Source organism: Leuciscus leuciscus, assembly GCF_965113295.1.
Source record: "Leuciscus leuciscus genome assembly, chromosome: 1".
Classification (NCBI taxonomy): domain Eukaryota; kingdom Metazoa; phylum Chordata; class Actinopteri; order Cypriniformes; family Leuciscidae; genus Leuciscus; species Leuciscus leuciscus.
The window spans coordinates 69,971,756-70,043,844 of NC_138725.1; the positions used below are offsets into that span (position 1 = coordinate 69,971,756).

A 72,089-nucleotide genomic window follows, 5' to 3' on the forward strand; every position below is an offset into this window, starting at 1 on the left:
ACCCATCAGTAATACCCCCTTATGATTTTTTAAAAACTGTTATGTGTCTTGAAAAGGTGATTGTAACAAGCGTCTAAATGGGACTACAGAAGTTGTCGGGACATAAAATTTCTTCAGGACAAACAGGTAAACTCGTCTACTCGCTAGCACACTTTTACAGCGTTACATTTATAATCGCGCTTTTGCAAACAATTCTAACTCAAACTTTCAAGGAAAATATTGTTGAAATAAAGACTAAAAGAGTTGTCCGAAGCTTTAAGGGTTAGTTCACCCAAAAATGAAAATTCAGTCATTAATTACTCACCCTCATGTCGTTCCAAACCCGGAAGACTTCCGTTCGTCTTTGGAATGCAAATGAAGAACTTTTTGTCAATGGAGGGACAGAAAGCTCTCATATTTCATGTGATGTTGGTGATGTTGAAGTCATACGACTGTGGTGAATTTTGTTTGTAGTGTACTTTGCTTTTTAAAGTAATCATTACATGATGAACAAAACGTGTTTGAATCATGAACTTGTGTTGATCACAGAGCATATTTTCTGGGTCTTTTGGGTTTTTTATTGAGGGAACCAAGGTTATGTTGTCTTCTGTGTTTGCCTACATAAACATCATCACTGAAGTGCTCTTTATTCCTGTCAACTAATCAGATTTGAGGGATTTGGGCTATGGTTAGGGCTTCACTAACATTTTTACCAATCAATCATTCCCCCCCGATTTATTGGTGTTATGGCCGGGGTTAAGGATATAGTTGGAACAATGTTTCTTCAACAAGAATATCATGCAGATACACATCCTATTTGGCAGCCTGAGAAAACAGCTGCAAGCCAAACCAAAGCACTAACTGGTTTGTATATGAAACGAAACACTCTTCACAAGCAATGCAGACGCTCTCAAGGGGCTTTCAGGCGCAAGTTCTTCTGACAGATCCCCTGTCATTGAGACAAGCATCAGAACATTTGAAGTAAAACTTAGACGCAAGACAATTTAAAGTGAAATAATGCATGAGAATCTAGTTTATAAGGATAGATTGTCACCCAATTTGATCTCTGCTCAGTATGGCGTGCTCCTCAGAAGAAATATCAGATTAACATGGATTTTGCATGTGTTTTACTCGTCCTCCATCGGCAGCGCGTCAATCCAATCTCCTTTGGACATCACTTCAATCTCCCTCACAATGGACAGCCCACCATTTCTCCAACACTCCCCCTCACTCAGAAACAAGACCAAAATAGACCTGAAAAGAGTGAGAAAATAGATATGGCCACATAAAAAAAAGAGAGAGAAAATAAAACAAAATAGAACTGCGTACGAATACGTCTGCTCTGTGCATTTGTGTGTGTACTGAATGGTCGGGGAGTGCAAGGCCTCACGATGCAGTCTTTTGTTGTGTCCTTTTGAGAGTGTGCGGAAAGACCGTCATCTGTGTATAGAGCGGGAGCCGGCGAGAGAGGGAGAGGACAAAAGGAATGAGATATTATGGCAGCTGGGCCTCAAGGCCTTTGAAGGCTGCTGGATCCACAGACCTGCCATCTAAAAAGACACTCCAGTTCTGCCAGTCCTGCTCCATTGTCATTCACTGAGTATGGCAAAAGGCTGGCACACAGAAAAAACATCCTAAACCCAATCCATGCATTATAAATATCCCACATATTCAGACAGAGCACACTGCAGCCTTGAAACTTTACATTATAATACAGGGTCCTCCAATTGCACATTCAAAGATACGATGCATTTTGAGGCTGGTTTGACATCAGTGGTCATTAGTTCTCTTATGACGTAATGCATTTGAATGTTTTAAATTGAATGTCACCAGGAGATATAGTTAGATAATCTGATAGACGAAAGCTGTTGCTCAGTCTTCATGATCAAGATTTTGGTCACTAGCTCAGTTCTTTAACAATCAAGACCTTTTGTCACCACACCTTTGATGACAGTCATGGTTTGAACTAGCAACCTTCTGGTTATTATTTTTTGAGCATTAGCCACTGTGTCACAACCACTTTAGTATCAATCTGTGCTTAGTGGCTCCTACTAGGAATTAAACAGGTCATGAACTGGATTCTTTTTTTTTTATTTTTGCCCAATCAAAAATTGTCTTAATTTGGAAATAAAAGGCATTTTTCCTAGCCTGGTTTTAGCCTTTAACGATCTGTTTAAAGGGGCATGTCTGCTGAGAGACTTCAGTGTAAATGCCCACTGCTGTGATTGGCTGACATGTTTGCATATGAAATAGCTAGTATTTCATGTGGCACTTTCTCAAAATATTTTACTACGTTTTTACTATTAGAGCTATCGAGATTAACAAACCGTAAAAAAGTTAGATGTATTCCCATCACATGAAAGGTTGCAGAAATGAGCATTGGGCAGATGACAGACAGTCTGTTGATCGCGTGAATGAAGGGATCTCATCATTGCAATGCAATTTCTACACTCTCACGAATATTTTCACCAAATAACAATGCAAACACGATGTAAATATAGTAAGAGCTTCGTTGTGCAGTGTAACAGCGTCATTGATTTCAAAATGAGTTTTGGCAAGTGTCCAGATAAATTTGTTAGTGATTGACAGCTTGGACAATTGGAAAGGAAGCGTTCTTTGATGCTTTCTGTATGTAATTTAATCACAGTTTAAATAAGATAATTTTCATCCTACTAAGAGAAACGATGTGAAGTTGATTGTTTAGTCACTGGCTTGATTTACTGATACATAAACAGTATTGAACGATTTTGAGAGAAATATAATAATAACCTGTCTGAACTTGAGTAATTACATCAGAAATCACTGATCACAGACCAGGCATTAAAATAAACATGGTTACTTACATGTTTGTTGCGTTGCTGGCAGATCCATATTGTAAAAGTTTATTTGCAAAATCGAAATTGCGACTGGTTAACCAAATAATCCACAGTGAAATGTACTGAATATAAACAAATAATGCACTGCTGAGACATTCACATTGTTAACAAAAAAAAAAACACACACTTTCCTAGCATTAGATCCTTTGGAAGGTAATGGTGTTGATCCTCTGTCTATCTTTTCTCGTTCTCATGTCACTATTCACGCGCCAGTGGGCGGCGCCAAAGACGTGGTGATGTAGACGTAGTCATTGATATTCTTCTGCAAAGGCGGTCTTTCATTGCCCTGTGACGTCGTAAGTCTCCACTTTTCAGATCCTGCCGGTTTCTAGCCTTGGTTTCAATAAAAGCTGTTTTTGGAATAAAGAGGAAGTTTTGAGTTTTGAAAGGTACAGGATATTTTTTATAGTATAACAACCTCTTAACTGTCAAAATATCAAGGAAAATTTGAATTCTCAGTTCCAAGACCCCTTTAATAAAGTGCTTGGAAAAGGTCATATATTTTCCTTTGTTTCATGTTTTAGCATTGTTTGTACAAGGCAAATCCTGTTGGGATAGTTTGACCTAAAAGTAAAATTAAGTCATTATTTACTCACCCTGGTGTTGTTTTAATGCAGTATTCTGTTCTTTCTTTTTCGGACCACAAAAGGAGAATGGTTTCATGTAACACGTGTCGTGTTTTTCAAGTGTTCTGGGGGTATAGGGTGTGGTCAAAAATAAACCGAAATTTATTGTATTATTTAATAAAAATCCCAACATTGGTCATTGATCTTCTGTGCATGGCGCACATTCATAGCACTAATAGCTTTGCAGTTCGCTATGACTTGCCCAGCAAGAGCACAGAAGTTGTGAGAAATCAAGATTAATTAAATTGCAATGTTTAGGAAAGTGATGCGTTGAGTGGTTTAGATAAAAATCTAATCAAATGCGACTATTACTCCAGTGTGTCTTTAGCCGCTATAGCTCAAATTTGGCATTGCAGATTCACAGTGAATCCTATTCAGGCTCAGTGAGAATATGTTGAATATGTTGGAGCCAGTAGAGAAGATTCATGCTCTCATTGATCCTGCAGTCAGACTCCCTCAACACTGAGGTACTGGATTTGTATTCCGGCTGCCTGTGAGTGACACATCCTGCGGAAAAAAAGAGAGAGTCTGAACCCTGTCTGCAAGGCAAAGCGCTGGAGGCATTCTGCGGCTCTGGGCCTGAATGATGAAAGGCGATGAGTAGATTTAGAGAGTGTTGACAACACCACAGCAGGACTGGAAAACAGTAACCAATTGGCTCAGCACAACTCTGAAGATTCTTGGCAAACAGTTTGGACCGATGGGGCAATCTTCACAGACGCAATGACCCACAATGGAGGCTGAGGTTGCCTTTGGACATTTTTGGTGCCTTTTAGTCTGAACCAAAGTGAACAGAGTTTGACAGTTCTTTTGGTCTCATATGTGATGAAACTTAGGAGCAAATTCACTGAACAGTTGTTGCACTTTAGTGTGCGGTATTTCAGCACAAAACCCTTATTCACATACCAGCCATATTCCAACTAGGAATAGTTTGTCCAAAAATTGTAATTCTGCTATTATTTACACACCTTTTTCAGTGGAACAGGAAAGGAACACAAAAGGAAAATATCTTGCAGATTTTTTCATACATCGGCAGTGACCACCACCAGTGGTGGTGGTATTCAAATAATATACAGTGACCAGCCTCTTTCACCTAGATATCATCACATAGAGACTGTCTGTTCCCCGAACTAGGAAATACAAAACATTCCCAAACCCATTTAAAAATGTTATTGGTGTTCAACAAATAAAAAACACATATAATGCAGATGAACAAATGATAAAGCTCGGGTTGCTGAATATTTGATTCCTTTCTTCAAAAGCACTTATTGTTAATGATATGATTACAGACCATAACCTAGATGTGCTGTGTTTGACAGAAACCTGGGTACAACCAGACAATTACATTACTTTAAATGAGTCCACCCCGCAATATTACTGTTATAAACATGAACCTCATCTGAAAGGCAAAGGGGGAGGTGTTGCTGTAATTTATAGCAATATCTTCAGTATTACTAGTTTAGTTTCAAATATAATTATTTTGAAGTGATGGTGCTTTCTGTAACGTTATCTAGTGTGAGTGATAAATTCCGTTTGACATTTATGCTGGCTACTGTCTACAGGCCACCAGGGCACCATGCATATGTTATCAAAGAAATTGCTGATTTTCTCTCAAAGTTAGTACTGGCTGCAGATGAAGTCCTAATTGTTGGTGATTTTAATATCCATGTAGATAATGAAAAAGATGCATTGGGATTAGCATTTACAGACATTCTAAACTCTATTTGAGTTAGACCACACGTGTCAGGACCTACTCATTGTCGTAATCATACCCTAGATCTAATATTATCACACGGAATCAATGTTGATGCCGTTGAAATTCTGCAGCAGAGCGATGACATCTCAGATCATTATTTAATCTCATATATACTTAATTTAGCCAAGGCTGCAAAGCCGACTCTGTGTTATAAATATGGTAGAACTATCACTTCTGCCACTAAAGATTACTTTATTAATAATCTTCCTGATCAGTTTCATCTCGTCAGCATTCCAGATAGCTTAGAAGAACTCGATATTGTGACAGACACTTTTAACTCTCTCTTTTCCAGCACTTTAGACACAGTTGCTCCATTGCGCTTAAAGAAGATTAAATAAAATAGTCCAGCACCGTGGTACAACGAGCACACTCGGCCCTTAATAGAGCAGCCAGAAAAATGGAGCATAGCTGGAAGAAAACAAAACTAGAAGTTTTTCGCATTTCGTGATGAGAGAGAGCACGATTGCATACAGAAAGGCCTAAAAGCTGCTAGATCTGCTTATTTTTCAACACTTTTAAAAGAAAACAAACACAACCCTTGGTATTTATTCGAAACAGTGGCTAAATTAACGAAAAATAAAGCTCCAACACCGGACATTTCCAAACAGCACAGAAGTAATGCCTTTATGAACTTCTTTACTTACAAGATTGATAATATTAGAGAGAAAATTATAACTATGCAACCGTCTACTACTACAGTATCGCATCAGGCAGTGCATTGTAGTCTCCCTAAGGAAAAATTTCATTCATTCATTCATTGCTGTTGGAGAGGAAGAATTTACTAAACTCGTTAAATCATTTAAATCAACAACATGTATGTTAGACCCTATACCGACTAAGCTACTGAAAGAAATGCTTCCAGAGGTCATAGATCTTCTTATTAATATCATTAATTCATCTTTGTCACTAGGATATGTACCGAAAACTTCATTTGTATGATCTGCATTTTGTTGGATTTCTATTAGACATATACAAAATTGCTCTGAATTATAGTCTCACTCATTCATTTCCAATGGGTGCCCACCTTTTCCTACAAAGAACCAATTAAGGATTTTTTTTTTAAAAACCACTTTTAAACATTGTTAAATCAAGTCCAACTTTTTTTTTTGTGTGTTCAGGTGGAAAACTTAGTAAAAGTAGCCCAGTATTGTACCGCTCTGATTAAGGAAACTATAAAAAAAAAAAAAAATATATATATATATATATATATATATATATATATATATATATATATATATACTGTATATTTTGCCCACATTTGTCCCCAAGGAACATTTAGTGTTGCCTTTGGCCCCATTGTACCCTACTCTTTATTATGTACATAAATGGACCAAAGTGAATATATTCTTTTCATGTTCATGTTCTGTTCTATTCATATTCTGTTTTTAAACAGTTTAATATAACGTAAAAAAAAGTTATTGGCGTTCGCCAACGGCAGCTGTCACAGTTGCTATAGAACAATCCATTTAACCACGCTCATTCTGACCTTCACAGACTTCGAAGTCTGTGTCCTTCAAAGGATAGTCTCTGAATTGGGACACAGCTATTGATTAACTGGTTCAGGTGTGTTTAATGGTGCTAAACTCTACAGGAAGATTGCTCTCCAAGAGAGGGACATGTGTTCTATCACCTCATACTCCAAATTATGGCAGATTTATATACTGTATGTACAGGGACGTGGGAACTATATTGTGAGAGGGGGGGCGGGATTCTTGAGGGGGGGGGGGGGGGGGGGGGGTGTTAGTGAAGGCCTAGTAGCCCGTGTTATGTATCCTGATTGACTTTATGATTAGTTAAACCTGTTTTGCACATGCATCCCCACAGAGTTAACCATTTCAGACAGTAGGCTACCGGACAGCCTCTGTCTCGTTCACTTCAAGTCTGTGGGCGTTACGCACAGCTCAGTGTGGCCGCTCCAATTTACCTTCAATGAAATCTATGTCAAAACGCGTCAAAAGAGGCAATGCATTTACGCAGAGCAGGGTCATAAACGCGCAGAAAACGTGGCCATGTGTGTCTGGAGTTCAGCGAGCTCCACGGACCACTCCTTCAGTCTATCCACGGAGCGCTCTAAAGTCAACAGCGCTGAATGAATGATGATCTGCTTTTATGTCATTTTTCCTTTTTTATTCAGAATATTCACAAATGTGTTAGCTATGGCATGAAATATCTGATATTCCGATTGTCAAATATATGCAAGTGGAAGTGTATTGTTGTTTAAACACCTTTATAACGATCGCGTTAGTTGAGCTGTATGCGCGATGGGCGCCGCCGTGTTAATTTGTGCCGCAGACGCAGTTCAGAGAATCGGATCTGTTGGATTTACAACACGTGTAAATTTCACATTCATCCACTTCTCCCGAAATACATAAAAGTAAGTGGCTGGTGAACTGGGAGAAGAATAGAGTAAACATTAAAGTTACTTACACAATGTGTATCTGATATGAATAAAACGTGTCGAATTATAATGGAAAGGATTATTATTACCTCCGAAAACAATACATTTAGAATTTGTAAAATACACACTGATGTCTATAGACATCAGTGTGTATTTTACAAATTCTAAATGTATTGTTTTTTTAGTAGCCTACTTAGGCTATGTGAATTTATATGTCTGAAACCTAAAATAAACAGTATGTGGTTGAAAACACTGAAAAGTTGTGATATATGACAGCTCTGAGCGCGCCTGTCTCTGGCTAAATTCAACATTTGAATTTAGCAGTTGATCATGTGATGCACTGACCGTTCTGATCACACCGGTGTGAAACGCTCCAGGGACCAGCCTAGACTGATCACAACGGTGTGACCGTACGTGCGAAAGGCTTAAAAACAAGAAATTTTATGACACAAAATGTTGAAATGTAGGCTTAAATCAAACACATTTAATTCAGATTCTGTATATATAAAATGGAAACCAAAAACAACGAAAAAAACAGCTGGCTGACCCCTAGAGGGGTGGGGAAAAGGGGTTGTGGTGGGGGGGGCGGCCGACCCCCCCGCCCCCCCTGTTCCAACGTCTATGTGTATGTATATCTTTCATTTGTAAGCAAACGGGTTGTAGCAATAATCACACGACTCAGTAAACACAACAAGTCATTACAGTAATCAATAAATCCAACTGGAACAGGAAATCTTAGGAGAATACACAACCACGTTAAGCACAAATGATAAAGAAAAATGAACAGACAGAACTAAGGGTAGCACTTTATTTTATAGTGCTGTTCCCCATGTACATACTTTGTACTTATTATAGTAATTACAATAACTGGGTAATAATAACTAGGAACTAAAAATGAACCTACTCCTAAACCTAACCTTAAACCATGCAGTTAACTTATATTATATTAACCAGTACTTTCTTATATAAGTACACTGTAAGTACATGCAAGTGTATTGTTCAGTCTCACTTTTGTCATGAATAATAATTTCAATGATTTGGATTTCAACATTTTGCCTAAATCTACTTCTACAGTAAAACAAAGCGATATTGAAATATTATTACAATTGAAAATAATTATTTTCAATTTAAATACATTTTAATATATTTATTCCTTTGATCAAAGCTGAATTTTCAGCATCATACTCCAGTCTGAAGTGTCACATGATCCTTCAGAAATCATTCAAATATGCTGATCTGATGCTCAAGATCCATTTCTTATCATTATCAATACCTTGTTTAAACAATGCACACAGTGCAAATAAACAATTCTCTCATTCTTACGCAACTCTAACGCAATTCATTCTTCATGTCAGAGTGCACCTTACATCCCAAAGAAGATTAACTGATGGTGAGTTTGCGGTCAAATGCCGTTGAAATACAAGACGTTAGAGCAGATCTAGTAATGCTCTGATGGATTTGCCAGTGGCAGATGTGGACTGGCACAGGTGCCCATGCCATGTGTGACTCTGCATGGCGGAAGCGGAACGTGCCTCGCTTTTACCGTTGAGGGTTTTTCTTTCATGTGACCCACAGCATTAGCTCTGGTGTTTTTGTTTGCAAATGACCAGATTACATAATCAGCCCGCCTTCTTTCGCAGAGTCTGGCAGGTGCTGTTTACATGTAACTGTGAGCATCACATTAAACCGAAAAGTGCTTTATAGTCATCATTGCAGCAGCAACGTCGGGGGCGAGCAATCTGTCATACTCAATCTGCAGAGCAGCAGAGCGGGACAAGAGCGCTGAAGCTCCACGGTTGTTATCCCTCCGTGCTGGTGTCTTCCCAGGTGTCTGCCTCAATTCCCTTTAGAAGTTTTACACTCACAGGATACTAGTACTTAAAGCTTTTTTTTTAATGCACTGACTCTTTGATACTCAGGCTGCCACCCTTGTGAAAAAGAAGCACACTTTTGCAGTCTTGTAAGAATAGTTCGGAAATAACATTGTTTAAAAGAATTAAGAATTAAATGAAAATGTATTATAGTTTAAATTTATATTAAATGCAATTAGTTTTTGCTCTTTTGGGTCACTTAAGTAGGACTTAAATACATATTTATATGCAATTTCACAATTGCTTTTATTGTCTAATATGGTTTGTACTGCATGTTCTGGCAAGCATTTCTGGGAAACTAAAATATACATGAATGTAATTTCTTTTGAAATTTGTATGTCATGTTTTTAAATATATGTGTAATTACGCATTTGATGAAGTTGCAGTTTAGAGCATTTAAAATATATTAACTTTAAATGTAATACTTAAATACACACTACAGTTAAAATTATGATCAAGTACTTTGCATGTGCTTTATGTTAGGCAACACATCAAAGTAAGTGCACTTCTTTAAAGCACGGCAAACGATTATTAAATCATAATGATTTAAAATGCACTTTAAAGTAAAACGTTTGGTAACACTTTATTTAAAGCCTTTATGTATAATGCATTGTAAAGGTATTCATAAAATTTACATTATAAAGGATAATAATATTTTCATAAGTAATTGTAACCAATGCAAAGTTGGTGCATAAATGCATTATAATATTAGCAGACTCTGAAATTGGTTGTTTGTCATGTGTTTTAATACTTTCTAAAGGTGTAAGAATAAATAGATAAGTATTATAATGTATTATAACTGTGGTTAACATTTTTCATGAGACCATACAATGCATTATGAAGTTCATTGAAAGGCAGAATTTCTGCATAAAAAAAAAAAAAAAAAAAACTTTTATAATGCATTATACATAAATGCTATAATAATAAACTTTTATTTGGACATCATTACAAAGTGCACTTTTTAAAAGTCTACTTAAGTGTGTAAGATGGATAGTCATGAAAATGTGCTCTCTAAGTACACTTAAGTGAGCTTTTATTTAATTTATATTATATAATCTGCAAGTAAATTTTTTGAAAATTATACTTGTAAAATTTGAAGTAAGCACAAGTGTAATGAAGTGTGAATTCAATTAATTTAAGTGCAAAGGCAGGATATTTAACAGGATCCAGTTGAGTGACTTCAAATTAGCCGACACAACATGTTTTTGGTTGCTTTGTGACTCATCACTGTGCTTAAAGTAGTTACGCAACAAATGCATCCAACTGAGTTCTCTCTAAAAAAAGGCCAAAAATCTTCCAAAGTTTGTGAGTTATATGAGAACATTTGGCAACTCTGTTTAGGAGGCAACAATCTTATTCTCTTATTCTCTCTCTCTCTCTCTCTCTCTCTCTCTCTCTCTCTCTCTCTCTCTCTCTCTCTCTCTCTCTCTCTCTCTCTCTCTCTCTCTCTCTCCATTGATTTCCACCATCAGTTAGGCAATAGATCAGACACAATATCACATGCTGTGCCTTTCAACATAATGACAGTTTGTACCAGACTCTTTAAATGACTATAAGTCGCCACTTATCTAAATAAAAAAAATAGAAGTTACAGTTTTTTTCAATCGCTAACAAGTGCTTACCCATTCTTCAGATATTTTTTCTAAACTCTTAACACAGACTCACACCTACAAAACACAATTGGCCAAATGGATAATTTTCTTCTCAAAAACACATTTTGTTAAATATATACTAACTCTTCATTTCAAAATAGAACACATCGTTCTCTGCACACACTAACTTTACCAAAACACTGGAAATCTGACTCAAAATGAAATTATTCTGTCAAAGAATAACACTTGTTTTCACTTCACAAGGTACATGCAGTCAATCAAAGTTCACCAGGTTTCAAAATACTGCCTATTGTTGACATTACAAAAACTGCATAGACTTTTATGTTTCAGTTTTACTGGTATTTGCATGCAAAACATGCAATCCACCGTTTTTACACTAAATGTATTGGTTGGGAACTGTATATCCACATGTACAGTAATGTTCACATTCAAAAGCATTCCAGTAAAAAGCCCAAAAAAAAATTCCGGTTTACTACAGGAGGTACAGTAAAAACACATTATGATAGAATATAAAAAGTTTTACAGTATTGCTTACAGTGAACAAAATATCCATGAAACACACAAGAGCATTCTGAACAAAAAAAAGAGCACAAAATTACTGTATCTAATCTCCGCGATCTTCAGGGTTAGGCCACACGTTTTCATCAACATCACATCTGATATTATCCAAGGCGATGCACCTGGGATAAAACCGCTTGGTATGTCGGATCCACCCTTGGCAATCATGAACTGTGATGTCCCTGCAGCCAGCATCCATGGCTTCAAGGAGGGACATCTGGTCATGTGGCTGATGGTCATAAACCTTCCATCTCCATGCAGAAAAGAACTCCTCTATGGGGTTGAGGAAAGGTGAATAGGGTGGAAGGAAGAGACTTACCAGTCTTGGGTGGACTTCAAACCATGTTGTTATTGCTTGTTGCGAATGATGAATAGCTTGTCTGTTAAGAAAATGTAAGCATTGTGGAAATGTGTTCACCGACTGCATATTGTGTGAAAACAACATGAAATGTGTGAATGGTATGGCCACAAAAGACAGATCCTGTGTTAATTGTGTTTAGAGTTTTGAAAATGTGACAACTGGTTGGACAAACGCTTGTTAGCAACTGAAAAAAACTGTAATATCAAAAAACGTCAGTACATATCAAAATTACGTAAAATTGAAAATAATTTCTCAGTTAAATGCATTTAATCATTCTGAAAGTCTAAAACTGTGTTGCAGTTCACAGGGTCCCTAGTGTTCATTGCTCCCTAAATACTGAGCAGGGGTTATTTATAGAAGCTCACTTCAGTGGACAAAATTCATTCATGTGGACTATCCTGCCACGTCATCAGCCACAAACAAGTCTAAATCACACAGATTAAGAGCTTTGAGTCGGATGACATAATGTACTCATGTACAGTATATAAATATAAACAACAGTATTTTCATATGTATAAATATATGTTTAATACATCCAGATGTGTAAATATAAAAATACATTTAATTTAATTCAAATTGTACAATTTAAGATACTCAAATGCCCTAGGTTTGGATTAATAAATTACCTTTTAAATGTTTAATATGAAAATAAATGTGATTTCTTAACCTATGATAATGGAATTGTAATGGCCACATAACTCCATCTGCTCATCCCACATCTGCCTAATCATTCCCTAAGATGATTTAAATGGAATATAAATCCAACATCTAATCCACTTTTCTTTCTTTTTTTTTTACATTTATTTTCACCTCATTTGCGTAGTTTGTAGACACACTGATAAGTAAATGTAGGACAGAACAAATGCAGGGTTAATCTTACCTGGCAGGCCGGTTTGCTGATTTAATCAAACAGGCTAGTTCACACATTTAATCCAGATAGCTGCTCATCTGTGTCAGGGGTTGGCTTGCAGCATGTACAACAAGACGTAGGGGTAGCAAAATAAAGAATCTTTATTTAGAATATGTAACACTCAGGAGATCCCAGGAGAAACATAGGAGAAATAGCAAACTAACATGATACATAAATGAGAATCAACAAAGAACTGAAACGGGAGTGTACTGTATATATATACATGGTAAACATAACGATACACAGGTGATACAAGCGCACAAGACTAATATCCAGGATGGCGGATCCACCGCTGATGACAGCGCGAGCAGCCAGCATCCCAAGGCCTGCGATCTCAAGCCCACTGGCCTCAGCACTCTCATGGCCGAGGACGGATTTTATGTCACGGTGCAATTAAAATTATGTTTATGTAAGGGTTAATGCACGATGAGATGTCCATTGTCAGGTATTAATTATGGACGACGGTGCGCGTCGGACGGTTGCCTCCGCCGAAGTCCATTAACACCTGACAATGGACACCTCGAAGGGCATTAACCCGCTTATACCATGGTCACTTGCCAAATAACACATTTTTAAAACATTAGTTTATATTTTAATTAGTTTTACAATCGAAATCTAAAGTTTTTACAAACAATAACTTGGTTTCCCTGGTTACGCCTGACGGTTTATTTAGCAACCGGAGATATTTATAGTCCGCTCAGCTCGTAGAACCCTTCAGTTTACTGCCTGTTGCTATGGTTACTCACAGCTGATGTAGCCAGCGCATTTATTTATTAATTTCGAACGGTAAACAGTCAGTTTCACCAGAACTCCTTTACTAGGTGTCCTCTATCACTTTTTAATGGACACCCTGCAGCCAATCAGAATCGAGTATTCACCCAGACCATGGTATAAATCCAGTTAAACAACTATGCTAGCGAGAATTATAAACCTAAACGGAAAATGGGAAGTTGGGTTGGCTGAATTTGAACATCCGTTGTCGTGGTACACATTTAATGAGGAAGATGCCATGTTCACGCTCAACAATGGTGAAACAACGGCGAGAACTGGCGAGAAGCTGAATACCATGCTGAAGGCAAAGAGATTGAGATCGTCATCAACAGCAAAACATATCAAATGTGCTTTACAAACTAAAGCCCCGATATTATGATGATATAGTTGTTTTGGTCAGAGAGATAAATGCAAAGGGTTAGGGCCCAAGCCCATGATTTACTCACCCTGAAGTCATCCTAGGTGTATATGACATTCTACTTTCAGACGAATACAATCGGAGTTATATATATAAAAAAACAATCCTGGCTCTTCCAAGCTTGATAATGGCAGTGAATGACTGACTTTGGAAGTCCATCAAAGTGAATCTATTCATGATTAAAGTGCTAGAAACGGCTCTCCGGGGGTTAATAAATGCCTTCTGAAGTGAAGCGATGCGTTTGTGTAAGAAAAATATCCATATTTAAAACTTTATCGACTAAAATAACTAGCTTCCGGCAGACGGCCGTACGCATCGATTTACGCCAAAAGAGTAACCCTTGAACTTGGAGCACAACGTAATGACGGCAGTTGACGCCTCTCGCGGTTCAAACACACAGGACTGGGCAACCACGTCCGTCATTACGTTGTGTGTCAAGTTCGAGTATCACATACTCCCAGGATGACTTGAGGGTGAATAAACCATGCGCTAATTTTCATTTTTGGGTGAACTGTCCCTTTAAACTGCTATGATGCTATTTTCTTCTAGATCTGCTGTCCAGCAGGAACAAACTTTGTTGCATTATTTTCCTGTTATCATTGTAAAGCTGCTTTGAAACAATCTGTATTTTAAAAAGAGCTATATAAATAAAGGTGACTTGACTTGAGTGATTTTAATTTTTAACAACCAACATGAGATAAATATATATTAACCAACAATGCGCTGAACCAATTACCAATTGGGCCTTTACTTTCAATTGCCTCCCAGCCTTCTTGCCTGGACGGGTGTTTCTGGTTCCTGATGCTTCTCATACACTCTAGTAAAATCATACATTAAGTTTATTCCCTCTTTTTACTATGTGATAAAATCATTATAAACAAACAATAAAAACAGGGACCTAAACAGACCGAGCGGAGATCCGTTATCAGTATGAATTTGACTCACATAAGACACCGAAACCTAAGGCCTCCGGACCGCCTGAGGGAAAAAATATTTAAAAACCAGAATCATAACACATTCCATTATACACTTTGATATGTATAAAGTTGAAAAAGGATATTATAGTTAAATCATACCCACAAGGTTCAGTGCTATAAATTCATTCACAACCTCGGCATAATCAGAGTTCTGCACACAGAACGTCATATCACCTATTAAGCAAACATATTGATACCATGATCTGCATAAAATGTTTAAAGATTTTAAAATCACATGTGTATTTTATCTTACTTAGAAAGTCTAAAGTGTAGTGTTTTTTGTTCACTATCTAAGGATCAGTTTAACAAATGTTTAACAAATTTGTGTATATAGCATGAATGATTCTTTTTTTATTTATATGGTTCAATTGAACATAGATGTAAAGAATTTAAAGAATAATTATAATAAGGAATAATAAAGACATATTTATATGATTTATTTTTCAAACAGTTTTAAATAAGCATGTAACATTTTTAAATGGTTAAATCATAAGCAAGTATAGTATTTTAAGGACCCCATGAATAAATTCTTTCTTTATATTCTTAATATGGGCAAGGAATCATTTTATAAGTGTCTCAATAGACCTAACATCTGCAACATGACTGTTAACTAACATTTTAAAACACATTCTATCAGACACGTCGACAACATCACAGTAGGAAATTGATAGAAGAGAAACAACGGGCTCTGGTGTCTTGTCACTGATCTTGCTCAAATGCAAACATGGTCTTTCTTCTCCTGGAAGGTAAACACATAGCCACCTTCCTCGCTCAGCATGATATAAGATGGGAGAGAGTCCTGGGGTACAGGTCTCTACCAACAATATTTTAGATTGAACAGCAATGATTTTGACAATGAGGTGTCAAACCTGCTTGAGCATCCAGCAATCAAAGGAAAATATGGCCAGATACCCTGGATTCAAATGTCATAAAAATGCCAATCTGGGGTGAGATATAACCCCCATAAATATACCCATATATCTAACTATACATCCATCTGACCCTATATCTCATTGACACTCATGACCTGCCAATCTGAGACACTGAGTTATACATCTAACCATAAAAACAACCATTGACTGCCACTGGCCTGCCAATCATGGTGACAGCCCTCATGGATTCCCCCATAAAACATATTTGACAACCACTGACGTCAGTTTGAGTGACAGATGGACATAAATTAGGTCACAAAACAACATTCTGACACAAGGTATAGGATATTCTACTAATGTTTTATCTTTCTCTGTGTTACCTGGTCAGATAAATTCACATTCGCTGGATGACGCAAAACTTCTGTCAGCTCCAGGGAATGTAATGAACACTACAGAGCATATTTGTATCCACACGCCCATGAACAGTCGGATTTACAAAGGATTATTAACATAACTGTTATTGTAAGGGTTGGTTTATCACTGAAAATTGTATTGTACTATGTCTATTCTTTAAATAGCATTATGGTAAAGATTTTACTTTATGGCAAGAGTTTTCTTACCTGAACGTTCTGTGTTTCGGTCACAGAACTGACAGAGTGGCAGTTTCTTTCAGTTTTTCCCGTTTTGTCCTAAAACACTGTAGTCATCCAGTTTGAATTGTTGACTAAAAACACTGAGATTTTTCAGATGTTCCGTTGCGGAATTCTCTCTGTATTTACGATTCTTTGCAGCCTTTAGTCACTGCCTACAAAGCGCTGGATCCTGCACTGGAAACCGAAACTCACTCCCGCTAAACATTTACTCTTTGTATTCTTGCACAAGGGAACAATACAAGTCGACACCATTATGACAAAAAGTTTGCTAAGAAGTATTTACTACTAAAGCATGGCGATATTTGTCTCAGGTCAAGCGTATCCATAACAGTTTACACAGAGACAATAATGGTATTGTTTTCAAAAACTTGCACTTTGAACTTTGCGTTTTCAGGCCCCTAAAATGGCGTTGTCGTGTAGCCTAAATGAACGAGCAAAAAAATAAATAAAAATGGCGTCATGGTAAACGGCCCCCTAGTTTTTTTCCTTTGTTACTAATCATCAGCACCTGTGTCTTTAGTTTCTCATTTACTTTTGTATTTAATGATCTCGGTCGTTCATTGGCAAGTATTGTCTTTACGTTTTGATGTAAAGCTATTGCATTTGTTTTTCACAAAATATTTCGTTTTTTAATAAAGAAAAGTTGCAGTTAGATCCTCTGCTCCTCTTCCTTTGCCTGCCCTGATTTGGCACATTATCATAGTAACTTATCTTATAATATCTTAATTTTTCTTTTAAAATTAACCTTGTTTTGAAGGATTTTTAGACATTTACACTGGAAAACAGGGCAAATTTGTAGAGCAATTTGTAAATCTGAAGAGGCACAGAGTAGACACAGATCTGATGGCAGCTCTGGTATACTTCACTCAGTCTCTCATAAGCACATAAATCACTGCACAGTTTCACAACAATCAAGTGAAACAGTGACCCAGACTATTTGGCTCAATCGTTGTCCTCAGTGGTTAATGTGAAGAGGCACTTTACCTTGATAAAAACAAGATTTGTAGGCACCAGTCTCCACTCTGAATAATGGTGGGTATTATTCAGGCTTTCATGAAATCTCTGCTGTCACCACACTGAAATGGGTATCAGCTTACACAAAGACTTATGGCCTTGCTTATGCATTTTTAATCATGTATAATGCTTTCATTTAACCACAACACATATTGCTCCATAATGGTATTTCATTCGGTGCTTACTCTCTGTAAACCGCATGTAAATATGGATAACATAAATAAAACATGACAGTATTTAGTTTGTATTCACATTGTTTTCTAGATGTGAAGCTCATTTCATAAATATGTGTGTCGCCAATATTATTTGATTTGCATATAAATACTAAGGGACTGAAAATATGAGCATCTGCAACATTAAAGGCACCATAAATTCGAAATCACTTTGCTGTTCATTTTGTCCAAGAGTTGGCTGCTTCAACATGAAGAGCATCCAACCGCAGTTCATTTTTGTTTGGCAGTGCCCTTGTGCAACAGTACAGTTTGTGAAAGTTTAGTGAACTAGAGGTCAATGCATGCCATTTAGACGGTCACGTGCAAGATAAATAATCCAATTTGTTCTAAATCACTTCTAGCGCACTGACAGAGTAATTATATGCACTATGCCATGCCAATATCTTAGGTACACATTTATTTGTATCGTCAATGACATGACAGTTATTCCAAAAGATATTCATGCAAAGCATGTTTGGTTTGTCTTCATTTACTGCTTATTTGAAAGGGACCCTAGTGTAAAAAAGTATACTTTATTATATTTGAAATATATTACCTTTTTCAATAGTACATTGCAAATACACTAACACATTTTTTTTTTACTATGTTTAAATATATTAAAAGTATATTAGCATCATGCTTTTACCTGTTTTCACAATACAAATTTTAACACACTTTAAAATCTTTGTACTTTAGAATATTTTCTAAAAATATATTTTAGCCAAATATATTGAATTGAAAATTCTGTTTATTTATTTTTTTTAAAGTGTATTTAATTGCACTTTATTAAAAATATATTTTAGGTATATTTTTAACTGTGTGCTGAAAATGATCATTGTAACAATGCATTGAAAGTATACTTTCAAAATACATTATAGGATACAATAGTATATTGTACAAAGTATAGCTAAGTAATATTTGTTTATTAATGTGCATTTGTTATTGAAGACAAAGTGTGCAATTTGTAGTATTTGAAATAATCCAAAGGTATTACTGAGCATATACTTTTTACTCAAATAATACACTTATGGTGTATTGCTTACATGTTTTGAAGACACTTGTAATGAATTTGTAATGACCTTGTAATACAAATAAAGTACACTTTAATATCACTAATCAAGCATGTAATTAGTCCCTACACAGGCTTATACTTAAATTATACTAAGTATATTTGAAGTTGGTCCAATTTAGCACGCAATAGTACACTAAATACACTTAAAGTTATGCTTTACTACAATTCAATTAAAACTTAAATGTAGTACAAAATTAGTTGCTCCAAAATAGCACACTTCAAGTTAACTAATCATTAACACACTTGAAGCATACTTATAATTAGTCTGGCTGTGAGTATACTTAGCATTTAATTTATTAATTTTTTACCTGGGGAGATTATAAGTGAGCATTAATAATGAGACTCTAATGCAAGAGCTCATTAAAAGTACATACTGAATTCACGAGTAGGTCAGTGGACTGCGGGTGGCATTATAATCTCACATTCAAATGTTTATTACATATAATACACAGAATTGAGAAGACTTGCCACACAGTGAGTCAGCAGTGTTAAATAGTCATAGCACGGCACATGAATTTGATCACACGATAATGACCACACGCTCACGCCTCCAGACTGCACCACCGCCAACACCTAACGCCCAGACATGTGTTGTGTGGGACGTCAGCGCCCGTGTTACTCAATATCTCCACCAACATTGTATAACAACAAGCTGTTAGGGCCATTGTAAGAGTGTGGAGAAGCCATAATATGGGCATTTGATGAAGCAGCACAACTGAGCAACACTTTTTGAAAACATGCATTGAGCAGTTGCCATGAAGGAATGCTGAAAACACGTGTTTCACAGTGAGCCGCCAGAGACCTGAGCGATTACCGGCAGAGGTCATGTTGGACTGATCAATTATGAAAGCGGGAGTGGGAACAAAATGGACCTACAAGCACAGACTGATTGAAAAGAAAAACTGAAAACTGATAGGACAAGAAGGAATAAACTATAAACTAGATGTTGGAATTTTTGACGAAAATATCAGCAACGCTTGTTGGTGCAAAACCTGCTGCCAGGATATTGGAGTTCTTTTTTCATTTTGAGCCTATCCATATCTCTGTGACATTCTGGTACTGACGTAGGTGAGGTTGTTATTGCTAGGATAATTTCCAGGACACGCATATTTCATCACTGGACCAGTGAGACTTCCATGACACAAATCGGCATACTGCCAAATGATTTTGTCTCATTATTACAGCAGAAACAACTTCAAATACTCCTACTTCAAATATTATATTTATGGTCATACAGATAAGAGTAAGACATCATTCAAAACTGTAAAGTGTCTTTTTTATTAGTGTAAACTCACAATAAAAACAAAACATTGTGCTTTTGGATCCTGGATGCCGCTTACTGCCGTCTCAGTTTCTTTTCCGTGAAGTTGAGGAGCGCGTCACAAAAATGAATCGAAACTCAGCATATAGGCTTCTACTCGTCGCACAGTTTTTTCTTTTGTTTGTTAATCTGTATTTAAGTGAAAGAAATTTCTCATATATTTATTCCTTTAAAATATATATGTGTGTGTGTGTGTGTGTGTGTGTGTGTGTGTGTGTGTGTGTGTGTATATATATACATGTGCAAATAGCAGCATAAACAACAGAACATGAGGATACATCGACACATCACGGTGGCGCTTCTGTGAATGGAGAATATATATATATATATATATATATAGATGTAGTAAATTGGTTTTCTTCTACAGTTGTAATGATGAGTTCACGCTGTCCTGACTTAGCTCTTTTTACAAGTTCTGTGATATTTGGCCGTGGTTGTGAAATGGATTCTGGTCTAATATATATATATTCTTTTTTCTTTTCTTTTTTTTCTTTTTTTACTTGGACTACTTTAGATTATGCAGAGGAGAACTCATGCTCTGTTGTTTAGTTGACTGTAGGTCATGACTTGTGGTGTGCAGACAGACATCAATATTTGATGTAAACCACAGAGTCAGTGACATAAATGTCAGCATCCACATGCGCCTCTGAGGACGATATTTCACATTTTCAGGGCCTCTGCAAGTATATGAAAGACTGTGTTTTTTGCCTTGTACTCAGAGAAATTGGTAATACTGAAGCTTCTTTATTGACGGAACACTTCACATCAAAGAGTACTGGATTCCTCATGCTTTTGAAACGTCATTTTGATTTCATCTAAGTACACTGCTACCTCTCATGTTATTTTATCTTAGGAACGAGAATCAAGATTCACAGGTGGACCATGGTTATGAAGTTTATGACAGAAACAAGATGCACACTTTTGTCACGTCCGAATCTGCTGTGTTCATCTGAAGAATTTCTCATTTAAATAGGTTTAAGCTGTGTGTTTTCTTGAGATGAAATACTGCAGGTAATCTCTTGAAGTCCTATATTTCTGCAATGCATTTCATCTGCCCTCCCACTTATTTTCCTTCAGTGATTTACTGTGCACAATACTCTGATTTCGCAGAAAAGAAAAATCTCAGCATGACTCCAGTGGCACCGGTGCCTTATAAAATATTTATATGAAATTTCTGGGTTGCTTTGTTGGCCAATATTCTGACAGCATAGGCCACTCTGAAGGGTTAGTTCAACCAAAATGTAATTCCTGTCATTATTTATCCACCATCCTGTCGTTCGGAACCGTATGACTTTCTTTCTTCCGAGGAACACACCTTATTCACAACATCAAATATTGAAACTGTGGTTTGTCTGGTTATGAGACAAACGACAACCAATAGGGTGCAACAGTAGGGTTCCAAAGATAAGATCCTATTAATTTTCTCCACAGGGAATTGTGTATTGATCTTTCAATACAGGCTTAAGAGATTGTTAAAATATACTTTGGTAAAAGAAATTACAAAATACTGCATGGTATTTTATATTTTAGTTGTATATTGTATTGCATTGGTTGATGGGTTAAGACTTTGAGTCAACTATCTTTTTTCAGAATAGTAAGTACTTTCTCGCTTCAAATCAAATGTTGTGTTTCATCTTGGAGCTGGTTGGTGTGATTCATGACTTAAAGGGGTCATGATGTGTGTGTGTGTGTGTGTGTGTGTGTGTGTGTGTGTGTGTGTGTGTGTGTGTGTGTGTGTGTGTGTGTGTGTGTGTGTGTGTGTGTGTGTGTGTGTGTGTGTGTGTGTGTGTGTGTGTGTGTGTGTGTGTGTGTGTGTGTATTAGTGGTCTATACTCACCTGTTTTGGACACGCTCAATAAAGCTTTGTATTGTTATCCATTCATCTCTCTCTCTCGAGTCTGATATCTCCTAACACAGTATCAACGCCCACTCGTTATTGCACTTGAGTAAGTGTTTTGAAAACATTATCCATATAAAACCGTCATTTACAGACAAAGCATTATGAAATCCTTTTTACTTACGGTTCGTGATGCCGCTGCTGTCAGATCCAATATAGTTGGCTGCTTCATCTTCCAACAAAAGTTTCTTTGCAAACTCTCTATTGCACTGTGCCTAGTTTACAAAACGAAACGCTCCGAACACACACATAATCTTCCGACGTGATCCGGGACGGCATTAAAATAAAGCATCTACTCGTTCCTGATGCTGGTATCGTTCTGAAGTCTGTATAGAGATGCAAAGAGCTGTTCAAACTGGACGTTTTCTTTCACTCTTCCATTTGTCCTGTTGTGAGCAAAGTCAAGTGCGTGGACTCTGTCAGAAACTAAATGCACATATGTTGACTGTATCCAGTGTAGACAGTGGCAGTGATTATAATGGGTTGGATTTGCTTTTGACATGACGAGACGCTCACATCCAATGTAGGAAAATTTCAGCCATTAATCGACTGAACACTATGAATATTATGGAACTTGCAGGATGTTTTAATGGTACAGTGACTTCTTACAGGATATGTCAAAAGATCAGGGCAAATTAGATTTCCCATGTCCTGACCCTTTTAAAAACACTTTATTAGAGTTTTTTTTTTTTTTTAAAGACAATACATTTGTGGAGAAAAAAGTAATGAGAAAAATACTTTAATAAACCAATCTAGTAAAAAAGTACAGTAGTTGGTCACTGCAAGTATGAATGAGCGCATTTACAAAGGAGATTTCAGAGATATAACAGCAGAGATGATTTTCAGTGAGAATCAACTTTACTTTTGATCTGTTCCTTACACAAAGTTGTCATATAACTTTACGATTAGAAGACTTACGATATAAACATGAATATAGTGCATGGATTATTTTGCCTTTACAAGCCATGGTCACTACTGTATATTATATGCTTTCACTGCATGGAAAAGAGATGCTTGGACATTCTGCTAAACCTCTCTCTCTTGTTGTCTTCCAGAGGACAAAATGAAAAAAAGAAATTCAAACAACATGAGAATGCCGTCATCATTTACTCACCCCTCTTTGAGCAAAGATCCCAGACTTATACAGAGATAAAACACTCAGCAAACTGCGTTTTTGATCGATCTGTCCAAATGCTGAGCAAACCAACATGAGCTTGAGCTCAATTCTGTGTCTTTAAAGGCAGAGGGTGATTAGAGTCACAGAGACCAGAATCCATTTCACAACCAAGGCCAAATATCACAGAACTTGTAGAAAGAGCTAAGTCAGGACAGCGTGAACCCATCATTACAACTGTAGAAGAAAACCAATTTACTCCATCTATATTTATATATCTTTTCTACTGACAAAAAGTAGCCAACTACATTGAAGCTATGTGGGGTTCAGGGGTGTGTGTGTGCGTGCGTGCATGCGTGCGTGCGTGTGTGTGTGTGTGTGTGTGTGTGTGTGTGTGTGTGTGTGTGTGTGTGTGTGTGTGAGAGAGAAAACTTGCGCGTCTCTCCTCTGCTGATCACTCTGTTTCTCACTCATTTCTTAAGAATACTTCACTCAGTAGCCCCGTTTACATGCACACTTTTTTGCTATTCTGATTAAGATCGTTCTGATTGACGGATTCCGGTTGACTGTTTACATGGGATGTTATCTAAACCGATCTGGTGTTTACATGTGCTGACGCTTTCAATCGAAATCATTTTGTGACATGCGCACACTTGTCTGCCGGATCTGCATCACTTAATCGTCGCGTTAGTTGTAGGCATTATCCGCGTTTCCACTGTCGGGCCAGTGCGAGCCAGGGCTTTAAACGGGCCATGCCAGGCTAATAGCTAAAAAAAAATCAGAATTCTGACTTTATAACACGCAATTGCGACTTTATTTCACGCAATTCTGACTTTATATCTCTGAGAAATAAAGTCAGAATTGCGAGATGTCGCAATTGTGAGATAAAAAGTCGCAATTATCTTTTAAAATGTTTTATTTTGTGGCGGAAACAAGCTTCCATAGGGACCTGCATAGCCTATCAATTGGGGAACTCAGCACTAGCACATACTGTATGGACAAAACAAACATGCTAAATAAACACATATTTATTTTTAACCCAAGAAAAAACAGTACAACAATACAATCATATTTGTAAACAGGTAGAACTTCGCCACTTGACTTCGCATCGCATCTTCGTTCGGACACAATTGGGATCAATGAAATGTGGACCACTTTTGCACTGTTAAAATATTATCTTCAACCAAAACGAAAAGATTTTTAAGGTTTTTCTTTCCTTTTTTCAAAACACATTGTGGCAATGAGAGTGATTAAAAAACAAGTTATATTTCGCATTTTGTTGTACTTCATGAAACATTTAAAACATTTTGAGAGGGAAAAATGAACACAATACTCTCCACTTTTGAAACATATTGAACAGCATATTGAAAACAGTGTGTTGAGTTTCTCCAGCTTAAGCAGTTATTTGGCAGAGAAATAAAACTTACAGACCTAGACATTGTCCAGACTAGTGCAACAGTAATTTTCGTTTTTTGCGTCCTGCATATGCGTCGATAATGGTCTCAGGTGAGAGCATAGGGGTGAGAGCTTGGCCGTAATGTCGCTTTCGATGTGAAGTCACATGACCCAGAGCCCCGAATCTTTTTTTTTTTTTACTAAAGCAGTAGGCCTATATGAAATCAGATGTATTACCTACCACCATTTAGTTGTTTTGTGTTATTTAAAATATTTATAATATATCTTTTTTTTTAAACAATGCAATTTTTTTTTTTTTTTTTTTTTTTTTTTTTTTTAAATGCAATTACCCGTTTCACCAGGGGGGGCAATGCTCCCCCTGCCCCCCCGCAAACTCCGCGCCTGCTTCACAGTATTAAATTAAAATAATAAAACAAAGTTTGTTTCAAGAGGAATTTATTGATTGATAAAATTTAATTAAATATCCCCAAAATATTTAATTTAATTTAATTTTGTTGTTTAATTGAATATTTAAAACCCAAGCATCGATGTTTTACCACAGGTTTACAATAAAAAGCGACACATTGATCATAATGAATTAATTTGTGTCAAAATTGCACATTAGTCACACAGAAATAAAGTGGTTTACCGTTTATGACGTTTGTGAACGTCTATTTCACAAAAGAAAGAGGACACGCAACTTATTCAGTCTCGTGTTTCTGTTTATTTGGTAGCTTACAGCACATATTTACATCACATTTAGAAAGAACGATAATTTCTGCAAATATGCCACCAAAAATATTACCTGAGGAGCTTTAGCACTCTCTCTCTCCCAGAAGGATACAGTTATATTTTCAGTCAGAGATAAAGAGGATAGTCCGGTATAAAGAGACGAGACGTAGGCTACTGACAGATCAAATAAATCAGGATTATGATAACCTATATGATTTGTCTAATTTCTTGATTTGTCTGATTTCGCTGATTTCTAAGCGTTCATATTTACCATGTTTACTGTGGTAATGGTTAGCGTGCATAGTTTTTTGCATCTGGTCACAAACAGAAGGCATTATGTTAGCTGACAGAATGATCTGGCGCAAATGGCATGCGCAGAAAGACGTACACTCAAAGTAATCGGATCAGATCGTTTACATGGTGTAATCTTTCATTTGATCGGTTCACGAAAAGGTTTATTCCACCCCCTTCAATCCGACTGAAATTTCAATCGGTTTGAGCATTTTTATTCCGATTGAGGTGTTGACATGGAGCATTTTCATTCTGATTGGACTTTTAAACTGGTTATAATCGGAATACAATGCTACATGTAAACGGGGTGAGGACATTGTTATTTTTACAGTAAAAGCCAGACTACAAGCTCTTCCAACCAGACTCAACCTTTCTATCTGGTTTCAGTTCAGGTTCCTCATTGTTTGCATCACACTACAGAACAGATCACTGAAACACTGACACATATCTTGAATGGCTGTCATGCCTATAAAGGAATGTACATCGCACACCATGACAGAATAGTGGACCTTATAGTGAATGACATATCTCATCTTCAGTAAAAATGTACAAACATTCTTGTGTAAAACCATCCATGTTTCAGTATTGTAATAACTCTGAAACCTTTTCACATTTGTTTGCTATACACCAGATGTTGTTGTGGTTAATGAGGAGATCAGTGAGGTGTGTGTTTTGGAGGTTGCATGTACCTTTGACTCTAGTGTGGAAGAAACCTTTATGACTAAGATTATTAAATATCAACCACTCCTAAACATCATCTCAGAATTAGGTTATCAGAGCCGACTACGTGTGTTCATATTTGGCAGCTTGACACACACACAGGCTGGTTGTAAGAAGGCTTCAACAACTTGAGATGCCCAAAAAGAGGGCTAAACGGCTAGAAAAGTTCTGTGCTCTGTCTGCTATTAGGCAGCCATCATATCTGGTGGAGACGGTGTTACTTGTATCCATAACAACTGAGTGACGCTAAATATTATGAAGATCTGCTGTATGCCACTGGTCCATGATTTTGTACATGTATTTGACTGCATCTATATTTATGTCCCTGTAAATCATTTATTTTGTGTGTGTGTGTGTGTGTGTGTGTGTGTGTATTACACTTCAAAATAGTGTTGGATTTACATGATTTAAAGTGTTACCAACATTTCTGAACTCTTTGATGAATAGAAAGTTCAAACGAAAAGCATTTATTGGACATTTTGTAAACATTTACAACATGTTCCTGGATCACTATCTTTGTTGATCCTGCACTGTAAAAACTAAAGGAGCCTCAAATATCCTGTCGGATACTCAAGGAACTTCAAAATGTAATTTAAGTGCCTCAAAGCTCTTTCTCCTATAGTAGGGTTACTGGAGGAGCATTGACATTCTTTGAGGTTCTTGCTGGAACTTATGGGATCCTTTAAGCACTTTGTATTTAGTTCAGAGGTTCTGGAGTCACCTTTTCATTACCATGAGACCTTGAAGTGCTTTGGGGGAAAATAGAGGAACTTGAATGCGATAAAAGGGTTATTGGAAGATCTTTTAACATTTAAGTGGTTCCTGGAAGATCTCTTATGTTAAAGCCAGCATCTGGAGGAACCCAATGGTTCTGTGAGGCCAAAATGAGAATATTATTATCCTATTATTATTATTATAGGCTACTTAAGTTTGATTCAGTTTAGCCTACATACCCAGGTGAAAAAAGACGTACTATTAAAAATGTACTTGAGTGTGTTTTTAGTAGGCCTACAATACAAATATACTTTAATGCATTTTTAATACATTTAACAGTAGCCTACGTCTTTTTCACCTGGGTAGCTTACATTTATTTAGTATCTATAGGCCTATTTTGTTGATTAATTTAAACCTTAAACAACAACACTAAATTATAATAATATTAATAAGAAGAATTCATTAATTATTATTGAATAAATAATAGTAATAAAATAATAATTTTTACCTACTTCTTCATAAATTATTATTTGAAGAAGAAGAACTAGGAGGAGAAAAGTTTTATTCTGTCACGAAACTGCTGCTATTCCTCTGCTGTCGTCGCTTCAGTTCCTCGCGCAACTCGCGCGCAACAAAGCTCAGCTGATCGACGTCATCGGGTAACGGCTCCGTCCTCTCATCAAAGCTTCCGCCGTTTGATCGGCTCTCCGTTACAAGGTTTGTAAACTCGCCAAATAAATATAAATACAGAGTCTACTCACTATATATTCAAACACACATATATATAAACTAAATTGATTATACATTACTACTTTTTTTACAGTGTTTACCACTCGTTTATTGCACAGTATCTGGTAGGAAGGTTTTAGCCGCGATGCTAACTACGTTGATCTAACGTAAGTTAATGAACAAATGGAAATTATTGACTTATTGTCTTAGATTGATTTAGTCATTCAATTCAACATATTCTGTAAAACTGTGTCTTCAAATTGCTGATATAGCCTAACTAATTTAGCTGATTCTTGCTGTCCTCATTGGCGTTTGTTATGAATAACAAAAGCAGGTTAATATAGTTTGGTCTGTTTTTGTTTAGCCTAACTTTACTTACTACAGGTGCCCTCATTCTCTCAAATACCATTTTAAAGCCATTTACTGGTCAATAAATATTATGTTGTGAATAATCAGCTTTGTTCTTTTGTTTCCCCAGAACAACCAGTACATTTCTAAAATAATCTGAACATTTCAGAGGCAACATTGAATTACAGTAAGTTACCTATACACCACATGCAAGTACCTTATTACTATGAACTTTCTCTGTGTGAAATTGTATTGTTTGACTGTGTACTTTTTTAATAAGTTATTCTCTGAAAATCTTCCCTCATGCTCTCAAATCTCATTCATGTTACTCAGAAAAATAATATCACAGGTTTGGAGCTAATAATGCTATGCATTTTTTATAGGCTATACCTTAATCATATGCATTTGAATATAAGACATTTGAACTCTGAATTATAACTTAAAGTTTTGTCTTTTTCGACAAAAAAAAAGGAAAAAGCTATTATATGACTTAAGAAGACTTACAACACAACCCATAACACATGAGTTGTGAACTCATTGACTATTTTTAGGATCTTTTCTGGGACATTTTTGGAGCTTAACTATTTTTTACATAAATTGTTGCATTGAATTGAACTAGACAAGTGTACATAAGAATAGTTTGAATGAATTACAAAAAAAATGTATGCTTGTGTTTCATGCAGTGATATTGAATGGTGACGGGTTGCATTATGCCTGAGATCTGCTTTCGGGTTCCACAGACAGAAAGTCAAACAGGTTTGGAACGTCACAAGGCTGAGGAAATTATTTAATAACTTTAATAACCTTACTAACAGTAAATTTTGTACTTTGCAGGGATCTCGGTAAGCTGAAATACAAGTTTGATCAAGAATAAAAATCCTCCTGTAGACCTGAAAATCACTGAAGTGCCTGGACCATCCACCAGAAAAGAGGAAAAGCAAACAGAAAACGAATCTGCTGCACCTTTTCACTTTTCTAACTCGTTAAGTACCTCACGTGTCCCTTGTGAAGATTTTATAATTGATTGCATTTTATGTTGCAGCGAGTAAAGGTGCATCACATTTGTGAATTTCTTGAAATTACACAGGCAAAAAGACAAAATTGCTGATCGTGTGGATTCTTATTGAAATGACTGAATTCACCAGTGAACATTCACAGAACAACAGATCATTTTACTGCACCTTAACTCTGTTAAACTGGAAAATGTTTTCTGCTTGTTGTGACATAAGGAATACTGTTTCCAGGTCGAAGCCTCTTCTTCTACTTCCTCTATCTTGTTTCTAGATATTGAGAATACTCAACAACCATTTATGGGAACTGTTGATTCAAGTCACACATTTAAGCTTTTCAAAAGGCATAGTGTACATTTCAGTCTCCAGTCTCACGGCATCCCAGACTTCAACATTTTATGATTCAAAATAGCTGAATAACTAACCATCTGAGATTTCGGAATAGAGATAAAGGTTAGGATCCTAATTTTCAGGAATATTACAGCACCATGAGTGTATATTAGCACTGTTGGTTTTTGGCATCTGATAGAGCTTTTGGACTTGGAAACAGTGACGTCAGACTTAACAAGCGGACTGAAACACATGTTTTAAAATTAAGTGAAGATGGACATTTTTAATTAGTCAAAATTGTAATTTTTTACATTGATTTATTACATGGAACATGTGTTTTCCATGCATTTTGTTGAGATGTCTTTTCTTGTGTAGCCTATTGTATACACATGGTTGATTATTCATGTTACTTTACTATTTTGTGTGTGTGTGTGTGTATTCATTGATATTAATCTATTACTAGCTTTTTTTTTCAAGTGCATGGAAGTGTATGTATTAAAATGGATCTAAAATATGTAATAAACAATTCTTATTTTGTATTTGGTTGTTTGTTTATTATAATAGAAGTTAATGGTGGTAACCATAGTAACAACATTAAATTAATTTAATACAAATAAAATTAAATATAAATTTGGTTCCTGGAGGCACCCACAGTGGTTCCACACAGTGCCTTATATAAGAGTTCCTCAGGAAACCTGTGTGGTTCCTCAGAGAACCGCCCCTTTTTAAAGGGTGCCTAGAGGATCTACAGACGGTTCCGCCGGTGTGGCAAAGTGAAGAACCCCAAAAGGTTCCTCCAGGCACCTTTTATTTTTACAGTGTGGAACAAAATTCCAATTAACCAATCAGATTAGAGGGTCAAGTTTACAGTTTATGTCAAGTTTAGGCTTACAATCAGTGTTGTTCACCATCATTTCCCTCTGATTTTAGGGAAAAGATATGGTTAGGTTTAGGTTTAGGGGTAGGGACACGGTTAGGACTACATTTTCAGACAGGAATTTTGTTCCAGAATCAATAAATATGTTGACCCAGGAACATGTCTTACTTGGCAATATCACAGTGACCATGTTAGCATGCTGTTGCGAGAGTCATTTTCTCTCACACACGCACATGCGCTCAAACACACGCACTTTCCTCAACCAAGCTTGACACACTGTGCCCAAAAGCATTGCATCATGCCTTTATTGAGATCTCTTGGTCTCTAATCCAAATCTCACTCGAAACATACAGCCGTTTGCAGAACAGCAGCACCCTCAGGAACCAAAGGGTTATTTGATCTTGTTCTTTCTCAAATAACCTCGAGCAAATCCATATCTATATTGTAGGAGTTCATCTTAAGAGCCTCAGTGAAAAAAGCCAAGAAGGAATCTTTGAATACAAATCAGCATCTTTTAAAAGACGAGACTGTCGCTTGAGTATTTATACCTAATAAAATTGGCAGTACAGCTGCCAAGGGGAAGATGAATGGCAAAAAATGTAATAATCCGACAGGAGTTCATGCCTGTCTACCTGTCAGAGTTTGGATGATTTTTGCTCAAGGGGACATCATTCTGTAAATGACAAAGCATCAGCAGGCTGTGCATCTGTGTGTACTGTGAGTCCTGAGTCACACACTTGTGACGCAGAGCGGTGATCATCATAGGTCGTGACAATACGCACGCGACACAACAGGGCTGTTTTATGACACAGCTGAATACCAACAGAGTAATGCCTCAGATGTGATGTCAGATGGAAGTCCTTAGGGACGCTTTTCCAGAGCCGCATCGCTAACTTTAGATGCTATGCGCTTAAAATCTTTTTTAAATTATTGTAGGCTAATATCAAGCAAACATTCGATTTATTAAAGTAACAGCTTATTTAAAATTGCAACTTATATCACCAGAATCGATGAAGGACCATCATTGAATGAATGTGAATGTGAATGAAATATAAGAGCTGTGGAGGAGCACATTTTCAGTGAATAATGACTTAAATGTATGTCTTTTAAACACACAAATCTACTGTATGTCTTCAGAAGAATTGGAATATCAAGAGTTTCAGCAGTTTTGGGACAGTTTTTCTGCAAAATATATTGGTTTGTGCACAGAAGAATGAAAGCAATACAGGTTTTGACAACATTAGGGTGGCTGAGGCTGTCAGTCAAAAAAAAAAAAAAAAAAACTGGTTTAGAATAACATGAGGGTGAATACACTTTTAAAAATCAAGGTTTCAAAAGAGGGTTTTTGTAGTGACGCCATAGAAGAGCAATTTTTTGGTTCCCCAAAGAACCATTTAATGAACAGTTCTTAAAAAAAAAAAAAAAAAGGATTAGTGTAAAGAGCATTTTCAAAATCTAAAGACTATGAAGAACCATTTGTGGAATCAAAAGGTTCCGTGGATGTTAAAGGTTCTTCATGGAACCATCGGTGCCAATAAAGAACTTTTATTTTTAAAGTTTAAATGATCCATAATTTCATCATAAAGAAATATCCCTTTAAAAATAATACAGAAATTGAAACTGAGCAAATTTCTAAACAGAACTGAGTTGGGGGTAAATAATATATTTATGCTAAGCTGTGCCATTGGGGCTAATTCTTACACATGAATTACAATTAATTGTTGCTGCATTGCATTTAACATGCAGTTTTTGGCACAGACTAAAAGACTTTGTGTCCTTTTTTTGGGGGCTATGGAGAATAAGCTGTGCTGAATACAAAGCTTACTGCAGCCACCTGGATCAGAAAGCGAGAGAGAAACTCAAATGTGTTTTCCAATTTGGGTGGAGTCACATGAGAGGTGACAGCCTCCCGCTGCGTGTGTCTAAACTAACATAGAAACTGTCACCAAACCTGTGACCCTAGCCGCCCCTCACAGTATTACTGCCAGCAACAGACCATTAACTCTCTGCCACCGATGCCGCAGGAGGAAGACAGTGGCCACATATAAACTAGGTGTGAAGAAAACAAACCGTACGTAAGGAGCGTCAAAAGTTTCCAAAGAATCTCAATGCACCGCCCGCAAAAATGTGTACACGTAAAAAAAAAGTTCATCCTAAACCTCATGACGTCCCAAAGCTATGATTTGCTTTCTTCACAAAACACAAAAGTTATTTTTATTCTAAGCACGAGCTGCAATTTTGTTGCCTGCCTCTTTAAACGCGCCACCTCCTTAAAAGCAGGATGGATTCTGATTGGCTGTCAATGTTTCTATCGTTTGTCAGCTGGAGAATATCACTTTTGAAAGTTGATTTCCAATTAAATCGTTCTTCTGTGCCGTTACTCTTTTCTAAAGCTATTCCTTTAAATTTCAAAACTAAATGTGTATCATTATGATTATAGGCCTAGTTATTTTCTTTGGTCTGAACATGCCTTTGTTCTAATTTGTTACATACAGATGTATTCATTATTCCTGCATACATTACCATTGCACTGTAGAAAAAGAAATTCATGATTTGTCATGATCAAACTAGTCCATCTGAATGTTTGTATTAGGTTAGGGTTTGGTTAGTAGATTCAAATGACATAGGGTTAGGGTTAGGGTTAGGTTACTTATAGACCCTGTCCCAAATAGCACACTAAGCACTCGTCTTTCTACGAGTCCACAATAAGTACAATCAACTTGGATATTTAAGTCATTTCAACTTAAATTAGATTAAACTGACTTAAAAAAATTGTTGAATCTTGTATAACTTAAAAAAAGATAAGTTAAAGCAATGTGAAAACATGTTTTCATAACTTATTGATGTCATTTTTTAAATTGACTTTCAACAAAGAAGTATCAAACGTGCCTCTGGACCCAAACATCAGATAAAGAACGTTATCTCAACAGTCATGAGGGTTAAAAAGCCTGAGAAGCAGTTATTGGGTGAAATTGCAGTTTATTAAGGAGAAGAATAGTCAGGAACTCACTGTGCCTTCAAACTAGTCCAAATGAGGAGCGTAGACAAAAAATGACAAATAGCGAAACACTTCAAGAGAGTCTGCACACTCTACCAAAGAATAAGTCATCAAGTGCGAGATAAAATCAATACTTTACTGAAAAAAGGGCAAACGTTTCGGTCACATGTGACCTTTGTCAATCTCAAGCTTACAATGCTAAGTGCAGGAGCCATCTTAATTTAAGGAGTCACATGATTACATAGATCACATGATCAACCAAGCCAGACAATAACAAATCCAAACTAAAGGCTTGTTCGACTTCATGCAGCTCTGCGCAGACCGATCGGCGGCTGACTTGAAGCAGTGCATGCCGGTTAGAAATTTTGTCCGACTTGATACAGCGCCGACGCCACGTGACTGTGACATATGCCATCAAAGTACCGCGAGAGCGATTCGAGAGTAGCCGGAGAACTCAGCCAGCGCAGCTTCTCAAGAGCGGCTGCACTGGGCTGCAGGAGGGCTGATGACGACACAGCTGTCCCACGATTGGCCAGATTCACCGCATGACAACGATCACGTGTGTTTCGTGTTTATTCGAACACCTTTAGTTCCTCTAAAGCTCTCAAATCAGTTTATTATAACAGTGAACACTCTTTTCATGTCGTTGTCATGTTATATTGTGTCATGTTTATCAAATTAAAACTGCTTAAAAAACGTAGACTCCACTTCATTGATAGTAGCTTATGTTGAACTTTATTCTTGTTCAAACAGACGCTCTATGAAGCAGTACATAAAGTATTGAATGAAAATGTCTCTGAAACATCTGTGTATTATTTGGCAAATATTGCATTTATTTCACTTCAGCTGTGGTAAAGTATGCAAACACCACGTGAGCAGTCACTACGGGAACCAGAAAGTGTCCGACTTCACGTCTCCGTTTGCAGCTCCTCCCTGCCTGCACGCGGCTACTCTCGCCGATCGGTTACATCCAGCCGCAGCCGATGTCGAACACACCTTAAATGTTGTATACATGCTACATGAAAAGAATGCAACATCAAGAGAAAAAAATCAACATACTAATTATTTTATTTTATTAATAAATATAAACCCATAAAAATGTGTATACAAAATTATATCTCACAATATATGTATGTTAGTATCACCAAATAGATAGCTTACATCAAATTAGAGAATGACAACTGTACTTTGGTGTAACAAGAATATAATTCATAAGAAACATTACAGCTGAACAAATTTTACATGGAAAAAAGCCACTAGAGTGATCCAAAGTCACATGTTTGTTCTCCTTAATGAAAGTATCCGAGATTACCAAATAATCTCTTATGTCTCCTATAATGTGAAAAAAGGGGAGACTCCTTGGAGATTTTGTATCCATTGTCATGGTCTTTGAGGTAATTTATAACTTTTGAGATTGCAACTTTGCTGATGTAGATTTTCCTTTTACAATTACTTGCTTAAGCCATTTTTCAAGATATCCTCTAAGAAGGAACTGTTTGTACATCTCATCACATTCAAAAACCAGCAGTGTTCCTACAAATTCTCTTGATTCGAAGAAATTGGCTGTAAGGGAGACCGTTCTTCAAACTCAGAGGGATATAATGATTAAATGATTGGTGGTTTTTAATAAACCAAGTTATTGATGGTTTATTAAAGAGCTCTGCATCTACTCAGCCCACTGTTTATTCAACCCGACATTCACGGAAGGCCAGAAGAAAGAAAAAAAAAAATCCTCGGCAATATAATTTACCAGCGTGACTCGCATCAAGCGCGAGTAAGTGACGTAGATGAAGCTCAGTCAATCCGCGCGCTCCTCCAGCGGAGCCAAACTGCGCGCGCCGGAGTCTCTATATTAATCCGTTAAAGCGCCGCTGTCCGTTCAGCACCACTGACTGTGTGAAGAGAGTTCATGCATTTAACGGCAGAATCCTCTGGAAATCGCTCTTCATTTGGACAGATACTTGTTTTGTTTTTTTGAGTGATATATTGTTAAAGTGACAGTTCGACTCGTCTGTTAGAAGGAATCCAACAGTTTGTTAAACATACTCACTGACTGTGTGAAGAGAGCAGAAGCGCGCGCACTCGCTTTTTTACTGGAAAAAGCTTTGGGTTTTCAGGCCATTACAGCAATTCTCTGTTGTTTCGGTTTAGATTTGTTTTTGAGTGATTTTTATGAGCGTGTCGTGGAGCTCTAACTGATTTTTTTATTAAAATAACACTCGAATACACTTTCAAAGATCTGGTTCTATTTTGGAATTGCGTTCTTTTGACACTAAACGTCATTTTTAGTCCAACTAACTGAATTGACTCACGTTTTTTTAGTTTTTAGTTTTTTTTTTTTTTTGCGTTTTGGAAAGAGAAACGGCCGTAATGAGAGTTATCTTCGTGGCACTGCTGCTTGTATACGCGTCAGGGAGCGGGGAAGTGGCTGGCGCGAAAGGGAGCCGCTTCGTGTGCACTGCAGTGCCCGCGGGCGCCGACCTCAGTTGCCCGGTTGAAACGACCAACCGGGTCCAAAGCACCAGTCCGCAGGAGGAAGAGTTACGGAATACTATCATCCAACTTCGAGAGACCATCCTGCAGCAGAAGGAAACTATCGTCAGTCAGCAGGGCACCATCAAAGAGCTCAACTCCAAACTCGCGCGCTGCGAGGCTGAAGCCAAGTCGCGAGGCAGCGCGCGCAGGAAGGATTATAGTAAAAACACGATGGGCGATCTGCCGCGTGACCCCACCGAGACCGTGGAGCAACTGGGAAAGACCATGCAGAGCCTGAAAGACCGACTGGGCAACCTGGAGGTGAGAGTTTAGGCTTATGAGGGATAAATGGCCACTTAAGAGCTATTTGTGAGGAAAACTGAGCTGTAATGATCTGTGAAATTTGGTCTTGCGAATTAGGGATGCATGATTTGTCAAAACAAGGTAAAATGAGCCATGTTACAGTATGTGGAGGGAGAGGCTTTTCCTATTTGACTTCACGTTATCTTTTTCTTTTTAACTAAATATTAATAATGAGCTCGATGGAAAGCTGTGAATAGAAACACGTTCAGCAAATATTATGTAGGATACTGATTTGAACTTATTGAACTTCAGGTTAAAAAAAAAAAAATTTTATAGACGCGCGAAATTTTGCATAGGCTACAACATACAATTATAGCAAATTATACACAGAATTGCTTAAATTAAATGCACCAATTGACAAAGCCATTGGAAGATTTTGGTATAGGCTATTACTCAACTGACACACCACTTATGTAAATAAGTTGATATACATTATTTATTACCCCGACCAATATATTGATCGCATTCAAAAATCAACAAGAAAAACTTCATAGAGGGTAATAATTGGGTCATAAGGAATGCTAGCTTCCACCTTGGTAACTCGACATCATATGAAACAGTGATTTTACATAAATCACTTAACTCTAAACACTTATTAAACTCGTTAAATATAACTGACCCACTTTATATTAGGCTTTAATTGCTTTAATCGTTAAATGACCCTTCTCTTACCTGTTAACCCACCCTTAACCCTACATACCAAATCCTGTGCCTAATCTTACCCGTATCCCACATGAACATGGCAATATAAGCAGTTGTTTTTTATTAGTTTATTTTCTTTGATGTGAGTACATAATAAAGACACCTAATACAAAATGTGACTATTTATTTATTTATTTATTTATTTGAATACACAGTAGTTAAAGACACCTAATACCAAGTGTGACCATTTATTTATTTATGTGAGTACACAGTAGACAATTTATTTATTTATGTGAGCACACAGTAAAACTGGACCAATAAAACAATTAGTAATGTTTTGGACCATGGACCTACCTATTGAACTACTAAGATGTATATAGTCAATGTATAGCCTACTCCTTTAAGGCATTCTCCACTAATTCAGCATCTCACAAATCCCCAGCAATTTAATTTTTGAAAGGATTTTTGGCTACAACAGAATAAACCATTTGCAAATTGATGCAGATGAATATTTTGGTTTCCTTTGTCCTGCAGCAGCAGCTGCGTACCAACACATCAGGTGGGCCATTTCCCAGCGAGCTGAGAGACCTGCTGAAGCGGCGTCTGAGTGACCTGGAGAGCCAGCTGCTGACCAGAGTGGCCGAACTCGAGGACGAAAAGAGCCAGCTGTACAACGAGACGACCGCACACCGCCAGCGCACCGAGAACACCCTCAACTCACTGCTGGAGAGGATCACCGAGCTGGAGAAAAGTACGGCATTCTCACTGATGAATTATTCAATCCGTCACGTCAAATGAGACAGAATTCAAAATTTTGGTAAAGTATAGTATAGGATAGGAACACTAGTCGAAAACCTTTCACGCTCAATGCGAGCGCCATGCACCGCTTTGAACTCCACATGAAAAAAACATTGCAGAAAGCGTCACCGAAGGAAAACGAGCTTATAAAAAAAGGGAGCATGAGGTATACACAGATTCACAGTGAAAATATGCATTTGAGCTTGGATGAGAATACAGTCAATGCTAATTGTTTTGATATATCACAGAACAAAAGCAGTCCTTGAATGGAAAGCATCCTTAATAAACATCGCATGACAGCAAACTAAAAGTATTGAAAATAAAACAAACAATACATAAAAAAAAATAAAAAAAATTATATATATATATATATATATATGTTTAAAACTTTGAGGTCAGCAAGAATTTTTTGAAAGACATCTCTTATTCTCACCAAAGCAGCAAATATTTGATCAAAAATGCAGTAAAAACAGTACAATTATTACAATTTAAAATAACTGTTTTTTTTTATTGTAATGTATGCTAAATGTATTTTATTCCTGTAATCAAAGTGCATTTTCAGCATCATTACTCCAGTTTTCAGTGTCACATGATCCTTTAGAATATGATGATTTGCTGCTCAAGAAACATTTCTGATTATTATCAGTGTTGAAAACAGTTGTGCTGCTTCATATTTTTTAGAAAACCTTGATTTTTTTTCAGCCTTTTTTGATTAGTCCAAAGTTCAAATGAACAGCATTTATTTATAGAATACATTATAAATGTATTTAAAAATGATCAAAATCTTAATTAATCCAAACTTTTTAACTGTAGTGTACATCAATATGTCTGAAATTCAACTCTGGTGCAAAGTTGGTGCAGTCATTTCAAAGACAGAAATAGCATGCATCATGCAGAGCGCTTGGAAAGCACTGGCTGCACTTTGAAAGGTCAACGTAGAAACTTTGAAAACTTGACCAGCGCTCGACGCAGCGCCAGGGGAAACCTTTAACTAATGCTTCACTGCATTTGGGCCATTTTCATGCAGAAAATGTTGTAGGATGAAACAAAGGTGACACTGAGGCAGGTTTTGTTGGCTGTGGCATTTTTATTTGGTGGAAGAATATCTGCATGTGAATGAACTTGCTATTTACAATCATTTGTTTGCCTTTATCGCTCCTTTTGGCCTTTTTAGATGTGGGATTTATGCAAGCCCCATCTGTTAGCATTGGATGGACACATCGTTCTGCTGTATTCAGAATTCAGAGCAGCGCCAGCACAATTTGCAAAGCGAACGATTAACGAATGATTAGCGCCAATGCATCATCAGCATCTTTCACCTTACATTCCCCCAGCATGCCATTTCATATTAAGATAATTACATGAGCCTGTGTGGATCACTCATTTCATTAATCGAACTTGAAAGCATTACCCAAATTCAATTTGCTGAAATCAAATTAACACCATCTCTGGTCAGCACTTTGCATCTTCTTCCTGTCCTTCAATGCAAACCTCTCTCTCGATTCTCTTCAAAGGTAACAATGCATTCAAATCTCCAGAAGACTTTAAGGTGTCTCTGCCTCTGCGCACCAACTACCTGTACGGCCGCATAAAGAAGAGTCTGCCAGAGATGTACGCCTTCACCGTCTGCATGTGGCTCAAGTCCAGCGCCAGCCCTGGAATTGGAACCCCGTTCTCTTATGGAGTCCCGGGACAAGCCAATGAGATTGTGCTGATAGAGTGGGGAAACAGCCCCATGGAGCTCCTCGTCAATGATAAGGTGAGCCTTTATGAGCTACAGATGCAAAGCTATCCATGGTTTTTATTGATTGTGTTTGCTTGAAACAATGTCAGCTTTCCCTATTATGCCCCAACACTCTCAGAATTTTTTTTTTTTAAACTTGTACCTTTAGGGATACAACAGCTTGCCACTAGGGCAGTACCCATAAAAAAGGGACTTCTTTGTACTTTATTTACCCATTTATGTAACAGTAGTACCTAGGGGTGTAACGATACCCTCATGTCACGATTCGATACTTATCACAATATTGAACTCACGATACGATACTCCAAGACATATGGTAAAAGGTTAACAAAAATGTATTTAATTAAAATGTTAAATTTGGTTTTACATTGTGGGTGTAAATGAATAGGCTTGGACTTGGTGCTGGTAACCCAATGTACAGGACAATGGTGACCAAAAATATTCATGATTCTGAAAATACAGAAATATTTTAGACGAATATGCTTGCACTCGATCACTGATTAGATATATTTAAAATAATGTAGGCCACTTTTTACTGGTAAAATGAGACATTTGGCATTATCAGGACCCATAAATATTCCCACATTGCATTGTTATACATTATATTCAACATTATAGCAGTTTAATGTAGTACTGACACTAAAACTCTGAAAACTTTTTTTTTTTCTCACACAGTGATTATTTTGGGTGAACTATCCACAATACAGATTGTTACTATCAATGATAAATATTGTTGCATTTTTGAAATGCGATATATTGTGACACAATATATATTGTTATACCCCTAGTAGTACCTATCACTACCCTAAAGTACTGGACCTTTCAGAGGTACGAAGTTGTCCTTTTAAGGGTACCGCCCCAGTGACAAGCTGTTGTAGCCCTTAACATTTTCTGACAGTGAAGTCAATATATACCAAGGTAATATATTTTCAATTTTCATTTCAATTTATTAATGGATAGCCCCTTGAGATGCAACATCTCATTTTCAAGAGGGTCCAAGTACACATAGACATAAAACAACAACAACAAAAAAACAAAAACAAAAAAAACCACACAAACAAGCAAAAAACAAATGCTCAAAACCATTGAGCTACTATGCAGCTTACACCATTACCCTAAACCTAAGACACATCATAGCTCTGACATGTTATAACTGTCTCAAAAAGCACATCACATTTTCCTCATTATACAATTGGAACCATAATGCAAGAAATTCAGTAAACAAAAGGGTGTCACATAAGAAGGACCGAGGTTGAATCCACAGGAGGTAGATCAATTCAACAGTTACATGAAACAAAAGACAATACCAAGCATTACTATTCAGTCCAACATCAGTAGCATGCACACACATTGTTCAGATATAATAACACTAATATATCTCATAACATAAATAATATCTTTGGTGACATCAGATAAAAAATCAATGGAATTGTATTGTTTCCTTTTTCTTGGAAATAACACTAAATATGATTAATGGTAGTTATGGTCCTTAAAGGGTTCCTCAAATAAAATGTTTTCACAGCCGGATTTCTATTTGAATGCTTTTACATGAAGGGGCTTGAAGATCAAAAGCTAATTAAACAACAGCCCTGCACAGTGAGATGTTATATTCCATCTCAAACCATTTTAAACAGCATTTTTCAAATGTATTACATTTATTGTGTAGTTTTCATGACCTTGTGTTAATTGAGACTACATGGAATATTTGTACTTTTAAAAATTAATTTGTCTTAGCACAGGACCATTTAAAAATGAACGAATGTGAACTGATTGTGTTCAAACTTGTGTTTAGAGACATTGTAAATCGCTCACTCAGAGGATTAACTTTATCTACAGTAGATGACAAGAGACGCGTCACATGAGCTCCACTGTCTTCACTCCAGCCGGTAGTCGCTGCACAGAATCACTCAGCATTTGATTGAAGTTAAAATGCTCTCAACTTTGTTGAGTTTCTTGACATGTGAACAGGGATTAAGATGTGAAAAATATAGCATATATAATCATAACAAAGTGCCCAGTTCTGCTTATCTTCACAAATCCAAAAGCTGAATGGATGAGTCATGGCTGCTAGAGATAGATGTAATGCTAGAAGTAGGGCAATTTGTTCTGCCCTTCCATCACAACTTCCTTCCGTCTCATTCACTCGGATGTACGTCATTGCTTACGTTATACTAGTGTCCACTACTTCCGGAACCCTTGCAATGGGTTTAAATGGAATGACCTAAACCCTCGATCACTTGTGGATAAATTGTGGTCTATGGATCTGACTGAAGTGTACATGTTAAGTAGACTCGATCCCTCTGTCAAAATTGAAGGGTCAAGGGTCTGTCCACATAAAACTGTCTAGTGTTTTCCCACAAGAGTATTGTTCAACTGTGGTGGGTTTCATTACAAGCTGTTCACACATTGGCAATAAAAAAGTCCTCGGTCCCTCTAAAGGGATTCTGGGATTTTCCAGGCAAAAACATCTAGAGTCCTTCACGTAAAATCAGTCTACAGGCTTTCATAGACAACCTAGGAAGTTGGGGAAGGTCTCGTTTTTGAAGTTTCATTACAAGCTGTTCACACATTGGCAATAAAAAACGATTAATACATGAAAATTCTAATTTTTGGCCCTTTTAACCCTCTGAGGTCGGAAAACGCGCCCCCGCGTTTTGCTGGATTTTCTTCACATTGTAGTACAATAAACTTAAATTACGCCGTCATTTATGGTTATACAGAAAAAAGAAATATAAAAAAAGAATCTGTGATATTTCTACTTTTGTATGTGTCCACTTACAATCAAATCAAAACATTGTGCTTTTGTAAAATAAAGAAAATAAACAGGGTGTGCGTTCTGCCTCTCCGTCGCGGTGAACTTTTTTTTCTTGAGCACGTCTATAAACTGAAACAAAACTCAGCGAATCCTTCTCACACATTTATGAGCCATACACCTTTATACACATTTAAGTGTGTACTTTTAAATGATCGGATTCAAACTGAAAACAAATATTCTCTGTTTAAGTAATTTGTATAAAACCAACAGGATGTCCAGTATCTCAAACGCTTGCTAATTACTTTTAATTCGACACGCCCACTCGCGCAAAAGAGATTCACATGCAAATCTCCACATGGAACGCGAACCCCCTCGTTACCTCAAACACAAAACACCAAAACACTTCACAAGTCTCTGCTTTTCGTCGAGTTTGGAAGACGCGTCTGAGCTTACATTGGATTTACATCAGAAGAAGAAGAACGCGATTTGAAGACAAGAAAGATGTAAGGTAAGAAATTCTTACTTATTAGTTTATGGTATTGTTGCATAAACTTCACATTGCAGTTGAACTGTTGCTAGATATATGGTGAATATTATACTATTTAGACCCGTGTTTACTGTTAAATACTGTTTGTGGATATCTGCTCAAGCATAGATATGTATAACCATAATGTTTAATATTTTGGAGCGCGATGGCGTTTGAATGTATCATATTTTGGAGCACGCTGTGGGTTTGAATGTATCATATTTTGGAGCGCGATTGCGTTTGAAAGGAAAAATGCACCAAACATTAGGCTTTATGTTTTTACTATTATCTCATTTCATATCATCATAACGAATGGAAACATTTTAAGTAACATAAGATAATCAATATATTTTTCTCTAGCATTGTTACTGAAATCTTTTGGAAGATTTATAGGCTGCTTTGTAAAATAAAATTATTTTATGCAGTACTGCACATAGCTTATGCCTACAAGGCACAACAAATATGGTGTTCTTTATATTATATATTGTTGGAAACATTTGTGTGTGTGTGTGTGTGTGTGTGTGTGTGTGTGTGTGTGTGTGTATTCTGTGAATTTTAAAAAGCAATTTTAACCAGAAAAATCTCAAATGTATTCCCAAAATCGTGCAGGCCTAGTTTCTCTTGATACCAGTATGTTCACTTTTTTCTTTTCTTTCAGGGACCAGATGCAACTGAGTCCTGCTGACTTCAACATTCACATGAGTCTCTGTACATGAACATGGTAAAGTGAAAATCAAACACCTTGGAAATGGTATGTACAATGTTTTTAGGAATGGCACAAAGGTCTCTGTCTTTGGATCATTGTTTTCAATGTGCTCTTTTGTCATTTGTATTTTTGGATTGTGTTGTGTTGTAAATAAATCCAAACAATCTAAAAGCCATTCTTTTTTAAATCTCCTCATTCTTTGTGCAAGGTTGCTCTGAATGACAGGGCCTGATCGCTCCTAATAGGGCAGTTAGGGGAGTGTCTTTGTCTTTCTCAGGTGTTGAAGGCTTACATATTCATGAGATGATCACGCCTCTTCGAATATGGCTTTGTCACACAAAACACGTCTTAGAAATTTTAAATCAATATATTGTCTTATCTGAATGAGCAGTCAGGGTGATTTTCACATAGTTTTGGAGCAAATATTCTAGGCTACGTCATACAATTTTCAAAAGTCTTGTGAAGAAATAATCAGTATGGGTTTCATGGCCTTATTTCAGTGAGAATTTTTTTTTGTATTTTCACAAACCACGCATAAATGTCATTATCTCAAAACTACAAACTTTTACATACATGCTGCTGATATATTATTGTAGCAGAGTTTGTGCTGAATACAGTGTAATTAGACTTTAGCCATGAAAATGTCACTAGTAACAGAAAAAAACACAAATGTCAGAGCATGTCAGAACACCTCCAGGCCCAGAAAACAGCTCAGACCTCAGAGGGTTAAGACACTTATTGGCCAAACAGAAAGACATATGGCAATATATTTGTCGACCACTAGCTAGATGTACTAGAAGGTTTTTAAAAACATTTAACTCTAATTGTTAAACGTCAGCACATAACTCATCCCATAATGCATTTATTAAGTGATCAGACTTTTGAAAGGAGGGACCAGAATGTAACAGATACTTTTATTTTCTAGAAAGTGTAAAAAAAATTTGAATACCCAGTTTATACATCCATCATATGTACAATACTGTATAAAGATACGCAAAAAAAAAATAAAAAATTAATATAGCTTAAAAAGAATTAGATTACGTAAGATGTCATATTATTAATATTGGATATTTGGATATTATTAATATTGGATATTTTTAAAATGCATCAGGACTTAGAAATTATATTTTTGCAATTAGATTGTTTTGTACAACTTGCGACAAAGCCTTTTCGTAAAAATTCCCTTAAATATCTCTGAATGGTTTTGACCAAAGATAAACACACACTCACAATGTTTTCTCCACAAAAGGTTTTCCAATGCACTTTCAATAAAATTGAATGTTAGATGATTAGTTTTTAGAGGCTGTTGTTGCACAAGACCCTTGATGATTTCAAAGTTTAGCATTAAAGCACACACAAATGAATTAAATATGTCCTCAGTGGTTCTAAATCAAGAATATGAAGCTGAGCTGCTTTTCTTTGGGGAAAATTAGCTTCCAGTATCACATTGGTAAATGAGGTTAGCATGTCTCAGTAACCATGGATGCTGTATCTCTAGATCCTCGTGGAGCAGATTGTGAGTTATTGCCGTCGCTGGCTTTTGTTGAGTGTAACCTGAGGGTCTTGAGAGAGCGAGAGAACGAATAAGCTCCGCTGCCCTGCTAATTCCCCTGATACCTCACTCAGGAAGTGTCAGTTTGGCATCTCGCTTATTGAGAGAGGCATCTTGCCCCGCAGCCCTGCACAACATGCATTATACATGTACAGTGTGTGCGTGTACGCGCGTGTGTGTGTGTGTGTGTGTGTACGTCAAGCAGGAAAGAACAAGAAAGTGACGAGGATCGAGTGAGATACTGCCATGCTGAATCTGATTACCTGTCGAGTGTGTCTTCAGTGCTTTTTCTCACTCCAGTGAATATATCACACCTCAGTGCTTTGTAACTTCTCTCTGAATGTTGTTTCTATACTTGCATACTTCTCCACTTAAGTGCATTAAAGCCTCGGTCTCAAGGTGCGGTAGTTGTCAAACTCAATGTGCGTCTAGCTTGGAGTTTGAATATATAAATTATTTTAAAGTTTGTTGAGCTTCAGATACAACTTTATAGCGGGGAGTTTGTTATGATGATTCATCGAGACACTCCATATCCTTCCTTACTCTTACAAGCTTGGTCCTCCATATGGCTCACCTAAATTTGGAATTGTATCGCACCAAGCAATTTTCTGAAACTGGGTACAATGTGCAGTTTGTCCTTGTATTAGTGATGAAAAGAGTCGTTTATTGGACCCTAATCTTTTAAACCCCCATAGAAGAAATTACGACCAACGCAGAGAAGCAAAACCACAAGAAGATAGCATGGTGCGCTAGTAATACCGGAGGGCGTTCATGAATGATTTGATGCAACTGTATTCGCCAAAAGAGTTTTAAAATGCATACTATAGTGTAGGGATGGGACTGTATGAAAATTTAATATCACGATTATAGTGACCAAAATTATCGCGAAAATCAACAAACAACAAATAAAACAAGCAGCTCTATGCACTTTTTAAAGCAAGATTCTATTCTGTGGCATTTCCTTCCTTATAATGACGGTCGTCAATAGCAACGCAGTATAACACCGGCGCACATCCATTGTAATGGCCATCTAGTGTTAAGTAGTGTTCATGACATGAATGTTGATGTGCCTTTAAGATAACTTCTTCTATGGCGTACGTTATTGTATGCTTGCTGTTTTTATGTGAGCGCGCACGCACAGTGAGAGTGAGATTGCTCGCGCTAAGAGGAAGATGACCGCTCTACTGCTGGCCGTTGTTTTATTATAAAATGTTTACTTCCACTTTGATTTGTAGCGTGTTTTAGAGTGTTTTCTTTTCCCTTTTAACATTCGCTCTTCGACATGTATGTGAAGAGTGTGCTTAACTGAGAGAAAACATATATAAAAGTCTCGTGGAACTACTAGTTCATTTGCACTGTCTTGTATTCTTCATCTGGGCAGACTTCAAACTCTCTGACAGACGTTACACCATGTAACTTATCACAATGGACACTCTCGTTTCATTCAAATACAACTTTGCCGTCTTGCGTCTCCGTTTTTAATTGTACTGCTATTGAAAATTAAATCAGAGTTGATTTATTGTTTACAGAGTTTGATAATATTGTTGTGATCATCTTGTCTGAACGATTGTTTTGTAAGCTGTACATAATGGATTTATAAACGGGTAAGATTTAAAACATTAATCTCAATTCAATGTCCCCGTAATTATGTGGTAAAAAAGAAATCGGTGTAATAAGTGTATAATGAACAACGTTATAAATGATTATCCCTTAAATGTCACTCTTAATAGTCTTGTTGGAACTTGTTCGTTCGTCTTTGGCTCAAAGCCACTTGCTGCGAACTTTTCTTTGCGGAAGCTTCACATTTATTTCAAGTGATTGATATAAAATAGTTCAATTTAAAACAACATTTTATGCCCAATCATTTCCCAGACGTAGTTTTGGTATTGAGGTCAAAGTTAACTTGCCTTGCGTTCGCTATACAACAGTGGGTAATGGTCACACAAGACTCGGCAGATCCCTATTGAAGCGACTTTTTCTTGTGCATGTTCTGCTGACAGGGTGACCATCCTCGATTAAGTTTCCCTCAGGACTTTTGTTAAAGCCAAAATATGACCACACCTCAGAATTGGTTCTCTTAAAAGGCTGAAAAATCTCCCGATCTAAGAAAAAATCTTATACGGTCTATGTCCCGAGCACGGTCACTGCCTTCCGCAATTCTTTCTTGAATAAAAAACAACAACATTGCGCGCTGCGCCTGCGTCAGACTGTTGCTGGCTGAACAGGATCTAAAATCGCGATAATCAAACACTGTTTTAATGATAATTAAATTTTAAACGATATTACTAACCGTCAGTACATTTTATCGTGGTTTATTGTGAAACCGGTAATCGTCCCATCCCTACTATAGTGGTTGCTATACCCCTCATTATAAGCTTACTTTATACAAGTTGTGTTGTGTGTAACTTAATCCGTATTGTTTTAAAGCAGCTGTCAGCTTAATAAACAAGAAAATAACCTGTTGCGAAATCTGTGTGCGGAACTTTTCCCCCTCATACAAAAGTCCAGATTGCGTGGATTCCTATTGAAACTACTGGATTTGAACAAACCTGGGTATTAAATTTGGTGCGCAACACCTTGTTGAGGAAAGATGTGATATTGCAGTTCTAAGCAATCAGACTCATACTCTATGTACTTATGCACTATGTACTCAACCGTGTAGTGTATGAACTTTATATGTTTATTAAGTCTGATAGCCCCTCCCCCTCCACTACGTAATTAAAGCTGCGACAGTTGAGTGCTTGAAGTGTCCAATGTTCCACACTTAGTTTTTTCAATTAAATAAGTGCATCATCCGGGTACTTAAAGTGCACTTTTCTTTTTAGAATTTTCAGTGTGAACGCACTACTCGCACTATTATACAACAAAATGACTTAGAATAGTGCACAAGTACTCGATTTGGGACGCACCTATAGACTTGCATTTAAGCATGGACTAAGCCATATCTAGTGACGAATACCACAAGTATAGACTTGAGTGTTGGACTCAACATAGACAACCACCCAGAACAACTTTATCCACCACAAAGGACACCCTACTGCATATGAACCTTGGAAGCAATCGTTGATCCGTAGTGATCGTTGATTACTGTGGTTACTTCCTCTAGAATAAGCACTTTTTAGGATCAATTTTCACTGTAATAACACCCTATGGCTTCATCCGTTCTGTCACAGGTTGCTCAGCTTCCGCTGTCCGTGAGTGACGGCCGCTGGCATCACATCTGCATCACCTGGACAACCAGAGATGGCTTCTGGGAGGCCTATCAGGATGGAGAGAGACTAGGGACCGGAGAGAACTTGGCCCCCTGGCACCCAATTAAACCTGGAGGAGTCATTATCCTGGGCCAAGAACAGGTGAGAGAGAGGACGTAAAAGAGCTGATCCCTCGCGAGGAACACATGCAACGATAATAATAAGTCTTCACACGCGATGATGTGAAGACGTCACCTCTCAGCAGCTCTGAGAGCTCAGGGACTTCTTGAGAGATGTGGTACATGTGACACAAATAGCAGGCACACAAAATCTACATGTGACAATAATCTGCTGCTTACCTACACTGAACTACTCTGATAATTGAGTGCATTCACAGTGCTTAACAGCGCTTGAAAAGGCACAATCTGTGACCTAAATAGCTAAAAGTGATAGAATAATTGCTCTTCGTCACATTTTATTTTATATGTAGCACTTCGTACAGATTGTACAGATTATGTAGATTGTTTCAAAGCAGCTTCACAGTAATAAACAGGAAAATAACCGTTAATGTTGTAGAATGAATCAATAATGAAACTAATTAAATTCAGTTCAATAATTAACATTATTCAGTTCAATTTGTTCAATGTTGTTTCAGTTAAGTTCAAAACATTTAATAATTGATGAACTTTGCAACACTGACACAAGTTCAATTCATTATTCTTCTCAAGTTAGTTCGATGTTGATTCAGTACAGTTCAATAACAGTGTCAAAGTTGCAAAGTTAGTGTTGTTATCTCACTTAATTCATTTCAAGTTTTGTTTTCATCCAATATCGATTTTAATCGATTTGAGTCAGTGCAGTCAAATCGATAATCTAATGAATATTAACTAGCAGGTCTCATTCCTGTTGCACAGTAAAATTGGAGCTCTTTAACTTACAAGAAATAATATGCTTGTATTGTAAGTTACATATTTCTATAAAACACTTTTAAAAATAAAGGTGTCAAAAATATTTCAGTGAACAGTTCTTAAGAACCATTTATTTCTTAGTGTGTTTTAAAATCTAAATAATATTTGATTATTATTATTATTATTTATTTTTTTACAAAGAACCTTTCAGGAGCTGTTTCCATCCAAAGTGGCAAATTTAACTTGTGCGCAAAATTGGAAATGCATAAAACATTTGCAAATAATGCACTGTTTCCATCCAGTGATCCGAAGAGAACAAAATCGTCACTTCCTGAAAAACTGGCACTAAATGTCACTAAGAAAAAATAAAGTTGGTGCAGTAGGAGTGCCTCAGAGCGCGCAGACAAAACACAATAAAGTTATCTTGCTTTCGGAGGCGGATGCTGCTGTTTGTGAATGCATTCGTGTAAGACAGTTTTAGGTAATTGTACTGAACCACTCTGATGACAGACTTTGCCCAGGCATTTCAGAACAACCAAAACAGAATTTCAGATGCTGTGCAACGAAATCGTTTCACTGGTTATGCCGTCCCATCGCAAAGTCACATGTCTTTTTTGATGCGCATCGAGGAATTTATTCGGTAAATGTGTTTTCATCGTAGTTCATGCGCATGTTTTCTTATCGGATAAAAAGTTTAACCGACTCAATTGAGCGAATATGTTTTTTATGCACATTTTTCACATTTTTTAAGCACTTTGGCGTTTCCATTCAGCGTTTTTTGAAAAATAGGTTGATGGAAACATAGCTCCTGAAAGTTCTTAAAAGAACCATTTATTTCTTGAAGAACATGTTTATAAAACACCTTTATTTTTAATAGTAACCATACACTAACTTCATTGTTCTTAGGGTTTGGCAGTTTGCTTACATGCAAAAGTTCATTTTTAGATATTTGTGTAACCATTTTTTTACATTTTACATTATCATTCAGATTTCTGTAATTTGTTCCTCAAAAAAAAAATATTGTTTTAGAGTGAAACCAACCAATTAATACCACACATCATCACAGAATTCATAAAATAATTTGTTATACTTTTACTGCTTTTGGCAGTCCATACAAGCTACATTTATACAATCCATTTCATTCAGACCCCTGAGGATTGATCCTATGTCCTTGGTATTTCTTACCATATTCTACTAAACTACACACTCTAAAAAATGCAGCTAGTTTTGTGTATTGTTTTTCTCCACCAACAAAAATAGTCCCACTACAGCCAAAGCATCAGGCTTTGAGTATCGCCAAGAAATGCACAGACTGAAAGCCTTGAACAAACTGTGTATTATAACAAATCTACAGGATTTTACCCTCTGAATTTAATACGTTTTTAATCATTCATCTCAATCGCCATTCGGCTTTTTCAGTTTCCGCTCACCAGTCACCGCTCAAGTGATTTTGAAAACAAACCTAAACTTCAGAATTGGTAGTATGTCAAAAAAATTGATAGCAAAATTTTGGTAGAAACCGTACAGCACCTTAAAACATCAACATGCGCTCTTGACACACTTCCCACATCTTTTTTCAAAAGTGTGTTAAACAGTTTAGAAGCAGATCTTCTAGAAGTGGTAAATGCCTCACTTCTCTCTGGGAGTTTTCCAAACTCCCTGAAAACTGTAGTTGTCAAGCCCCTCCTGAAAAAGAGCAATCTGGATAAGACCATATTAAGCAACTATAGACCGATCTCAAATCTTCCTTTCATAGGCAAGATCATTGAAAAAGTTATCTTCAATCAGATGAACAAATTCTTAAGCTCGAATGGATACTTTGACAATTTTCAATCTGGTTTCCGACCGCACCACAACACAGAGACAGCGCTCATAAAGATAATAAACGATATTCGCTTAAATACTGATTCAGGCAAATTATCAGTGCTGGTACTACTCGACCTCAGTGCTGCATTTGACACTGTCGATCATAACATACTTCTTGACAGGCTGGAAAACTGGGTGGGGCTTTCTGGGATAGTCCTAAAATGGTTCAGGTCATACTTAGATGGGAGAGGTTATTATGTGAGTATAGGAGACCATAAGTCTGAGTGGACATCCATGACATGCGGAGTCCCTCAAGGCTCAATTCTTGCGCCACTCCTGTTCAACCTGTATATGCTCCCAATGAGCCAAATAATGAGAAAGAACCAAATCGCTTACCACAGCTATGCAGACGATACACAGCTGTACTTAGCTCTATCGCCTAACGATTACAGCCCCATTGACTCCCTGTGCCAATGCATTGATGAAGTCAACAGTTGGATGTGCCAAAACTTTCTTCAGTTAAACAAATATAAAACTGAAGTCATTGCATTTGGAAACAAAGATGAAGTTCTCAAGGTGAACGCATACCTTCACTCTAGGGGTCAAACAACTAAAAATCAAGTCAGGAATCTTGGTGTGACACTAGAGTCAGACCTTAGTTTCAGTAGTCATGTCAAAGCAATAACTAAATCAGCATACTATCATCTAAAAAATATTGCAAGAATTAGATGCTTTGTTTCCAGACAAGACTTAGAGAAACTTGTGCATGCTTTCATCACCAGCAGGGTGGATTATTGTAATGGACTCCTCACTGGCCTTCCCAAAAAGACCATAAGACAGTTGCAGCTCATACAGAACGCTGCCGCTAGGATTCTGAGCAGAACCAGAAAATATGAACATATCACACCAGTCCTCAGGTCTTTACACTGGCTCCCAGTTAGATTTAGGATTGATTTCAAAGTATTATTACTGGTATATAAATCATTCAATGGCCTAGGACCTCAATACATTGCAGATATGCTCACTGAATATAAACCCAACAGATCACTCAGATCATTAGGATCATATCAGCTAGAAATACCAAGGGTTCACTCTAAACATGGCGAGTCTGCTTTTAGCTATTATGCCAGCCACAGCTGGAACCAGCTTCCAGAAGAGATCAGATGTGCTCCTACAGTGGTCACATTCAAATCCAGACTCAAAACACTTCTGTTTAGCTATGCATTTACTGAATGAGCACTGTGCCGCTGTTCGTCCGACTGTACTGTACTGTATTTCATTTTATTTTTCTAAACTGTTTTAATTATTCTTATTTCTTTTTATTATTTTAATTTCTTCTATGTAAAGCACTTTGAATTGCCATTGTGTATGAAATGTGCTATATAAATAAACTTGCCTTGCCTTGCCTATGTGTATGTAAAAAATTATCAAATAAGGTAAATCTAGGTTAATATATATATATATATAATTATATATATATATATATATATATATATATATATATATATATATATATATATATATTTCAAATCTAGCTAACCAATTTGACTTCACTAATCACTACTTGTGGTTAACTAGTGTGCTGTTATTCCACAGGACATCGTAGGTGGGAGATTTGATGCCACTCAAGCTTTCGTAGGAGAGTTAAGCCACTTCAACATGTGGGACAGAGTACTGCGTCCTATAGACATCTCAGCTATGGCCAACTGCTCAGCCTACATGCCTGGCAACGTGGTGCCGTGGGTCGATGCCAACGTGGAGGTATTTGGCGGTGCCACAAAAGCAGCATTGGAGATTTGTGAAGACCGTCTCTTTGATTCCTAAGGACACGTCTGTCGGTTTGGAAGCGTTCTCGTTATAGAGGTAACACGCATCCCGATATTGCTCTGCGAACTTACAGAGAGACAAAGACAGAAACACATGTTTACATATTTTCACATAATGGATTATTTCGTTCTCTATTCTGCTTTATGTTTGTTGAGACTTTGCTGTCAGCCTGACCAATAACTAAAATGACTGACTGTGTGAAAAAAAAAGAAAAAAAAAAGAAAAAAAAAATCAGTGCACATTCAAGGTCAGAATAGAGTATTTGCGAATCTAGCTGAAGCAAACATTTCTTGTTGATATATTTATGCTTTTCTCGGTGTTGCGTCCTTCAAAAACTTTTGCTCTCCACAAACACATGGGTATTTTAAGATAAACAGTGAAATATGGATTTGTTGCCATTTTTGCTTTGAGCTTTTGTCATGTTGTGTATATGTTGATGCCCTTCACTGTAAAAATAAACTGCATAGTTTCATCATGAGCTTTATGAAACATGAATGAAGGAGCTAGTCTATGACTTTGCCCATATGGAGAGGCACTCAGACGGAATCTGTAATCCAAAGATTAGTTAAAATCTTCTGACATTTTGAGCAGATCTGCCATCCAGAAACCTTAAAGTAGCAAATCTGCCGAGGTCTGACCCGCAGCTCTCAGAAGCCCCCAGGGGAAGATCTGACTGCGGGACAGGGCGGTCTGGCTGAAGGGCTTCACCTTATGAAGCTTGTTTGATTCTGAATTACAGATTTAACATGTGGTGTCTTTGAAATATGTGTGAAGGATTTTGACATTCAGAACATAGCGTAATGAGATGAACTATATGAGAACTGTATGGGAAATGTGTGTTATACGTTTTTAATAATGTTTTATTGTGTTAGGGTTTTGTAAATTACCTGTTTAGACCCTCGCACAAAGCTCTGGGGTGTGAGGCTATTTTCTGTGGAGATGAAACAGAAATACGGATAGGCACTAATGAGGTTGACAGCGCTTGCACTTGTTTAAAGCGCATAAATGTCGGGAAGTTTGATTTATCTGACAGTCTGATGCTACAAATGAGTGAATCTCACGAAACATGTCAAAAACATGCCAAGGCCATCTTTCCTTCCGAAATCAAAAGAACAAAAAAGAGAAATTATATTTTGCATAAGAAAGTTATATTTCTTTCATTTTTATTTTGATTAAGCACATTTTTTTGCATTATAAAATTATTCTCATGACAATTAAGCATAAGCGCTTGAATTATGTCAGAAATAGAACAGAGCTTCAGTTTACTGTTGGGAATTTGTCTTGATTCATCGTGCCGCATCCAGTGTAGACAGCATCGCTGATTGTAATGGGTTCTGTTTGCTTTTGTCGCATCGCCCCACTCGTGACCGGTGAAGACACAGTGCAAATTTTATTTATTAACCAAAAAACCTTGGAATAAACAGGATAAAGAGCAGAAACAAAGGACCACACTATATGTAAATGATAATTGACAAGGGTCTGAACTAAACTGTGAGTATAAATGCACAGGGCAAACAAAGGAACTAAACTAGACACAGGTGACAGCGATACGAAATTGTAGAAACTAATACATATTCTGTTCACGCCATGTCAGACTTACCGTAATTTCGAGATGATGAGACATGACGTTCTACTCGAAGCTCTTCATGTCCTTGGACTGGGGCTGCGTCCCAAATCGCATACTCTCTTAAGGTACTTATTGTGAATAATTGAGTTCACGGCTGCTAAAAAAGTATGTTATATAAAGTATGAATGTACGTAGTATGAATGTAATCTGGTAACGAATGTATTTATACCAGCGTCACTACACTGTCATTCACAAATCCTTTCCTGTGGCCTCATGGGATAGTGAAGTGTTCATCATATGCGCACTTCAGAATCTCGCAGGAAGAAGTAGGTCATGTGGGTTCTTTTTGCCTACTCTTTTATGAGTACTGTGAATTCGGACATACTGTACTTCTTTTGTCACATACTGTTTTTTGCCTACTATATAGAACGGACGTATGTTTTTTCGTATGCAGCCTGGGAATTTAAGTGTGTTCGCAAACCGATCGGTGTCTGATTTGAAGCAGTGCATGCCGGTTAGATTTTTTTTCACAGGAAAAATAACGTTTAAATATGTTTTAAACGTAAGTAAAAATACATTTTGGAAATCAAAGATGAGTTTTACGGGATAAAATTGACTTCAAATCATTTTACATTTTTAATTTTGAACACTACACAAATTACTGAGTGTAAAGTGTTGCTGCTGCTACATGACAGCATTTGAAACGTCTGTATTTAAGTCTGTATCAAGTTTAAAGCATCGACTCTCGCCAATCGGTTACATCCAGCCTCAGCCGAAGTCGAACCTTATGCCTTTCTATGGCATCAGTAGCTGTGTTTACATGGACACTTATAATCGGATTGACGGCTTTAATCGATTTAATCGATTTTTTTTTACCGATTTTAATCGATCCGATTGAGCTCGATCCGAATAAAATTTCGATTGGATTGAAAGGGGTGGTTTATTCCTTTTGTAATCCGATCGAGAGAACATGTAAACACTTGATCGGATTGAAAACCTAAACTGAAAGGACTGCGCATGTGCAATGACGTTAAATAGCGTAATGACGTATGATGCGCGGAACGAGCTGTTCTTCCTGTTGAATAAAGTGTCATATAAATAAGTGTCCCGTCATTCTAAAATTCTCATTTCACTCAGCGTCTGTGAAGTGAAGCAGGACAACATCTCACCAGTCCTTGTTTTGGATTCTCATCCACAGACGAGGTTTTGGCCGCGGGGAGGGGCATTTTTTTACTGTGTGATAAATATAAGCAGCACGGCAAAACGGTTAATATGCTCATTGTCTCCAAATCATGACCAGAGACGGATTAATATTACGTCTGCTGTTTAAAACAAATAAAGAACCAATAGAGGAGAATAGTTATGCGCGAACAGCGGGAAACTCTGTATATTTGTGCAGTGTGCGCATGTCAAAAAATATATTCCGATTTGAAACTTGTGACATATAAACGCGCACATCAACCCAATTACTTTATTTATCGTTCATGTAAACACCGTGTTCGGATTCATCAATCGTATTGATTTCATTCCGATTGAACCAAAAGGTGTCCACGTAAACGTAGCTACTGTCAACGACCAAATGAATCAACGGCGGTCACATGGTACAAGTAGGAGCTCCCAGAAATGTCCAGTTTACAAGCTGTACTTGCGAGTTCTACGAGGACATAACCATGGCTATATATAAATATATATATATATATAATTCCAATAAAGAGAATCACCCTTGAAAATAAGAATAAAAAATAAAAAAATCATAAGTAAAACATCTGAAAATGGGAAATGTGCTTAATATCATAAAAATAGAAAGAAAGAAAGAAAGAAAGAAAGAAAGAAAGAAAGAAAGAAAGAAAGAAAGAAAGAAAAAAAAAAGAAAGAAAAAAGGGGTAAAGGTCCTGAAAACAGGCTGTTTTGACCTGGAGATGTTTGATTCTTTACTGATTTTCTTTGTGCTTGATCTATTAATGACGATTTCTTCAAATTGTGCATTTGTGTTGAAGTAGAGCAGTGCAATATATATGGGACCCTTTATGTAAATGTGGTCCTCTGTATCTTTTCTGTGTTTTCACATCTAAATGCACCTCTGGGCCTGTCGGTCTCACTCCGTCTCGCTGTGTTACATGGATGTTTTCATTTCATCTTCCAACTTCTTGTGCACAAAGGCCAGATCAAAGTCTGTGACATTCACTGTGGTGCAGCGTTCTTACACAATAGACACTAATAATGCATTAGTGTGTTTCCCTTGTTGACACTTGTTTGTATTTGGGCTACAAGAGCTCTACTGCTCTACCGAAATGCACTGGAATTATATAAAACAGTTTTGAATACTCAGTTTCTTTCATTTGAATGTAATCTACTGCTACTTTGTGTCATAAATGTACCTAGAGAAACAAACATCTCTTATGTAAATGCATTTTGATCTGTTATGCTGCCTTCAGGTCTTGTTAAAATCATAATATGTTAAGTGATGTATGTGCGTAATGACATAATGATGTCGTAATGGGAACCTCCTAATTTTCAGTGGGTGTAAATTAAAGAATCATGGTGGAAGCTAATTGATGTTGGCCATGATAAGTAATTGTAAATGTTGACTGCACTGCGTGTGTATAATTTTGTTGATGAAGAACAGCGATGAAGTTTGGGTAATGTATTCCCATCTGATGCAAAATTCCCATCATTCTCTGTGGCAGCACAGAAGTGAACCGATTAAGCATCAATTAGACACCTAATGTGCCACATTTGCGCTTCATTAGCTTCCTGTGTTTATCAGGAATTGAAAAAGAGAAAGAAACTTCAAATAGTCCAATGCGTCCATGTTATTCTGACCGATTTCCAAACACACATGTTGAAACTTCCCGGGAGGACTTGAAGGCAGCATTAGGGCAAAACGATTACTTGTTTATAAACTGATCTGATTTTGTTTCAGATTGTAACATGATAGTTTTGTCCAAAAATGAATGGCCTTTTCTGAGCACCAATTGTGCTTTCTGGGTTTTTCAAGGGTTCAACACCTAATGTAAGAGGTGATTTAATGTTGAATCTCTCTTTTCTCACATACAGAGCAACTTGGGTATGTTGTTCAGCATGGAGGAACAGTTGAATGTCCTTCTTCACCCAATAAATGCAACTGAAAACCACATATCAGACTTCTGCCTCTGGGAATATTTGAATCTTTTACAGTTTGAACACACTTGCAGGCAGTGAATCGCAATTTTTGGCCGGGCAGTGTATTTGTAGGCACTTCTTTCGTTTGGAGATTTATTTATTTATTTATTTAAGAAATTGATACAATAAAAGTATACATTTCTTACTTAAATAAATAAATAAATAAATAAATAAATAAATCTCCAAACTAAAGAAGTGCCTACAAATACACTGCCCGGCCAAAAATTTATGCACCTCTTGATGGAAATGACAACATTTATATCCATCAAAAGGTCCATCAATTGCTGGTCAGTGCCTTGAATTGACAAGCACTCTATAAAGTCTACTTCAGCACATCCCAAAGACTTTCAGTGAATTTAGGTCTGGACTCAATTCATGTGTGAAAATGATTATTCATGATTCTTACCAACCATTCTTTCACAATTTGAGCCTGATGAATCTAGACGTTGTCATCTTGGAATACCCTTACGAACAAGAAGTTTATTCAAGTGTTATTAGTATACTTCTTTTAAACTAAAAATAAGAAAGTATACTTTCAGTCTACTTTTTATATACTTCTCAGAAATATACTTTATGTACTTCTCAGAAATATACTTCAAATTGCACTTAAGTATACTTGACTTATACTGACAGAAAAGTTTAAGTATATTTGGCCTATACTTGTTGATCGAGATATACTTAAAAGTATAATTAAGTATTCTAAGTATTCTTGGCTTGTACTTGTGTTTACTATTTTGATTGAGTAGCTTATTAAATATATATTTTTAAAACATAATATTACACACCGTCTTATAAACTAACATGTTCAGCTTTATATAGTAACAAACTTTCGGGTGGAATAGCTTATAGAGTAAATAAAATAAGCATGGAAAATAAGTTTATTCAAGTGTTCTATTAGTATACTTCTTTTCAACTAAAAAGAAGAAAGCATACTTTCAGTCTACATTTTATATACTTCTCAAAAATATACTTAATTACACTTAAGTGTACTTGACTTATACTGAGAGAAAAGTCCAAGTATATTTGGCCTATACTTGTACTCAATCTTTTGATCGAGATATACTTAAAATTATTATTAAATTATTATTGAATTATTCAAAGTATACTTGGCTTGTAGTTGTGTTAACTCTTTTGATCGAGTAGCCTATTAAATATACTTTTTTTTACATTGTTTTTCATATACAGTCTTATGAAACTTTGTTTGAAAATATTTATTAAAATATTGATATAAAACAGATATGTTTCTAATTCTGCGTATCTGAATTTTTGTGTAGGCTAGTCCACTGGTAGTGTACATATTTACTTTAATTTAACTTTTCCCCACCATTGACTGAATTTTCCAGCTATCCATGTTTTCACTGGTATACGTTAGGGGGCGCTATGACACATCTTCTAGTACAGAATCTCTGGATCAAAACACAGGAGAAGAATAAGCTGAAACAAGTGATAGAAGATTGCTCACTCAAATGTAAAATAATGTAATATCAAACATTAAACAGCTTGTAAATCAAAACTGCTTAATGTTTCCAAATGAAATGAAGCGTAGGCCTAACCCATGAAGAGAAAACGACTGTGAAGCTTTGGGGGTGTTGGACTTGATCTACTCCACCTGTGTTTTGATCATCGTTCTGGATCTAATCAAGGCGTAGTCTTTGACAAAAATGTGATTTTCACAACTATTTTGTTTAAAATGTTGCCTTTATGAAACTTACTGACATTCAAGTGTTGATAAAAAAGGATGCATGAAGCTGATAAAATGTTTTTAAAATTAAAGTAGAGTTAAAGGTATTTTTCAAGTATAAAAAAATTACATTTGAACACAGTAGTATAGGCCTACTGCAACTGCAAAAATTGTATATAAATAGTAAACTATAAGTATAATGTTAAGTTCACTTAAATAAAACTTGTAGAATAAAACTTCTAAACTAGTAGTTTACTGAGAGTACACTAAAATAGTAAAAATAATATATAAATGGTAAACTATAAGTATGATGTTAAGTTCACTTAAAGAAAACTTGTAGTATAAAACTACTAAACTAGTAGTTTACTGAGAGTACATTAAAATAAAACTTGTAGTATAAAACTACTAAACTAGTAGTTTACTGAGAGTATACTTCAAAGTTGCTACAAGTATTAAAATAGTAAACTACTAGTATACTCATAAGTTCACTTGCAGAACAAATGAGAAACATAATTATGAACTAGTTGTGCACTTTAAGTTTACTACTGTTACACTTATAGTACACTTAAACATATACTTTTTATATACTTCAAGTGGGCCAATTTAGTCCCAAGCGGTATTAAAATAGTACACTTACAAGTTTACTACTAGTACATATTGACATTAGTATACTTACTACATAAAGTATACTTAAAAATATACTTGAACATTACTCAAGTATACTTCATAAAATGAACTTGAAGTATACTTTTTTTTCGTAAGGGTATGGCCATGATGTGTCTTCCTACATGGTTGTTTAAGAAATGAAAAGCTACACAAAAAGTACTTTACTGACTAAATTAATCATTGGTCTCATCATTTTTATACGTAAAATAAAAATATACCTTTTTTTCTAAATTTGATTGCACCTAATCTGTCAGTCTGACCTCAGCAAGCATGAAGTTCATAATTAATTGTTTACCCATTTTATTTATCCAAATCTGTCATGTGTTTGGGTTGAAACTAGGACGACAGGGTTGAACACTACGCGGTTGAATGTACACATTAAAGGATTAGTTCACTTCAGAATGAAAATTTCCTGATAATTTACTCACCCCCACGTCATCCAAGATATTCATGTCTTTCTTTCTTCAGTCAAAAAGAAATGAAAGTCCCTGTAAACTCAAAATTAAGTATGTGGTCTGAGTTTGTCACACCACAGAAAAATGTGTTATTAGCCACCCAGCCAAATTTTAATGATTAAAAAGCTGCCAAGTAAATAAAATAAGCTATCAAAATCTTGAAAAAATGAGCAGTATTCTCTGCTCTCAGACGCTGGGGGCGTGTCCACTGGCTGCGCTGAAACCCCGCCCACTCGATGGAAACCCCTTTCACACACACAGCATGTTGATCCCAGGAAATTGCCTTAAAATTAGGCTTGTTTGAGAAATTGCCATAAAATTAGGCTTGTTTGAGATGCGCCTTGCCTCGCCTGAAATGTATGCGAGAGTAGGCGGCTGCAGTGAGAGGAGGAGTGAAAGAAGTGCAGGCAAGCCGGACAGTTCTCTCTTCTCACAGTGGATCTAACACCTGTGAGATCAAAGATGGATATCTCAGGATTCACGCTCGTGCACAGTGTTGCTAAAAAAAACTGGATGTAATTTAAGTTCTGTTGCTTTTATATGAAAATAAATATGAACAAGACACCCAAAGTACTTATTTAATTCCATTCCAAATACATGTTTATCAATAATTTTTTTCTTTAATACAGACATATGTGTTTTATTTTTAAATAAAAATTATAATGCATAACCCATAGAGATCGCACTGTCAGATAGTTTGGGAATATTCACACATAACGTATACACATAAAACATGATATCAGAGTTTTAAAATCTTTTTTTTTTTTTAAAGAACAATACATCACGGTTGTTTAAGCCAATGATCATTAAGCTGTGTCGTCAAGCAAGTCGTTTCCCATCGTGCTTTTGATTAGCGCAGTCAGTGGAGAGCAACTGCGCCCGACTGCAGAATCCGACACGTGCGCCTTGCGCTCGCAATAGTTTTTTGACATACGTCAGCATGACATCAGAGGCAGATCACACTCGGACACATTTCTAACCGGCATGCATCTCGCGCTGATCATCGGTTCTGCGCAGATTTTGCTCATCTCAAACAAGCCTATTGCTAGAGTACCTTCTGTGTGTACGCCATAAACAATGCCGTAAGGGGTGTGTCGTAGTGATGACGCTGAAGCTCAAATTGTTCGCCAGCTTGTGAAACGGTACGTGGTGCGCTAGTTTATGATCGAATCAGAAAAGATGCACAAGCGTGGTTTCTTGAGAGAGAAATCGCAGCTCATAAGCAAACTTAAGACGCTGCTGAGACATTACATGTCACATCGATGTCACGTGTCTTTACGTGATGCATGTGAACGCACGTACAGATTCCGGAAAATCACTGGCAGTGTGAATGAACCAAAATCAACCGATCCCGGGACACATTATCCGTGTATTTTCCGGAATCTCTGTGTGAAAAGGGCTTTATAGTACTGACAGTAACTTGCAATTGATCGGCGAACTGATGCGAATGTGCTCTAGTTAAATTGTTAGGGGAGGGGCCAGCCTCAGTGGCTCCAGTGCGTCATCGAGCCACCGTTTTAGCCCCGCCCAAAAAATCCGGAACACAGCAGCGATGAAAAACTGTTTAACGGTCTAACTCCACAATTCAGTACTTCACAGTTCAGTCTTTGTAATGTATTTTAGCAATACATTTCTAACATGTATAATGTGTTTAGATTTTTTTATTTTTTTTTGCCTTTACAGGGACTTTAAGGTTTTTGGGGAAAACATTCCAGGATATTTCTCCATATAGTGGACTTCAACGGGAACCAACAGGTTGAAGGTCCAAATTGCAGTTTCAATGCAGCTATATATATATATATATATATTTATATGTTGAAATACGACACACTAATTAGGGGCTTGAATAGTCCTCTGATACATTTTGGGGTAATTTATTTTGCTTATATGTTTTAAGCCCTCTGGTCTAATCTCCTCATGCTAAATTCAAGATCATTTAAATGTATTGATAGCCTCGTATCATAAAGTGTATCATTAACTATCGGTCTCAAACTGGAATGTCTCTTTGACAGCTGGCATAGCTGTAGGTGTTGTTGGGTAAAACCCCAAAGGTTTGGGATTCAAATCCTATTCTTGTTTTCACCTCTTTTGTCTTTTAACTTTTAATGAATGGTTGTGCTTTGGTAAAGCACCTTACAAAGTCTGACGGAGTGAATTGTTACCGGAGCCCAGGAACAACCTGTAATGAAATTGTTTTGTGGACCATGTAGGTTTCTCTATTCTTGACATGTCTAGACAATCCGTGTTATCTGACGCATCACTTCAGATCACACAGACGATGGGTTTTCTGGGAAGTCATTGTGTTGATTTTCTTCTCATAATGGAAGTGAGATGTAGTGCTGTTTTGTTTGAATCTCCACAAGCCTTGTATAGACATAAATGACTTTTCTTTCCCCAGTCCTCTGTTGTGGATCAAATTGCTTCCAGCAAAATCCTCGCCTTGGCAATCTGCCAGGTGGAAATGAAAAAAATCTGCAGATTATGAGCAGAGCAATGTAGGTCGTGCTTTTCCGGAGCTCTCTGTTTTAATTTGCACTCTCGGGGTTGTCATTGGCGTTAATTCATGGATTTCCTTTTCCCAAGGCGTCACTGTGTAGTTGTTTTAGTGCTTTAAACATGGCAGAATTACATATAAAATAACAAAACAAGAATGATATGAAGTATCTGACAACACTATTGTTAGGTTCAGCTGCAAAAAGAAAGAAAACTCACAAATTAGATACTTTATATTATCTAAGGTTTTGTCCTAAATTATGTAAAATTGAGAGTCTTATTAATGCTTAATTCACATTAATCTCAGATATTTATCCTGAGTAAAAACCCCTAGCAATCATTCATTACTGTGGAGTGTCTCCTCTAGTGCTTCAGACGAGATCTTAACAATATCTCAAACTGTGGCCAGTGACATACATAATGGCCAGTGAATTTAAAGACATATTCATTTTACATTCAGTTCGCACCTACAGTAAGTATATTCGAAACACAACAGATTTGGTCATTTCTGTGATAAACGCAGAAAAAAAATTTGATATCCACTCTACACTGGGCACATATGGTAAGGTTAAAAATAAAATTATGGTCTGCAAAAATTTCTGAGTTTTAATCATATTTTACCTTCATTATGGATTCCCTAAGCGGGACTTAACAGCATGAAGAAGGAGCACAAGTTGTCGCTGTTGCCTTGAGGTTGTGTTCAAGCTGGAGAAGCTGAGAGAGTAGCTGAGTATGAACTAGTAATTAGCACACAGTGTTTCTGTATCCATTAGGAAAAGGGCAAGTTTTACAGTTGTGGGGGCAAATTAAAATGCCACAGTTTCAGTTCTGCCCTCAGACAAAGATCTGTGAGGGAAAATCTGGCCAGCTAACATGTGTTTCTCTGTAATTACAGTCAGAGAGAATGTGGAACAGGAGGATGACCTCTTTCAGGCACATTGAGTCTCCACTCCACTATCCTGTTCCATTAAAAAAACTACTCACAAAAGCCCTTTCAGCTGAGCATCTCTCATTAAATTATGAAACCTGAATGTCATATCCTCCCTTTCCCCACAACCCCTTCTTCACAGCCCACGAAGTGTTCTTGCTCATCCTTTCTTCGTTAACCAGCTTCTCCAAAAACGTCATCTTTGCTGTTTATTTTCTTTCATTACATAATTTATGTTTTTGAAGTTTGTTGCTTACCCTAGGTGTTCTGTTTAAAAACAGCTTGTGTAGTTACTATTCTGTTTCATGTTCAATTCACCCTCAGAGCATCAAGTCAACCCAGTTTAGATTTAGATCATATATATAACAGTTTATGGTAAATCTCACAAACACATGACCACGTCAGTTTTAACCCCAGAATCAATATCAAACAATGCAAATGAAACTGAAACATTTCATAAAACTGGCTTCATTTTCTTTTCCTTTTTTTCAGTTTCATTTGCATTATTTGGTTTTGATCCTGGGGTTAAAGCTGAGATGTAGCTATAGGCCCGGACGTCTGCAGCGAAACCAGGATGACGCGAGACCAAGGTTGAGCCGAGGGATGAGGGAGCCCGGTGGAGCCTTAGTGATGGTGGACACACGGCGGATCTGAGGGAGTGCAGAGCTAAGGCAGAGCTGAAGGGCTGACAGGCAGAAGTGGAGACATGGGCCTAGAGGCCCGAGGTGTAGCCAAGGGGATCTGGGCCTGAGGCGAAGTCGGCGAGTTGTACGAAATCAGCAGTGAGGGCAGAGCGGGTGGGAAGAATAACAGGCAGAGCCAAGACATCAAGGACATTACCTGAAGCAGGCTGAGGAGGAGAGAGTTGGGGACATGGGTGAGAGCTGGCTCCGCAGTAAAATCATGGAGCCATTGCTCCTCATCTGGCTCTGGAGTAACGGAGGCCAGCTAGTAAGAGCTGTGTGAGTAAACCTCACTCCCCTTGAGGTGCACTAGCAACTGACACTTTAAACTGACACTTTAGCGTCCTTGTTAGTGCATCCGCCTCCCATGCCGGAAACACTGGTTTAAATCCCGCTTGGAGCGATGTGAGTAGAACCGGAGGAGTTACATTGGTGCCGTTACCAGGATGGGAGTACGTTTTAGGGGAGTGAGTGTACCGGACATCGGCCAATAAGAGCTGTGCGTGTAAACCTCACTCTCCTGGCCTTATAAGGTGCACTAGCGACTGACACTAGAGGCTGTGGCCTTTAGCATCCTTGTTAGTGCGCCTGCCTCCCACTCTGGAAAGGTCGGTTTGAATCCCGCTTGGAGCAGCGTGAGTAGGACAGGAGGGGTTACATTTGTGCCGTGACCAGGATGTGAGTATGGTTTAAGGAGGTGAGTGTAACGGAGGCAAGCTAGTAAGACCCGTGCGTGTAAACCTCACTCCCCTGGCCTCAAGAAGCGCTCTAGCACCTGATGCTAGAGGCTGCGGAATTTAGCATTCTTGTTGCCTCCCATGCCGGAAATTCTTATTTGACTGGAAATTGGGTGGACTGTCCTGACGCCGCAGACTCCGAGATGGATATGGTGATCAGCTCCGGCCTCGGGACAGAGAGAGCGGGACATACCACCAGCAAGAGGATGTTCTGCAGGTAACAGTCAATTACAATCATCTTATCTAGGTTGTCATTCTGTCACCGATGTGGTGGAATTCCAACACGCATTCATTCGTGACATTCATGAGAATGGCAGGAGTAATAATATTGCTAAGCACACTAGCCAAAGAACTAACCAAAAACAAAATGGTGTTTAGAAAATAGGGCTCAGAATAGGGCTTAAGGGGGCATTTACACAACACAACACATCTAAAAACGAAAAAAATGTTATGCGTTTTGGCCGTACATTTACACGACAACGCCGTTTTGAAAACTATATCATTATCGTCTCTTTGTAAACTACAAAAAATACTAATTTGTGAAAATGGTGATAATCAAGCGCATGCATATTACGTGTTCAGTCTATAGGCGCATAGTGTTTCTTTAAAAAGTGGTACGGCCAACTACTGGCCTGGCACGAATAATACAGAGTTTTTAGTCGGTTTCATGGATCCGTGTGAATGCAAAAAAAAATCATCTTGATGCAAAACCTTGCAAAAACGCAAAATAAATGTTTCAATTTTTAGTACATTGTTGTCATGCAAACATACCCTAAACTGAAAGATAACAGGCACATGAACGAAAACACAATGAAACTCAACATAATTGCCATGAAAATAATGTAAAATAATGCAAAACATCTTATTATATAAATAATATGATTATACTAAAATTGTATAATTTATTATATAAATAACATGTACTCTAATAGAGTCTTTAATCAGAGCCTGATTTCGTCACAGCTGTTGCGTTTCATGCTTCAGTCATAGCTGTCACAAGACCACTTCTCCACAAATAGCACACAGCTAAAAGTATCATAGTCCGTTTTGATATTCTGAGTCTGACTGACATTAATCCTGATTGCCGGATGTGGAATCCGGCTGCTGTGTGATTTTCTAGATGAGAACTCATCAGAAATGGTTGGGGACAGATAAGGACATTACCTGGATTATGGATCCCCGAGAGGATTCAGGCGCTCATGCTCAGATGAAGCGCTTCTGCGTTTGACCTGCGCCCCCTGCGTGTTTAAACCCTCTCCGCCATTTTAAAGTGTTAGTTGTTAATGTCAGCACTGTCAAAGCTTGTCAAACGAGTGTCCTAACTGTGGATTGCTAGAAATGTCACAGCATTACAGTGTCAAGACTTTTGTAAAATAAACCCAATTTGATGGAAGCAAATTATTATTGATCATAATAAGTTATAATCTTTAATGCTGACTATACAATTTGTATGTATTTTGTGTTTCTGGAAACATTACAATGTTTCTTACAAACAATGTAATAATAACTATAATACAGGTAATGTGTTGTCCATTTATATTTTATGTAGAAATTTCTTAACTTGTTCATTCCCCATTTATGCAGAAGATCAACCCTGAAAAAGAAGTGCACTTAATTGTATTGAATGTGCCATTGTAGTGTACTTCAAATCTTAAAAGTATTTAAATAAACTGTACTTGCAGACAATATAAAATTAATTAAGGTCACTTAAGTGCGCTTAAAGAGAGTACACTTTTGTTTTTTACACACTTAAGTAGACTTAAAAAGGCCACATAATGTCAAATTAAAGGTTTTACCTTAAAGTACATTCTAAATCAATGTTTTTGTCATGTTTTAATGAAGTACACTTATATTAACCTACTAAAGCTCATGTAAAGTACTTGATTATCATTTGAACGTGTTATTTGATATTACATTTCAACTACCTTTTAAATGCAACTTTATGCAAATATGTTATTACAAATATTTAAATTCAAGTTTCAATAGAAATTACATCAAAGTATATTTTAGTTTATCATACATGCTTGTCAGTACATTCGGCAGTTAATTTTAAAGACAACAGAAGTAATTATAAATATTACATATGAAGATGTACTTCAATTAATAAAATGTAAACTCTAATTAATTTCATTTTCAAGTGTCTGAAAACATTACATTCAGTTCACACTTAAGCATATTCTATTAAACCATATTATTTTCATAACAAGTACTCTTTTTAATGTAAAAGTATGCTAAAGTGTACTTCTTTTTCACTTCTTTTTGCATTGTGGGTCACAGTATTGGGTTGTAAACTGCACATTTTGTCCTCCAGGTTTTCCATGCATATTAAAAAAGGGCATACTACGCTTCATACTTCACGTAGTGTAGTATTAATTTACACCATACAACATGTCTGAATTCTAAGCAGTAAAGGTAAAATCAACACAAACGTGTGCTGAGGGCTGCACAATGTGGCCTTGGTGACTGAAAGACATTTGTCTTGTCACGTCACAGAAAAAGCAGCTGTATAAAGCCACTCCTTTCTTGCTTGAGAGGAATGAGAATTAGACTTTAAGTTTCTATTGATGAGGAAAAATTAGGAGTCATGTAATCTAAAATACACTATTAATACTCAAAGGCAAAATAAAAATAATTCCTCATTATTTGTGCATTCTGGCCTCAGGCGCAACAAAAAACAAAGCTTTGTGTCGTGAGTAATGGGAGTTAAAAAGAATTTAAATTGAGCTACTAAAGCTCGCAGACTATAAATATTTAACGCACTACACTGTTGTTACTACAGTAGCAAAGAAAAGCTTGCTGAAGGTGACTTTGTGTTTGTGCAGAAATGATTTTCAATGCCTACAGATTCACGTATCTGCCAAGCACTTTTGAAATGCTCAATCAGATTTATTTAATGACCATGGACTTAATGTGAATACCTGCTTTGTACAGTTGAGATGGAAAGCATTTCAACCTTTTTGCTGCGTTCATAATGCAGTGGCTTCTTCAGAACATATGATCGTATAGTCGGGCTAAACTTTTATAACCCAAAAAGTCAGTCCTTAGATTGCCAACTTTTAATTCGGCACCTAATGCAACATCATTCTAACTAATACACACATGTGTTTGATCAGGTTTGCAATGAAACTCTGCAGGACAGTTTGTTCCACATCATATAGACACTTTTTAAAAGTGTACTTAAATGTGTTTAGAAATAGTCATGAAAGTGTGCTTTCTTTAAGTGCCCTTAAGTGACCTCTTTTTGATCCCCTGATGATTGTGTAAGTTTGCCCACTTTTATGGTAGGTTTATTTTAACGGATAGAGACATAATATTAACCAAACAATCCAGAAAGAACACATTATGTACATATAAATTAATTTGCATTTCAGTGAGTAAAATAAGTATTTGATCCCCAAGCAAAACATCTTTTAGTACTTGGTGGAGAAACCCTTGTTGGCAAGCACAGAGGTAAGACGTTTCTTGTCACCAGGTTTGCACACATCTCAGGAGGGATTTTAGTCCATTCCTCTGTACATATCCTCTCTAAATCCTTAAGGTTTCTTGGCTGTCTCTGTGCAACTCGAAGTTTCAGCTCCCTCCACAGATTTTCTATAGGATTAAGGTCTGGAGACTGGCTAGGCCACTCCAAGACCTTAATGTGCTTCTTCTTGAGCCACTACTTTGTTGCCTTGGGTCATTGTCATGCTGGAAGACCCATCCACAACCCATCTTCAGTGTTCTGGCTGAAGGAAGGAGGTTCTCGTCCAAGATTTTACGGTACATGGCCCCATCCATCCGCCCCTCAATACGGTGAACTCGTCCTGTACCCTTAGCAGAGAAACAGCCGCAGAGCATAATGTTCCCACCTCCGTGCTTAACTGTAGGGATGGTGTTCATGGTGTAATAGTCAGCATTTCTCTTCCTCCAAACACAACAAGTTGAGTTGATGCCAAAGAGCTCAATTTTGGTCTCATCTGACCACAGCACTTTCTCCCAAGCCTTCTTGGAATATTTAGATGTTCATTGGCAAACTCCAGGACCTTGCGGGTGCTGCAGGATTCCAATCCATTGCGGCGTAGTGTGTTACCATTTGTTTGCTTGGTAACTGTGGTCCCACCTGCCTTGATATCATTAACAAGCTCATCCCGTGTAGTTCTGGGCTGATCCCTCACCTTTCTCATGATCATCTTTACCCCATGAGGCCAGATCTTGCGTAGAGCTCCACACCGGGGGCGATTGATAGTTATTTAGTATTTCTTCAATTTCCAAATAATGGCACCAACAGTTGTCTCCTTCTGTCCAAGCTTCTTGCTGATGGTCTTGTAGTTCATTCCAGCCGTGTGCAGGTCTACAATCTTGTTCCTGATGTCCTTTGACAGCTCTTTGGTCTTGCCCATGGTGGTGGAGAGGTTGGAATGGAAGATACAGAGTCTGTGGACAGGTGTCTTTTATACACATCACAACTCTGACATTAGGAGTACTTTCTTAAAGTGACAGGACTAATCTGTGTTTCACACGGGCACATAACCAATCTGTGTGAGGCAGAATTATTGCTGGTTGGTAGGGGACCAAATACTTATTTTACTCTATCAAATGCTAATCAATGTATAAACTTTATATAATGTGTTTTATATAAACCTACCATACAAATTATAGACACTTTATTTCTTTGTGCAAACTTATAAAATCATCAGGGGATCAAATAATTATTTTATCCACTTGTGTGTGTGTGTGTGTGTGTGTGTGTGTGTGTGTGTGTGTGTGTGTGTGTGTGTGTGTGTGTGTGTGTGTGTGTGTGTGTGTGTGTGTGTGTGTGTATACAAACTCCTAAAAATATAGTTTTTTTTCTAGATTTCTGTTTTGAATCTCAGATTTGTGAGTGTGGACTTTCAGAGTTCACTATATAATATATAAATGTATTGCAGCTCTTTGCATCAGTTGTGGTTTGAATGAGGCTGAGCCTCTGAAGCTGAGCCTATGAAGCTGAGCCTCTGATCAAAAGCAAAGCCGTTTCAGTATAGCTAAACGAGTGCATTAGTCTATACAATACTCGACAGAAGTATTCTGTCTGCTAGACAGCCAGAAGAAGGCTGTCTGCTAGACAGCCTTCACTGTCTAGCAGACTTTTGCGTTTTTACCGTTTAGACGGAAACGCGACGGTGGAGCGTTTTTAAGATTTCCACTCTGGAGGGTGGTTTCACCTTTTTGCGTTTTTAAGCCCCAAAAACACCGTCGCCGTCTAAACGAAAGGCACATCTGATAAAATATTTTTACGTTTTCACCCGCGAGCGTTCTCAAAAAAAGTCAGAATTGCAAGATGTAAACTTAGAATTACAAGGGGAAAAAAGTCAGATTTGCGAGATGTAAACTCAGAATTCCGAGGAAAAAGTCAGACTTGTAAGATGTAAACAGAAGTCTGAGAAAAAATGTCAGAATTGTGAACTGTAAATTTAGAATTCTGGAGAAAAAAAGTCAGAATTGCGAGATGTAAATAGATTTAGAAGAAATAAAGTCAGGATTGGGAGATGTAAACAGATTTAGAAGAAATAAAGTCAGGATTGCGAGATCTAAACTCAGATTTCAGAGAAAAAAGTCAGAAATACGAGAGAGATATATATATTTTTTTAATTCAAAGTCTTTTTTTATATTTTTATTTCACTGCGGAAATAAGGTTCCATAAATGGAGGATTTTTACTTTATTTTTGTTTTCTTTGTATTGCACTTTGAACATGTTTAACATGTTTGTTGCGTAATAAAAATTACATCCAACAGCATTAAATAAAACTGAAAATAAAGTTAAAATAAATTAAAACATTTTGTAAAACATTTCAATAAATAAAAAACAGTTATCCAGTTTTTTTTTTTTTTTTTTGTTTTTTTTGTTATCCAGCCGTGTGTATTTGACAAGAACATCATTAATTGTGGTTTGTTAGTCCAGGGTTCAAGGCAGACATTGGCAAGCAACGCCTGTGAAGAGCAGATCTGGCCTCAGAATCCCATGCTGTGTCCTGAGAGCCTGGCTCACGGATCAATCAACTGGCACCGGGAGAAGAAGATCAGTTAGTCTGAGATGCGATCTGGGCCCTTCTACTCGGGAAAATATATATTTTTAACACAACTTTTCAGCACAGGTGAAGTTATTCATACTCGACAGAAACAAAAGCCAGCCTGGATGTTCCAGCAAGATGGCTCCAGGTCAGCAGGATTGATGGTGTCATGTGTTCTTCATGCGAGGGCTCAGGGGGGAGGTCAGTGACTTCTGCTGCTTTCTTCTGGCACTCATTGATCTGTCCCTATTGGTGTCTGATGACTGATCAGTGTGTCGGAAACCCGAGACAACTTGAACTTTCAAGGTCATCTTGGGAAACATTTCTTACTTTAACGGTTTTTCAATTTTGCTTGTCGGGAATCCGATGTGACACGATATTGAAGCTTCTGTTGAGAACATGAACCATGTTAACAAGCCAAACTAAACCTTGACATGAATTCCCATGTGGGGGGGAACTAATAGGAAAATAAGCCAAATTTGAATTTATTTCTAACTACATTGCAATGTTACCACAAGATGATAAAGATAAGTAAAATAATGTATAAAATAAAATATATACTTTTATTAAATAAAAAATAATACGCAATTACAAATAGAAAAATGTATTAATTGAGAAATGGATATGTGTTACATTCAGTTTTATTTGTCTTAGTTTCATTTCCAAGGAATTTTAGTTCACTTGTCTTTGTTTCCTGTGTTCCTGTTTGTCATTAGTTACTATGGTTACTCATCATTTGATTGATTAGTTGTCACCTGTCTATATTTGAGTACAACACCATCTGCATTTAAGTTCCTCATTTCCTTTTATTCATTGTCCAGTATTGTTTGTGTCTAGCACGCTGTTTTGTATCTTTGTGGATTACCTACTTTATTTAATAAATACAATACCACTTGATCTTTTGTATCTTATTCATCGTCATTGGACTTGATGCATTACAGAAGAAACGTATTTCTGCCACAGAGTTAAAATATAAAAGGTT

At 37.0% G+C, this 72,089-nt stretch overlaps 1 protein-coding gene across 1 annotated transcript; it reads left to right on the forward strand.

The window, feature by feature from the left end:
- The first annotated feature begins 35,288 nt into the window (after positions 1 to 35,288).
- On the forward strand, positions 35,289 to 55,924 carry nptx2a (neuronal pentraxin 2a). The gene is made up of 5 exons (XM_082186342.1): positions 35,289 to 36,209; positions 37,428 to 37,644; positions 39,206 to 39,450; positions 48,148 to 48,327; positions 52,476 to 55,924. Exons 1-5 carry the CDS (start codon positions 35,784 to 35,786, stop codon positions 52,701 to 52,703), a joined length of 1,296 nt encoding a protein of 431 aa, XP_082042468.1. The 5' UTR covers positions 35,289 to 35,783; the 3' UTR covers positions 52,704 to 55,924.
- Positions 55,925 to 72,089: the final 16,165 nt, after the last annotated feature.

Bases quoted from the DNA above. Each gene is read 5' to 3' on its own strand.
- nptx2a (XM_082186342.1), top strand. From the start codon at position 35,784: ATGAGAGTTATCTTCGTGGCACTGCTGCTTGTATACGCGTCAGGGAGC. The intron at 37,645-39,205 runs GTACGGCATTCT...TTCTCTTCAAAG, and splicing joins GATCACCGAGCTGGAGAAAA to GTAACAATGCATTCAAATCT. The intron at 48,328-52,475 runs GTGAGAGAGAGG...GTTATTCCACAG, and splicing joins TTATCCTGGGCCAAGAACAG to GACATCGTAGGTGGGAGATT.